The following is a 72,089-nucleotide window of genomic DNA, read 5'->3' as shown; positions in this document are numbered from 1 at the left end:
ACCACATATAAACCTGTTTGATGCTTCGGAAAGTTGCTGGGGATCATTTTTGGTTCAGATCAGGTAGAGGTTGAGCTGAGCCATGATTTTATGGCAGTTTTAAAATTTAGTAGGGAAGTTGGAATTTTTAAGGTCTGTTGGTAGTGCATCCCACTGTGTGGTGGCAAAATAGTAGAATGCATTTTTTTTCCCATGAGAGTCTTGAATTTGGGGGGGACGAGGTCTGAGGAACTCCCTCTCGTGTAGTACCTGTGAGCATCACTTACTCTGGTGAAATATCTGAGGCCTGAGGAGAGGCAGCCATTTGGGTGTGCATCTCCCGCACACGCGTCATCAAGTTCAATAAAATCTGCTCATGTTGGCTAAAGTGCTTGCCATAAGCCCTGTGGGTCAGCTGAAAGGGCGTATCGTCCGAGGGACCCATGATTGACAGGTTATGCTGTTTAACACAGCTGTGATGAATCCCAAGATGCAGACAAAACGTTGAGTTAAACAGCTGAACACAAAATAAACTGACTCAGGTAGGAGAGGCAAGAGATGCAGATGACAAAAACCCACATAGCTGGATGGCAGTGGGAATAGCCAAGACTAGCGTCAAAAGAGAACGAGGTGTTGCAGACATGCCACCAGGCATGGAGGACTAGAGAGTCAAAATCCAGCTGTCAGGAAGCAGATAAATAGGGCCAGCAACTTGGAAGCAGCTGGGCACGTCTCACAACTCTCAAAACTGGAACTCAAAAAGTGGTAGTCTTTCACATTACTCTAAAGAAAATGTCTAAAATGTCTGTGAAGTGACCGACATGCGCACAAACCATGATGTCACACACATGATGCACGGGTGTTTACAGAAGTAAACCTGGATGGGATTTGTGAAGGCCTCAATCCTGGCTCATTTGTTGCAATTTCAAGGATTTTGTGCGACCGAAATCAACATTTTCTTAACCAAACATCGAAGACGAAGAAAGAATAGAGCAACGATTTTGGCTCTCGCAGTTTGTGGGTTATTTGCTTCGACGTCTTTTCCGAGGACCGTGTGGGTAACAAGGCGAAGCCTAAAATGGTGGGCCAATAATGTAAGTTCTGCAAACATCTTATAAGTCGTATATTTTGTGATGTGATGCTATTTGGTTAGCATTTCAGTTTGATCTCGGCTTTTCAGCGTTCTCATACCATTTTTACCAAAACTGCATTTTCTCTTGGCTCATGTTCTACTGAGAGTAGACAGGCAGCAAATGGGTGAAGACGTGTAAGACGTTATGATGGGCTGCAAGGCTTTAGAAGCATTCGGATTATTGTCTCCTACCTTACTGCTGCTCATTAGCAAAAAAATTATATTTTTGGAAGGAAAGCAATATTTCCTCCATCTTGGCTTCTTTAATCTCTTGCGCTATGTCTTCACTGTGCAGCATCATCAAGGTGCTGTGTAGGAGGACGTTACTGCAGCGAAGTGCACGCATGTCGGCACAACATCAAAGTTGACTAAATTGATTTGAAACTAAGCAAAGCATTTAACAGGCAGGTCGATGCAGTTTTTAAAAGCTTTAAAAATATCACATCATGAACCCACTAATGGCGACGGCTGCGGCGAATGCCAGGCGAAGCATACATTTTGTGTGTCTATGACGTCGTAGTCCAAAATATGTCATGACTTCATTATAAAGGTGGTCCTCACCTTATAAATTAACTCCCTTGCTGTCCCGAAAATTTTAAATCAAACCGTGGAGGCATTGCGGAGATAATTATAATTTTTCCTCTAAACAAGCTGTACAAATTAGCATATAAATGATAAATGGGTTATACTTGTATAGCGCTTTTCTACCTTAAAGGTACTCAAAGCGCTTTGACAGTATTTCCACATTCACACACTGATGGCGGGAGCTGCCATGCAAGGCGCTAACTAGCACCCATCAGGAGCAAGGGTGAAGTGTCTTGCCCAAGGACACAACGGACGTGACTAGGATGGTAGAAGGTGGGGATTGAACCCCAGTAACCAGCAACCCTCCGATTGCTGGCACGGCCACTCTACCAACTTTGCCACGCCGTCCCTATAATATATAGTTCAAACTTACTGTATATCTGTCAGTAGACTTCATATGGAAGGGCTTTAAACTACAACATGGATGACAGGTAAGAAGACACAGTCAAAGTGGAGGCACGTAAATAAAACCGCCCACAAAACGGCGTTTCCTGAAGCAGCTTGAACACGATCTGTCAAAGATAATCTATGCAACATTTTGACCGAAGAACCACAAGGAAGTGTTTTACATGTAGAAAAAAACATCATAATACAGGAGTGTCAAACTCGTTTTCATTGAGTACCACATCGCATTAATGGCTGCCTTCAGAGGGCCGCTTTTTTAAATTAATTTAAATTATGCATGCGGGTAATAACCTGTGATTAATCAAAATTCAAATTTCATTCAATTTAAAAAAAAAAAAAACATAATTTGACAGCATTGATATAAATGTGTTCCAGTAATCACCTCATATAATTACACCATTGTCTATGCAATCGATTATTCGATTTTTTCACGTACAAACTAATGTTATCTTTACTAACATATTTTTGTAATACACAATATAATAATGTAATATTTGGCATGATTGGATAATAATAGAGATGTCCGATAATATCGGCCGATAAATGCTTTAAAATGTAATATCCGAAATTATCGGTATCGTTTTTTTTATTATCGGTATCGTTTTTTTTGTTTTGTTTAGTTTTTTTTATTAAATCAACATAAAAAACACAAGATACACTTACAATTAGTGCACCAACCCAAAAAACCTCCCTCCCCATTCACTCATTCACACAAAAGGGTTGTTTCTTTCTGTTATTAATATTCTGGTTCCTACATTATATATCAATATAGATCAATACAGTCTGCAAGGGATACAGTCCGTAAGCACACAAGATTGTGCGTGCTGCTGGTCCACTAATAGTACTAACCTTTAACAGTTAATTTGACTAATTTTCATTAATTACTAGTTTCTATGTAACTGTTTTTTTTATTGTTTTACTTTCTTTTTTATTCAAGAAATTTTTTTTAATTTATTTATCTTATTTTATTTTATTTAAATTTTTTTAAAAGGACCTTATCTTCACCATACCTGGTTGTCCGAATTACCGACTGAATATATCGGTTGATATCAGTATCGGTAATTTTTTTTTTTTTTTTTTTTTTTTTTATAAGTCCTGCCCAGCTTCTCGGGCAAATCATATAGCAGATGTAGATGCCCATATCGGCTGTTCAGATTTACTTTACAAAAGAGAAGTGTAGGATACTTCTCTTGTTGCCTTACTTGTATTTTGACTTTATTAAATGTATTTATATTATCATTTGGTGCAGCCGGGCCGGAGCAGGAGGGGATAGAAAGAGAGAAAAAGGAAGACAGAGGGGGGAATTGTGGGGACAAGAGGGGGATTAGACAGAGAGACAAAAACAACAACAGCAAACACAACAACAACAACAACAACAGAGCAACATCAGCAAATATGACATGTACAAATATGATGGTAAAAGTAATAGCAAATAAGCAGTTAGCGAAAATAAAATAAAAAATACAGAAATGACAATGAGCATTATTACACTAAAAATGGAGCAATATGAATACCAATAGAAATAGTGCTATTGATAATAAACAATACCAGTACTTTACCTTTATTATCAACAATACAATTGTTCAAATGCAACAATACATATACGTAATGATAACTTGAGATACGAAAGAATGCAGAAAAATGGAGGGGAAGAAAGAGAAGCAACCTACATTAACAATAGGTTAAGCTTTGTCAGTGTGCCATGTGTTATACCCAGTTTACCCTAGGGCAACAACGTTAATATATGATTGATGAAACGTGATTATGTGCATGAGTGTATGTGTGCATATGTACTTGTATATGTACAGTATGTGTATATGTGTGCTTGTACAGTGAATGTATATGTACAGTATGTGTATATGTGTGTACAGCGAATGTATATGTACAGTATGTGTATACAGTATGTGTGTTTGAACAGTGAATGTATATGTACAGTATGTGTATATGTGTGTTTGTACAGTGAATGTATATGTACAGTATATGTATGTGTGTGTTTGTACAGTGAATGTATATGTGTAGTATGTGTATGTGTGTGTTTGTACAGTGAGTGTATATGTACAGTATGTGTATATGTATGTTTTTACAGTGAATGTATATGTACAGTATGTGTATACAGTATGTTTGTATAATGAATGTGCGTGTGGATGTACGAGTGTGTAAATATGTACTGTATTTATTTGTATATGTATGTGGGAGCGTAGGTACCTATGTATGTCTGTATGTATGTGTGTGAGTATATGTGAATTTGCATGTACAATACATTTGACTCCCAGTGTGTGCTGGAACCAGAGTACGGCCCCAGCCTCCCCGAGAACCCATCCCACAAACAGTAGGTGTGGTGCCCAGGGAACCAAGCCGGACAGCGACAGGAACCCCAGAGCCTGGCCCACCGTGCCGCCCACAAGGGCCAGCAGCAGGCCGCAGACAGACGCACCCGGCAGAGGACAAGGCACAAGAAAAACAGGGGGCAGCCAGACCCGAAGCCAGCGAGAGACCACACCCCACACGGACAGAAAGGCGGGACGCCCCGCCCGAGGGGCCCGGAGACCCCCCGCAACCGGACGGGAAGACCGCCCCCGCCCCACCGGCAACAGGGCCCCCACGAGCCCCCCCCCCCCCGACCCCCGGAGAGCGCGGCGAGGCCAGCCCACGGCCACCCCACCCAAGCCGGCCGCCACAGGACCACCCAGCAAGGGGCCACAGGAACCACCCACCCCACCCGCAGGGACCCCAACCATGGAGATGGAACAACCAGCAACCGCCCCGCCGAGTCCCCTCCCTGAGGTAGGGGAATAAACAAATAAAATAAATAAATACATAATAATAATAATAATAATAATAATATTAATAAAATATATTTAAAAAAAAATAAATAAATAAATAATTAAATCTATTTATAAAAAAAAAAAAAAAAAAAAAAAAAAAAAAAAAAAAAAGAATTAAAAGAAGATCACAGACATGCTGACACACAAGGTCGCTACCCCAACAACTGGCCGACTCGCAGCACCTCGGAATACCCTGCAGCACCAAGCCACCACAGTAGATGCAGGGACCAGACCCAGCAGGCCCCAACCAAGACGGGCACCCGGAAGGGTAATTAAGAGTTGGACAACATCGGAATATATCGGCAAAAAAGCCATTATCGGACATCCCTAGATAATAACGTTTAGAAGATACGCATTTTTTTCTGTCAAAATCGAAAGTTAATTGCATTTAGTAAAAAAAAAGAAGTATTTTATAACACACATTTTACTTTGAGCGGCACTAAAACACACACAAGTCAACTGTCTAATCAAAACGTACGTTTGTTTTTCGTACTGTTACAATATATCAATAATTTATTGATCAAACGACGTAATTGTTGTCCTCCCACTTAGCTCAGACCTACTTCCTGTTTCTATCTACAGCGCTAAACCTTCTGGGTAATGTAGTATACAAACATTTACTTCCTCATTTACATGTGTTTATACATTTAACATTTATTTATCCAGGGTAAGACAATTAAGAACATATTTTAATCTGCAATGCTGGCCTGGCAAAGAGGCAGCATTTACATGTTAGAGATGTTGAAGTCTGATGATAATCTCTCTTCGTTTGCGCTATAGATGTGTGGTGATAAATGCGTCGGAACATAAGCGAATATTTAAAATAGACAAACACTTTTCAAGTGTAAAACAAAAACATACATGGAGAATGTCTGCAACTTGTGGACGACAGAGCAAACAGCGGAAAAAAGGGAAGCCTTTGGTGGTGTTTCTTTGTATGATTCTGAATTCATTATTACTAACATTAGTCATGATGAATTAAAACACTAAAATAATTTAACAATGAACTCTAAGTATGTGCCTTCGCTGCGATCAAGAGTCTACTTTTAAGTCTGTGTGATATAACATGAGTAAACTATCAATACAGTATTTGCTTTACAATATGTATCGGAGTCCAATGATTTTTATTTTTAAGGTTACAAAGAACACCTAAAACATTGACAACAAATTTATAAAATCACAAGTGGATTCGATGTTATCAAAAAAATAAGTCTCAAAACAACTTAACTTTCTAAAAAACAAAAAAAAGAGCAATCACAAAAAGCCTTCAAAGTCCCGGAGGAACTGTTAAGTCAGGCACTCTGTACACATAATACATCAAATATGGTCATAAAATACTAAATACAAGATGTAGAGGTTGCCCTCTTGTGGGTTCCCCTGATCGCGACAGACCTTTTTGAGAGCCCGGTAGTCAGGTGCAATAATATTTTTATTGTACGCACACGCACCAGGTCAGCACTCTTTTCAGCAACTTTCAGCAGTTTTTCGGCTGCCATCCCTCTTGCGGCGTGGTCTCGGGCGCATGTGTGGGTTGTCTGGCTCAAACTCCAACTCCAACTACTGTGTCTCGGCCCGGCTGCTACTAATAAGCATGGAAGGTGATTGGATGATTCTCCCCAGCTGGGTAATCCAATAACCTGGCAGCTGTGCTTCGAGGCCGGTCCTTACACACCCCGCTCTGCGGCAGGCCCGCAGACCACGCCCCCCTCCACACAAGAATTTTATGAAACATTATTAATAAATATGACAATACTTTTATCCATTTTATAATACACATTTTTTTAAGCCCAGATTTTATACAGACATTCTGAATGACTCATTCTATTTGTGCAGACAGCTCCTGGTAAATCGATGTATTTGCCCTCAGGAGATGAATGTGTTTCTGTAAATTAATGTTACACACTTGGGTGTCAAACGGTTGTAAAATATGAAAATGATAGAGACAGGCAAAGACAAAAAAAACGTGTTTAAGGCATCGATTTCCCGCTGTGCAGACAGCTTGTCATTAATCATCTCCAGTGGCGCCAACAGAGAATATCATGCAGCAAATCTACAAGGGCCCGACCTTGTTACCCAACACACCAACTCACAGACAACCTCCTGTTCAATAAAGCACGCAAGCAGGCAGCTGTCACACAGCAAACTGCTCAGACCCGTGAGCAGCCTGGCATCAAAGCTAACCATACCCATATACTAAATCTGCTCTACTTTAAAGGGGTCTGCTTCTCGGTGCATTGAACACAATAGAAAGCATCTTAATTAGGCCACACATTAATTGTCTCTTATTTTTGCACAAGAGTTTGAATAATTCGCCAGTTAATAACAATTGATGCCGCAGATGAAAACAATAACAGTTTATAAGCCCTCAGTGGGAGTCTGAGGGGGCTTTCATTGCAACAGCTTTGAATGTGGTTAGAAGCAACTTGAGACTTGTGTGCTTTGGTGTAGCAAAGCGATCAGTTGGGGGTCCTTTTTGCATAAATAAGGGCATCAATTAATGAATGACAGGGTGCTTCTTACGAAAATGTATAGCCCCTTCCTGCTCCATCACTGATAAGAATAAAGTGGCAAATGTCTCTAGACATGTCTCCAGTGACGTGCAGCGTTTGTGCTGATCTTGTAAGGCTCTCGTGCTGGTTCGATTCCCGCTCGGAGTTGTTTCAGGAACGTTTTCAAATTCATGTTTTAATAATGTTAAATTTGTTATTTTGCACAAAAGAAATGTATGGAAAACATGTTTTTCCATAATTTGTTTTAGTACAAAACACACATCAAATTAAATTAAAGTTAGATTAAAAAAGTATACACATTTTTTTACATAAATAAAAAAAAGTGTTACAATTTTTTGCAAAATAAAATTCTACTAAGGATACCAATTTAGCAATGGGCAGTGCTCTGTGCAGGTGTGAAGACAAAATTTGTAAAAATAAATAAATTATTTGAAATTAGAAAAGCATTTGGAGAAGCAAGGCTTCATCTCCCAAAGTTAAAAAAAAATTCTGAATCCAGACGGTTATCCGGATCAGCCCCAAAATCTAATCCCTTGTTCTTTATCTCATTCTTGCATTTCCTTTTTGAGTTATCTACATTGAAGCGAAATGAACTTTCTTGTCAGTCATCCACTATCTTTGTCTCTGTGAGTGGAGGCGGTACCGCTAACATGAACACACACAGAAATTGAAGCTTGTAACATAAAAGTAAGCTAACAAAGTAAATTGAAGTGGTAAAGTAAAGTCATTACATTTTAGGGCTGATCCACATCATGGTCAGCCCGAAAATGTAATCACTAATTCTTTACTGTATGTCATTTTTGATATTTTCTGGAGGTTTCTTGAAAATGTGTCTATAAGATATTTAGTTATTTTGCTAACTAACTAACTAACCAACTAACCAACTAACTAACCAACTAACTAACTAACTAACTAACTAACTAACTAACTAACTAACTAACTAACTAACTAACTAGTTAGCTAGCTAACTAGCTAACTAACTAACTAACTAACATTATATTTTTATCTTTCAACACCTATAAGTCCATAAAGTTATAAGTATACAATACATATTATAATGTCTGTCTTCATATTTTGCATTATAAGAAGCTGTTTACAGCTCATCTACATGTTACTGTTATTGGACTTACCTTTCATTGTATCCACAGTTGCCATACATTATAAGAACTGCCTCAGCAATTAAATATAGTTTTGTGTAAATCCTTCTGCATATTTACTATCGGACAGAGGCAACTTTCTTATCCAGGCTCTGTGTTTCATGTACGGCTGCAGATCTCGCTGGGCGCTGCATTTGATACTCCAAGTAGGTATATTGTCACCAAACACAAAAGTTAAGTAGGCACTTCTATGTCTTCAGATGAAATTGGAAGTTTGTGTAGGGAGCTGTGCTGCTTAATACAAACAATAAAAGAGCATGTTTGGTCATCTGGTCTCAACGTAGACATTTTTTTTTTTTGGACGAAAATCGCCGCTAGGGAAAATAGAAATGGCGGCCTCGTGCAGCACTCTTTTGGAAAACCGACCATTTAAGGAGATATCCGCTGACAACACAATAGCAAACGTCTCAAATTACAAACAGCTCGTCTGCAACAAGGCAAAAGATTTGTATTAATATCTCCGCCATGGCCACGATAATATGGTATCATTTTCATAATTTCAATAATGTAAACTACTGTTAATATTGCATTGAACATATTGCACTTTGCACAGATCCTAAATGTGCTCCAGACATGACAGCAGCAGGAATAAAAAGTATGGTCTGCGTCTTAAAATAGTCGTGTGATTGAAATTCAGTCTGAAGTGGTGAAAGCAATAGAAGATCAATTAGGTCTCTTTAGACACACTTATGCTGGAAAAGAGGTGGCAAGAGGAAAGACAACACTAAACAATCTGGCTGGATCACAAAGAAAAAGTGGTCCCTGCACATTTGAATGTTTTTGTCTTTTTGTGCAAATGTATCTGAAACAACTTAGTGCAAGCACTCCTGCAGCATGTTTACTTGGCAGGCTATAGGCTACTAGAAGCTAGCAGCTACACAACAGCTCAACACACAATAGCACACAAGCTAGACATACGTAATACGTGTCTTTGATTGAACAATATTGCAGTCTAAAACAGCACATTTGTCAATTTAAACAAGTATCAAATAATTATAGTTGCATATTACTTACACATACAAAGTCTCCTAGGCAGAAGCATATCGGAAAGTACCAAGTAACAGATGTGTCCGCATCATTCAACCTACTGCGTTAACTTCTTTAATTATTATTGCTAAAACACGATTAACACTGCTAAAGTCAGGATAAAGTTAGTGTTCTTCATACCTACCATTGATGTCTAAGTAATTTCACTTGATCAAACCTCTTCTAATATTCCACACCACAAAATAATAAAAGCATGTATGATTTCTGCTTTTATAGTACAGGATTTATATTGGTATTGGCCAATACTTAAGGCTCCAATATCGGTATTGTATTGGATATAGAATTGTTGTATCGACACACTCCTAATTATTAGTTATAATGAAATAAAACAGCACAGTAATTTGACAATGAGTTTTGAGTTTGTTTTTACTGCCATCTACTGTCTACCTTTAAGTCTGTGTGGTATAAAACGAGTAAAACATAAATTCAGTATTTGTTTTACCAATGATAGTCACACACACACGAGGTGTGGCAAAATTATTCTCTGTATTTGACCCATCACCCTTGATCACCCCCTTGGAGGTGAGGGGAGCAGTGAGCAGCAGCGGTGGCCACGCCCGGGAATATTTTTTGGTGATTCAACCCCCAATTCCAACCCTTGATGCTGAGTGTCAAGCAGGGAGGTAACGGGTCCCATTTTTACAGTCTTTGGTATGACTCGGCCAGGGTTTGAACTCACAACCTACTGATCTTAGGGCGGACATTCTAACCACTAGGCCACTGCGTAGGTATGATTGGTTGATGTCCTGTGCTTTTTGAGGTTAAGGTTTCAAGGAACTCTTAAAACAATAATAGAAAATTTATAAAATCACAAATTGGTTCAATGCTATTGAAAGAAAATAAGCCTTAAAACGCTGCAACTTTTTACTAAGATACTTTAAATTTAGGCATTTTAAGTCGCAGCAATCACTAACAAGCCTTCAAAATCTTGGAGGGAATGACTTGTAACGCATGCTACTATTTTTCCCCCATGGCTGCCCTTTTTAACACATCAGCAGGAACATTAAATATCCTCATCATCCACAAACAATATTTTGCATGCAACAGCAGTTGTTCTGTTAACTGTGAGAAATGTCGGACTCCATCCATGACATACAGTCCTTTTAAACACCATTGCTGTGCTTTCGCTGAGTGACGTGAAATTTACTGGCGACAGGTTCCTGGCTGTAAACAAAATGGCAATAAGTCAGAGGTTGGAGTCAAGATGATTTAAGATAGACAACAGAGAGCCACATAAAGCTTTATCGCCATAAAAAGACGTGACTCCAGTTAGCAGGTGTGAAACACAGATGATGCATGTAATGGATTTGTGCTGGCTGATAGTGTGCTGCCAGGATGTGATCTACTGTCCAGTCCATCCTGACTGTCAAGATGCTCTCACATGGGGGCAGTGTTGCGCCACTCGTCACACCTTTCATCGCCTGCCTCTTGATGTCTCTCACACACCTTCAAATCAGAACATTTTCATCTTCTCTCTGACATTTCGCATCTTAAAAAGTCAAACTCAGCATCTTCATCAGGGGTTTTTACAATGTGGTCCTCCCCTCTGGGAATATAATACAGTTGGTCCCCATTTCTACCCTAAAAACTGATTTTGTCCAATATATTTTGAAGCATTTGGGATTACTCTCTAACCAGAGAAAATCCAAAATTGCCATTAAACATAACTGAAGTTACCGTATTTTTCGGATTATAAATCGCTCCGGTGTATAAATCGCACCGGCCGAAAATGCATAATAAAGAAGGAAAAAAACATATATACACTACCGTTCAAACGTTTGGGGTCACCCAAACAATTTTGTGGAATAGCCTTCATTTCTAAGAACAAGAATAGACTGTCGAGTTTCAGATGAAAGTTCTCTTTTTCTGGCCATTTTGAGCGTTTAATTGACCCCACAAATGTGATGCTCCAGAAACTCAATCTGCTCAAAGGAAGGTCAGTTTTGTAGCTTCTGTAACGAGCTAAACTGTTTTCAGATGTGTGAACATGATTGCACAAAGGTTTTCTAATCATCAATTAGCCTTCTGAGCCAATGAGCAAACACATTGTACCATTAGAACACTGGAGTGATAGTTGCTGGAAATGGGCCTCTATACACCTATGTAGATATTGCACCAAAAACCAGACATTTGCAGCTAGATTAGTCATTTACCACATTAGCAATGTATAGAGTGTATTTCTTTAAAGTTAAGACTAGTTTAAAGTTATCTTCATTGAAAAGTACAGTGCTTTTCCTTCAAAAATAAGGACATTTCAATGTGACCCCAAACTTTTGAACGATAGTGTAAGTCGCACTAGAGTATAAGTCGCATTTTTTGGGGAAATTGATTTGATAAAATCCAACACCAAGAATAGACATTTGAAAGGCAATTTAAAATAAAGAATAGTGAACAGCAGGCTGAATAAGTGTACATTATATGACGCATACATAACGAACTGAGAACGTGTCTGGTATGTTAACGTAACATATTATGGTAAGAGTCATTCAAATAACCATAACATATAGAACATGCTACACGTTTACCAAACAATCTGTCACTCCTAATCGCTAAATCCGATGAAATCTTCTTCCTTGGTGTCACTTCTAAACAACTCTGCCAACTCCAAAAGTAGACAATGCGCCGCTTCCTCTTCTATCGGTACGTCGCTTACGTCAGAGTCATCATCAGTTGCAGTTCCATGTATTCCAGCCTTTCTGAATCCGGTTTCGGTTGTCACTGAAGCCCATGCTTTGTCGATCCATCCAATGACATCCAGAAAAGTTGCATGGCATATTCTCCCGGTTGCTGTGAAGCTGAGCTCTCCATCCATGATATTTTACGGTAATGTGTTAATAATTTCGCACATAAATTGCTCCAGAGTATAAATCGTCCCCCACGGCCAAACTATGAAATAAACTGCGATTTATAATCCGAAAAATACGGTATTTTATTTCATAAAACTTTTTTGTGCAGCTTCACCTGCCCTAAAGTCTTCTGCCGTCTCCCAGGAGAATAGGAATGGGTACCGAATTTGGTATTTTTTTTTGTAGGTGTTGTATATCGCTGGTCTTGTCATCTTCGTCTGGACCTGAGGACGACTTGGAGGTGGGAATGGACCAAATATGACGCCAACGAGGAATCGTTGAACAAAACGCTTTATTTGATTCAGCGAGCCTCAGACTGGAATTGCAGCTTCCAAGAGAAGAGTATGGGCCTGATATTACTCTCCTGATGTCTTCTCGGACAACTGTCCTTAAATACCTTTTACACAAAGACACTTACTCTTTGTTGTTCTAGCCTTGGGGCCGGCCAGTCTGGACAAGCTCATTTTATTGGGACCAAAGCAATCAACCTCCTGGCGTTGTCACTTTGCTCAGTTTGAGTCGGGGACCTCAGACCCCTGATCTCTACTCCTACCGGTGGGGGCTCCTACCAGATGTCGCTAATGTATTTATAGTCCCTCCTAAAATCCATAGCAACCACCATTGGGCGACCGATTGACAGTGGACTCATGGGGGAGCGAGTAAGAGTGAGTGACAACAGAGGTTGAGGGTAGATCAGCCAGTAGCTCCCGAAAATATCAGGAAAATTTAACGCATTATTACATCGGTGCCCTCCCCTCCCGCAGAGTTACACAGGCCACAGAGTACCAACAGGAACACATTTTAACCCCGGAACACAACCACACGCCTCGCCGTTTTCTAGGCACTCCCGCTTGTTACACGAAACACGGAAGCGCTCCCGCATAGATGAAACAACAACAAACACCGAAATGAGATGCACAGCAAAGCTGCATTGGTGTGCATATTCAAACAAATTATTGAGTTGCGCAGACACGTTAATCATTAACAACACTTGCCTTCTTTACTCAATAGCCATCGTTTGCCCCATGCTGCCCGCCAATGGCGTGAAGCCCAGACGAACAGCTACAATAGCAAACAACAAAAATAACAAAAGTTTATGCAGTAGTAATGTAGTTGTGTCCCACGCAAAACCCTGACCCATCATAAAAAAAAATCAGGAAGATCGGAGCGCGTGTAAGGAAGTTATAATTGTTATAGTATTTTAACACCAGTGGGGTGATAGTTATCATGCTGTTAAGCCGGAACCTACACCACAATCCACCATCCAAAAATTCAGGAAAATCGGAGCACGTCCAAGGAAATTATGAAAATGTTCCACCACAAGGGGGCGATATTGGCACCACTGCACCAATGCAGATGTAACCCACCTATTACATTGATCCACCACATGCTTTCAAAAACAGAAAACACAATTGAGTGCTTTCTGTTAGACATTGTTTCTTTGTTGGCATGGAAAATTGTTTCATTAACTCATCATCATCATTGGCGGTCACTCGAAACGAGTATGACGATCCTCCTGGTCGGGGGGTATCCCTTTATGGAGGATGCCTGTGCGTGACTTTGTTTAACGTGGGGAGACTGGTGCACAGACAGTCACCACATTAACTAGAGGCAGTCTGACGGAGTCCATTATAAGTGCTTTACTGCTAGTGTGAGCCTTTGTGAGTCTGCAACCTAATGTAATGTGACATGCTGTCTTTATTTGACATATTGCTGCGGAATGCAATTGGTGAGTTTTCCCCTGTGACAGTAATCATCTTTCAGCATTGTTATAACACCCTTCTGGTCATAACACAGAACTGTTTTATCCATGCAACTAAAGTGTGTGTATGTGTGTGTGTGTGTGTGTGTGTGTGTGTGTGTGTGTTTGAAAAAAAGTGCATAACTGTGCATCTGAGCTTAGGCATCCAAGAGTTTTTATATAAATTGGCTTACATGTTAATTTCTTTTTCTGCATTAGTGTGTCAGTAGACTGCGTTTCATATTGGATTTTTTATATTTTGAAACTTATATTTTATATACCGTAAGCATCTTCACTTTTACCCACTACTGTATAAAAATAATTACCAAAATTAGTGGATTTCCTCACAATTACTGTAACATTATAAATGTTTGTTTTTCATTCTCAGAGAGAAGCATGAAGGACACCCGCATTGAACGTGCTGTTGCTGTGTGCAAGAAGGTAGTAAGGCAGCTTCTCGTTCAGTTGGAAGAGGAGGAGAGACCTGGCCACCGCACAGCAAGAGCTGAAACTCCCTGCACACCAGCTAATCAGTGAGTCTCCTACCAGGTGGGGATCCCGGGAGAAGATGATTGAGCGGGTGCTGGAGCAGGAACAAATCACAGATTTGTTCCTGCTCAAATCAGTGATTTGAGCAGGAACAGAGTACCAACAGGTACTCTGTTGGTACTCTGATGGAGCACAGGCTCTTGTTATGAGGATGACACTCCACTGACCCAGTCTATCAAAGCCTCCATCTTGGATTATCTGAGCGAGAAGTTTTCTGATCCTTCCATTAACGCCCTGCTGGACATGGCAAGCTTAGTGGATCCCAGGTTCAAGACAACATACTGCACAAAAGGAAAGGTGGAGGACATCAAGAGCAGAGCCTTAGCTAAGATGGAGGCTATGCTGTCCGAGTCTGACCAGGGCACTGCTTCCCACCCTCAAGATGCATCAACAGCATCACAGCTAACAGAGCCACTAAGGAAGAAAACCCTTCGAAGCTTCTTTAAAACAGCAGCAACATCATTCTCAAGCACACTATCACAAAAAAAAGAATTGTCTGCCTACTTGCAGTCTGTTAATGTTGACAGTGAAGCAAATCCCCTGCAGTGGTGGAAAAACTATGAGGAAATGTTCCCTAACCTAAACAATGTGGCAAAACAGTATCTGTGTGTGCCTGCCACCAGTTCCCCATCGGAAAGAGTGTTTAGTACCAGTCGGAATGTAGTTACATGCCACCGAGCATCTCTCAAACCAGACACCGTTGATAGGCTTGTGTTTTTGGCACAAAACCTCTGAACAACCTGGTACTACTCACTGGTTGTTTTCACAAGCACAACACACCATGCATGAACTATAGATTTTTTGAACTTCTTATTTGTGCCATATATTTCATTCAGAAGAAACTAAGACTAAAGCTGTGAACTTTTCCATAAGTAACCTCATTGACCTTTTGATGCCATTGTTTTATGTTCAGGCATTGTGGCCATACAAATAGGGTCTCTTTTTTAAATATCTTGTGTGACATCATGCACAAAAGTGCACTTTATTTGTTTGAAAATATTGTAGTGGCGTTCTGTTCAAAAAGTGCAGTTTAATTTAGTGTTGTTTATAAATGTCATCTTAGCGACATCATGCACAGAAGTGCACTAATTTGTTTTAAAATGTCTCTGACAATCTTGCACTTTGTTTTGAAATTAGTATTTAATAAATAAAGTTTTGGTAAATTGACTTAGTTGTGATTTCCCTCTCTGCATGAATGTTTAAAATGAGCATATATTAATGCAGTATGAAGAAGAATGTTTTAATGTAGACACATAAAATCATCATACTGCTGTGATTATATGCATCAAGTGTCCATTCAAGGCTAAGGCAAAATATTGAGATATATATTGTGTATCGTGACATGGCCTAAAAATATCGAGATATAAATAAAAGCCCATATCGCCCAGCCCTATACCAAAGACTATAAAAATGGGACCCATTACCTCCCTGCTTGGCATTCAGCATTAAGGGTTGGAATTGGGGGTTAAATCATCAACAAATATTCCCGGGCGTGGCCACTGCTGCTGCCCACTGCTCCCCTCACCTCCCAGGGGGTGATCAAGGGTGATGGGTCAAATGCAGAGAATAATTTCGCCACACCTAGTGTGTGTGACAATCATTGGTACTTTTTTAAGTCGTCTGCCAATAATACTGCAGATAACTAACAAACCAACACTGACTAAAACATGCTATTACGAACCACGAAATGTGAAATTAATCTATCTAATGCATCACATGACAAGATGGCGTCTGACCGGCAGTCTACACGCCACTTTCCTAAAAGGTTTTCCCCACAAATATTGCGTATTCTTCCTAAAAAAAAGCAAACATGCTTAGTTTTCTGCAAAATAATGGTTCTTTTTCATAATATTTTCCCCATATATTATATGTCTTTGACTGACTTTTGAGCGCTTAGCATGTCATGATCCGTTACCCAGGTCATGGCGGGATTTATGTTTAGTACCTTGTTTCCTATGTTTTAGTCTGTTTCCTGGGTGCAACCTCTTTCCTTTTGTTTACTGTTGGTTTCCATGGGCACTAATTCTCCACACCTGCCCTTGTTTAGTAATTAGTGTTCCCACCAGGTGTTTTGGTTAATCACTCCCCTTTATAGTTTTCAATCACCCAGCACAAGTTTCTGGGTCAATCCTCGCTTTCGTGACATTTATGTTACTTCTTGTTTTTAACACACTTAAGTGTTTTTCCATGCTTCTAGAATTCCTAGCTGTTCACCCTTGGTGATAATTTGATTTTTTTGCTCCACGCTTGTTTAGTGTCTGAGTGTTTGTATATTTGTCCTGCCTTAATTAATAACTCAATCCTACCTGCACACTGCTCCTGCTTGCCTTTCTTCATTGGAGGGAACATGACCATTGCAGCCATACCTTCCCAATGTAACAAAGCATACATACTGTATAGGGATGGGAATTGATAAGATTTTTCCGTTTCCGATTCTTATTTGGTAAAAAAAAGGAAAGAGGTGGATTACCCTCAATTTAGTTTAGTTTAGAAGTAACATGGCCTTAGAAAGCCTACAGTGAGGTCTCATACGTAGCATAGAAGAAAAAAAAATCATTTTTGAAAATGAATGTAACAAATACATTTTATTCTGTAGAATTTAACAAAATGTATCATGTGGAAATTATACAAGAATGTAACATTTAGTAACATGTGATATTAACTTATTACATGCAACGTGAGATATGTCAAGCCATTATTGGTTATAATTTTGATGATTGTGGGTTACAGTTTATGAAAACCTTGAATTGAAAATCTCAGAAAATGTGGTGTTTCAAAAAGTGCAAGCCAGGGTACCGTATTTTCCGGACTATAAGGCGCACTTAAAATCATTTTTTTCCCCTCAAAACTCGACAGTGAGCCTTCAACCCGGTGCGCTTAATGTAAGGAATAAGTTTGGTTGGGCTTACTGACCTCGAAGCAATTTTATTTGGTACATGGTGTAATGATAAGTGTGACTAAAAGATGGCAGTCAAACATAAGAGATAAGCGTAGGCTGCACTATGATGGCAATATGTCTCAAGTAAACAACCCCAACATTTTAAATGTTCCATTGAAAATATAGAACATTACACACGGCGCTCAAAAATCTATCAAAATGTTTTAGTACGACTTTGGTAAGCTATGAAGCCGCACCGCTTGAAGGATTGTTGGCACATTAAACATACGAGTATTATTATGGTGTGTGTATAAAGTAAGACATATTATCTGGCATTTTGTTTCGCAATATAATGCATAAGCAACTTTTCTTACCTTCTGGTACCTGCTGATCTGTATTTAGGATCTGTATAAGTCCTGAAAATTTGCGTGCGTCCACGCCGACGCCGTAGTCAATATGCTTCTTCTTTTTCTCTATCTTTGTCATGTCTGTGTTGATCTTGTTTTTGTTTTGCTTGGTTTTTGGACACTTTTTAGTTCCTGGTTTCACTTCCTGGTTTTGTTTTGTTTCCATGGTTACTCATTAGTTTCACCTGTTCCACGTTTGGAGTCACGCACACCTGTCTCACGTTTTCACATTGTCATGTCACGCACCTGTTCACAGTTAGTCACGCACCTGTTTTCACTTATCATGTCACTATATAGGCTTTTCTGTTTCTGTTGTTCGTCCTGGCGACATCACACATTCATGCCATGTTCACAGTTCCTTGTCACGTTAGTTCTTGTTTCATCTCATGCCAAGTAAGTTTTGTTTATTGTTCATAGTTTTGTGCCCACGTGCATGTCTTTTGTTTCATAGTCTAGTTTTCTACTTCCGCCTTTGTGCGCGCTTTTTGTTTTGTCATAGCCAAGTTTGTTACCTCCTCTGTGAGCGCCTTTTGTTTGTACCTTTTGTTTGAGTTAAAAGATTAAACATGTCCTCACCTGCACGCCACGTATGGTCCAATTCTTTTGCACCACGGGAGAGCAAACCACGCCAAAGACCTAGTTATGACAGATGTCGCCAGCACGAGAGCTCTCCCGCAAAAAAATTGGACAATTTTGACGAGGCAACGTGGGAGGTCCTCCGCGCGTTGGAGGAAGAGACGCTGCGTTATTCCTCCGGTAAGCGCAGAGACCTGATGTGGGGGCCAGATGGAAATCTGGTGCCATTGAGCTCCAGTTGGTCCGAGGATGGCGCTGCGTCACCGCAGTCCTGGAAGCGCCGCTCCAGACCAAAGACATCAGGGAAGGCGAGCGGACAGCATGCGGCGCTGCCGCAGGCTCCTCCCACTCCGGGCGGAAGCAGGTTGCTGCCAGCTCCACAGCTCCAAAATGACATCACAGACCAGGATTTTTTTTTTCTGAACTCTTTTTCTTTTGATCATCCGCCTCCAGCCAAAGACTCTAAAAACATGATAAGACATTACCAGGACATGTTTTTAGAAATCAGATCCTGTCAATCCAAGCCACCCAAATTCCATGCCCCGCCCCCCAGGACTCAAGCCACGCCCAAGTCACACTTTTTCTTTTCACCCACAAGATCCCAGGTACAAGAAGAAAGACATTTTGGACAATTTAGAGGGGAGGATTCTGCCCTCCTCCTGAACCCCCTCCGCCCACCCCAAAAGACGGTTCCAGACCGCGGGGAGCGCGTCTGGGATCCGCTCCTTGAGGGGGGGGCTAGGGCTGGGAATTGTTCAGGTGGGGTGGGTCAGCATCGCCATGCCAAGCCACAGCCTCCAGCTCGGCCACCATCACCACCTGTCTTTCGTCACGCCAAGCCACAGCCTCCAGCACGACCCCCACCACCTGTCTTTCGACCTGCCAAGCCACAGCCACCAGCACGGCCGCCACCACCAGTTTTTCGACCATGCCAAGATCCACCTGCTCCACGCCCAGCTCCACGCCAAACGCCACCAGTACCTGCTCCACGCCAAGCGCCACCAGTACCTGCTCCACGCCAAGCGCCTCCAGTACCTGCTCCACGCCAAGCGCCGCCAGTACCTGCTCCACGCCAAGCGCCGCCAGTACCTGCTCCACGCCAAGCGCCGCCAGTACCTGCTCCACGCCAAGCGCCGCCAGTACCTGCTCCACGCCAAGCGCCGCCAGTACCTGCTCCACGCCAAGCGCCGCCAGTACCTGCTCCACGCCAAGCGCCGCCAGTACCTGCTCCACGCCAAGCGCCGCCAGTACCTGCTCCACGCCAAGCGCCGCCAGTACCTGCTCCACGCCAAGCGCCGCCAGTACCTGCTCCACGCCAAGCGCCGCCAGTCGCAGCTTCACGACGCCAAGCGCCGCCAGTCGCAGCTTCACGACGCCAAGCGCCGCCAGTCGCAGCTTCACGACGCCAAGCGCCGCCAGTCGCAGCTTCACGACGCCAAGCGCCGCCAGTCGCAGCTTCACGACGCCAAGTGCCGCCAGTCGCAGCTTCACGACGCCAAGTGCCGCCAGTCGCAGCTTCACGACGCCAAGTGCCGCCAGTCGCAGCTTCACGACGCCCAGTGCCGCCAGTCGCAGCTTCACGACGCCCAGTGCCGCCCGTGGCTGCCCCACGCCGCCCAGTGCCGCCCGTGGCTGCCCCACGCCGCCAAGTGCCGCCCGTGGCTGCCCCACGCCGCCAAGTGCCGCCCGTGGCTGCCCCACGCCGCCAAGTGCCGCCCGTGGCTGCCCCACGCCGCCAAGTGCCGCCCGTGGCTGCCCCACGCCAAGACCAAAGCCAAGACCAAGACCCGCCAAGTGACCAAGACCAAGACCCGCCAAGTGACCAAGACCAAGAACCGCCAAGTGACCAAGAACCGCCAAGTGACCAAGAACCGCCAAGTGTCCAAGACCAAGACCAACCACGCCAAGTCCAAGACCAAGACCAAGTCCAAGACCAAGACCCAGACCCTCGCCAAGTCCAAGACCAAGACCAACCACGCCAAGTCCAAGTCCAAGACCAAGACCAACCACGCCAAGTCCAAGTCCAAGACCAACCACGCCAAGTCCAAGACCAAGACCCACGCTGCCAAGACCATGACCCACGCTGCCAAGACCAAGACCGCCAAGGCCAAGACCACCCACGCCAAGACAAAGACCCCCCACGCCAAGCTTCGCCGCCTGACGCACCACGCCAAGCTTCGCCGCCTGACGCACCACGCCAAGCTTCGCCGCCTGCCACGACAACGGGCCCACCTCCTCGTCGGCCAAGGATGTGGCCATTCCATGGGCGTCCGCCACGCCAGGTGCGCCGACCTCCTCGTCTGCCACGAATGTGGCCATTCCCAGGTCGCCCACCTCGTCAGGTTCAGCGGCGGTCTACCCGCCGTCGCCACCTGACTCTGCCTCGGTGGATTCGGGGCCACTTGGCCTGGCGACCCACCGCCATGTCCCCCTCCCGCCCTCCCATGACTCTTGATCCTGTTTTGTGTTTTGTTTTTTGGACATCTGGGATCTGTCCGTAAGGGGGGGGCTCTGTCATGTCTGTGTTGATCTTGTTTTTGTTTTGCTTGGTTTTTGGACACTTTTTAGTTCCTGGTTTCACTTCCTGGTTTTGTTTTGTTTCCATGGTTACTCATTAGTTTCACCTGTTCCACGTTTGGAGTCACACACACCTGTCTCACGTTTTCACATTGTCATGTCACGCACCTGTTCACAGTTAGTCACACACCTGTTTTCACTTATCATGTCACTATATAGGCTTTTCTGTTTCTGTTGTTCGTCCTGGCGACATCACACATTCATGCCATGTTCACAGTTCCTTGTCACGTTAGTTCTTGTTTCATCTCATGCCAAGTAAGTTTTGTTTATTGTTCATAGTTTTGTGCCCACGTGCATGTCTTTTGTTTCATAGTCTAGTTTTCTACTTCCGCCTTTGTGCGCGCTTTTTGTTTTGTCATAGCCAAGTTTGTTACCTCCTCTGTGAGCGCCTTTTGTTTGTACCTTTTGTTTGAGTTAAAAGATTAAACATGTCCTCACCTGCACGCCACGTATGGTCCAATTCTTTTGCACCACGGGAGAGCAAACCTCGTCACAGACCAAGTCCTGACAATCTTCTTGTTATGTGACATTGTTGCCATTTCTAATATAAAGTAGTGTAAAGTTCTTACTTATATATGTTAGTAAACGTGCCTTGAAAGCGCTAAAACAAATCTCACGGTGTAGTGAGTTTACATTATTCACTCAAGAAACTTTAGTTATTAGAGTTCCGGTCGGACGGTTTTTCACGAGACACATTTCCTGTATTGTTTCTGCTCCGTTATTGATTTAAGTAAAGTCTGAATGTCATTAAAACAGTTAGCTCCATCATTTGACACTTCTTCCACACCAGTCCTTGCACGCTACACCGCTACAACAAAGATGACGGGGAGAAGACGCTGTCGAAGGTGAGCCACGTAAATAAGACCGGCCACAAAATGTCGCATCTGGAAGCGACTGTCAGAAAGCGGCTTGAAGATGATCTGTAAAACATAATCCATGCAACATGTTGACCAAAGAACCACCATTACATGTTATGTAGCCCACAGGGAAGTGTTTTCCATTTAGAAAAAAAAAAAAGATAATATGACTCCTTTAATGCGCCATATAATCCGGTGCGCCTAATGTATGAAAAAAGATAAAAAATAGACCATTCATCGGCAGTGCACCTTATAATCTGGTGTGCCCTATGGTCCGGAAAATATGGTATTCAAAATGGTAATGAAGGCTAGGCATATCTCACTTTGCATCTAATGAATTAATATCACATATTAGTTTCACATTTGAAGTTAACTGCTGACATGAATGGACTTAATATTCTAATTGTTTGAGTTTCACCTGTATAATATAATGACTGAGAGAAAATATAGTGGGAGGAAAACATGCAACATTTCTCTGACTACAATTGAACATTCACCTACCGAAAATTAGGAGTTTCTACTGCAGCAAAGCTGAGCTGACATCACATGTTGCCTAATGAAGTCATCCCCACCCGGAAGCATCGATAAGAGAATCGTTTGACAAAATGACGAGCCATTCCAAGGAGTTGATACACTGGGAAGCGGTTCTAAACAAGAACCAGTTTTCAATTCCAATCCCTTATCTGTATAGACATTTTAAAAGTATAATGCTTTTAATTTCTATTTGAAAAAGGTTAAACATGAACACTTAGTGTCTAACAATCTCTGTGAACCCTTTCAGTCCGGTTTCAGGGCAAATCACTACTGAGACAGCCTTTGCAAAATTGACAAATGATCTATTGCTAACTATGGATGCTGATTCGTCAGCCATGTTACTGCTTCTTGATCTTAGCGCTGCTTTCGATACCGTCGATCATAACATTTTATTAGAACGTTTCAAAACATGTATTGGTATGTCATACTTAGCATTTTCTTGGTTTAACTCCTATCTTCCTGACAGGATGCAGTGCACTTCCCATAATAATGTGACCTCGGAGTATGTTGAGGTAACGTGCAGAGTTCCACAGGGTTCGGTTCTTTGCCCTGCACTCTTCAGCATCTACATGCTGTCTCTAGGTGACATCATACGCAAATACTGTGTTAGCTTTCACTGTTATGCTGATGACACCCAACTCTACATGCCCCTAAAGCTGACCAACATGCCAGATTGTAGTCAGCTGGAGGCGTGTCTTAATGAAATTAAACAATGGACGTCCAGCAACTTTTTGCATCTTAAAGCTAATAAAACGGAAATGTTGATTATCGGTCCTGCTAGACACCGACACTTATTTAATAATACCACCTTAAAGGCCTACTGAAACCCACTACTACCGACCACGCAGTCTGATAGTTTATATATCAATGATGAAATCTCAACATTGCAACACATGCCAATACGGCCGGGTTAGATTAGTAAAGCGCAATTTTAAATTTCCCGCAAAATATCCTGCTAAAAACGTCTCTGTACGATGACGTTTGCGCGTGACGTCACGGATTGTAGCGGACATTTTGGGACACCATTGTGGCCAGCTATTAAGTTGTCTGTTTTCATCGCAAAATTCCACAGTATTCTGGACATCTGTGTTGGTGAATCTTTTGCAATTTGTTTAATGAACAATGGAGACAGCAAAGAAGAAAGCTGTAGGTGGGAAGCGGTGTATTAGCGGCCGGCTGCAGCAACACAAACAAGTAGCCGGTGTTTCATTGTTTACATTCCCGAAAGATGACAGTCAAGCTTTACCATTGGCCTGTGGAAAACTGGGACAACAGAGACTCTTACCAGGAGGACTTTGAGTTGGATATGCGGTACAGTGAGTATGCAGCTGCGGCTTCCAAACATTTGATCTCTTGCCCGTACGTGCGTGCCGCTATGTGCATGTCACGTACGTAACTTTGGGGACTTTGGGGAAATATATGTGCTGTATGAACTTTGCGGAGGTAAACAGTACTTTGGTCTGTGGGATTGAATGTGTTGTGCGGGTGTTTGATTTGTATTGGCGGGTTGTATGGACGGGAGGGGGGAGGTGTTTGTTATGCAGGATTAATTTGTGGCATATTAAATATGAGCCTGGTTGTGTTGTGGCTAATAGAGTATATATATGTCTTGTGTTTATTTACGGTTTTAGTCATTCCCAGCTGAATATCAGGTCCCACCCGCCTCTCACAGCATCTTCCCTATCTGAATCGCTTCCACTGCCCTCTAGTCCTTCACTCTCACTTTCCTCATCCACAAATCTTTCATCCTCGCTCAAATTAATGGGAAAATCGTTGGTTTCTCGGTCCGAATCGCTCTCGCTGCTGGTGGCCATGATTGTAAACAATGTGCAGATGTGAGGAGCTCCACAACCTGTGACGTCACGCTACTTCCGGTACAGGCAAGGCTTTTTTATCAGCGACCAAAAGTTGCGAACTTTATCGTCGATGTTCTCTACTAAATCCTTTCAGCAAAAATATGGCAATATCGCAAAATGATCAAGTATGACACATAAAATGGACCTGCTATCCCTGTTTAAATAAGAAAATCGCATTTTAGTAGGCCTTTAACATTTGACAACCAAACATTTATACAAAGCAACTCGGTAAATAATCTCGGTATTATCTTCGACACAACTGTCTCGTGAGTCACACATTAAGAGTGTTACTAAAACAGCCTTCTTTCATCTCCTTAATATCGCTAAAATTCCTCTCATTTTGTCCACCACGAACGCTGAGATCATTATTCATGCGTTTGTTACGTCTCATCTCGATTACTGTAACGTACACCCTAGCCTTTAAATAGACCCATTTGTAGACCATTTGATCTGCCCTCTTTCTTTTTTGCTCTGCCTCCCTCTCCTACGTGGAGAGCTTTTTGGGTGGCCACGGATCAGTCTCCACGGAAGATGTGCTAGCTGTTCCAAGTCTGGACCTGATGAACATCTCTGCGCCGCTGACTTGTGTACATGCAAGAGGATCCCCTGCTGGCCTCACTATGGTCTGGACTCTCACACTATTAACCATATCCACTCGCCACCCATTGCACCGGTGACCTGGGGGGTCCCCACATCTGTGGTCCCTTCCAAGATTTAAATTTTTTTCCATTGGGTTGACTTGTTTCTTGCCCTGATGTGGGATCAGATCCAAGGATGTTGTTGTGGTTTGTGCAGCCATTTGAGCTTTGGGCTATATAAATCATCTTTGATTGATTGATCAATCAAAGTTGACTTCCTGTCAATAAACCTCTTTGCTATACTTTCATTCAAATGAGAAACGACAGGAGAATCGATGAAGAACCACACCATTAAGCAGAATTAAAAACAGAATCAGAATCGTAAAAATCTTATCAAATTCCCATCCCTAGTTCCTGTGATATATTGTGGCGGATAAATGACAGATGACCAGGTTTTGTGTTTATTGTTAGACACTCTTTGGCAGAGCATGGCATATTGCTGAACAACCATAAACCGTCATCTAAACTGGCTATATGTAAATGCCCCTTAAGTGCGATACAGAGAAGATGCTATGAGAAGTATCGGTATTTGGTTTTGATATCAGGGTAATTCAGGAATCACTATTTAATCCAGTGTGTGGGGAAAACGACTTTATTTTTTATTTCTCGTTTATTTTTATATGCAATCTATTTTGAGAATGAAGAAAAAGAACAACTGTGCAGTGGATCGGGTTGGTTTGGGTAATGTAGTAACACAGGGTGAATCTGCATGCTTTTCCTCGTGGCCGACATGCTGGGATCACACAACCTGCTCCCTGACCACGCCCCTTTTGTTGTGATTGGTCAGAGGTTGATGGTCGGCTATAGGCCTCGCTCACTGGGGCTGGGTGATACCGCCAACTTTGGTGTTGATGCGATAAATACATGGACGGTATAATTGATATTGATACCTTTTGTCAGAATTTTTTAAAGATACTCAAATGATTTTTGTTTTAAATTTTTGATCATCACTATTATCAGAATAAACCACAGGACATTTTAGGCAAACAAAGAATATGTTTTGTTAACAATTAAATAACTATAACAATATGGAAATACAACAATAATAGACATGTTAATAATATTAAGAACATGTTATAATTATTGCATTTTACTACATTTAGTTGTTTGAGTCATCCATCCATACATCAATCAATCTTCTAACATGTATCTGGGTTTTGGGTCTGGGGGCAGCAGCCTATATAGAGAAGCCTAGATTTTCCTCTCCTCTGCAACCTCATCCAGTTCCTGCCGGGGGATCCCGAGGTGTTCCCAGACCAGCTGGGAGACAGTCTCTCCAATGTGTCCTAGGTCTTCCCCAAAGCCACATGCTGGTCAGACGTGCCCCGAACACCTCAACAGGGTGGCATCCATGGGTCATCCTGAACAGATGCCCAAATGACCTCATCTGGCTCCTCTCGATGTGGAGGAGCAGCAACTTTATTTTGGACTCCTCCCAAATGATAGATCTTCTCACCCTGTCTCTAACGGAGAGCCCCACAGAGGAAACTTATCTCGGCCGCTTGTACCCATTAGCTTATCCTTTTGTCCAAAGCTCATGACCATAGGTGAGGAACAATGGTCATGAGCTGGAACGTAGCTCTACCGGTCAATTGAGAGATTTGACTTCTATCTCAGCTCCCATTTTCAACATGATGGATTGTTACAAGTTCCGCATCACTGCAAACGTCGCACCAATACGCCTGTCGATCTCACAATACATTCTTCCCTTATTCGTGAACAAGACCCCAAAGTTCTTGAACTGCTCACTTGGACAACCGGGTGTAGTGGTCGCCTCACCACATTTACCAGGAAGGCTAAGGAGTGTCATCCTACGATAGTTGGCCTCCAACGGATCCCCTTCTTGAAGAGAGGAATCACAACACAAGTCTGCGAATCCACCGGCACCGCCCTCGATGTCCACGTAATACTGCAGAATATTGTCAACCAAGACAGCCCCCACATCAACTAGGAACTTAAGGATCTCATCCACCCCCAGGGTCCTGCCACTGAGGAGCTTTTTAACTACCTTGGCAACCTCAGCCCCAAAAATAATGGAACCCACCACAGAGTCCCCAGGCACTCCTGCTCATAGGAAGACGTGGACGTGGGATTGAGAAAGTCTTCGAAGTACTTCCTCTACCAATTCACAACATTCTGGATCACAGCAGCACATGTCCCCACCATACACGGTTATTGACCTTTTTAAGGTTCCAATTATTATATAATCTCAAATATTCCACTTAAAAATGTTATTGGGTGAAAATATTGCATATTTTGTTTTTTTTCCATTAAAAAACAGGGTTTTCTTTGACAAAAAGAGCATACGACTTAAATCTTTAAAAATGTTATATTGACAGATAGACCTAATGTTGATCTATGGATTTAAAACTTGAATGATAATAGAAATAATAATACTGAATAATGACACATTTTTTATATATTTTTTAACAAAACCCTTTGGGGTTCCTGGGATCAAGCCTGAGTGGAGGCCTAAATGTTGTTTTTTTTATACATATATTGTATTTGTTTTTAAAATAAAAAAATATCAAAATGGCCCCCGCTTGCTTTGATTTTTCAGTGTGCGGCCCTCAGTGGAAAAAGTTTGGACACCCCTGTCTTAAGGTATGTAAATAAATATCCATATCCATACAGCTTATTGAGTCATTGTAATCATAATACATTCAACAATTCTAATCTTGGGTTCATGGACACTTTCATGACCATTTTAGCACTTTATTTGCCTTTAGTAACCAAAGCAGTCTGTTCCTCACTCCTGAAATTACACGCAGGTGTAATTAAGTTGTTGTATTTGCACACTAAGCAGGGTCTCTATTGGAGCAGAACAAGCTGAGAGGAGGAAAAATAAACATCTTTATCATACTGCGCTTTTATCGGAGGACTCAGGAGTGCCATGTGTTTTCATAAGGCGAGTTAATCCATCACACTTCAGAGTCCCTCGTGGGACTAACAAGCCAAGCAGAGAGAAGAGGATTTCTAAATCGTGTCTCACCTCGGCAATACATCATTGTCAAACAATCAAGTACAACGGCTCTTCCAAAAGTGGCCTGTCAAATATTGTTCTGCTATTCTATGTCTGAAATTCATAAAGTTGTTTCTGTAAAGGAATAATTCATGTTTTCATGTGACAAAAGTCAACAACATTTCACTACAAGTTGCCATTTATTACTTTCACAACATTGAACATCAATAATTATGATCTAATTATTCAGTCCTTCAAGGGATTTAACCTGTTATGATCAAAGTATCCATATAACAAAGGCAACAGGGCTGTGGCTAACCCTAAATTATTAGAAAATCAATAGTTAGTAGGGATGTGAATCTTACAACAACTCACATATCAATTGGATTCCGATTCATTGCATGACGATTCGATTCAGAATCAGTTCTCAATTCAACACGATTCTTGATTCAAACCGTCCATCCATCCATTTGCTACCGCTTGTCCCTTTTTGGGGTCGCGGGGGGTCGCTGGAGCCTATCTCAGCTGCATTCAGGCGGAAGGCGGGGTGCCCCCTGGACAAGTCGCCACCTCATCACAGGGCCAACACAGATAGACAGACAACATTCACACTCACATTCACACACCAGGGCCAATTTAGTGTTGCCAATCAACCTATCCCAAGGTGCATGTCTTTGGAGGTGGGAGGAAGCCGGAGTACCTGGAGGGAACCCACGCAGTCACGGGGAGAACATGCAAAATCCACACAGAAAGATCCTGAGCCCGGGATTGAACTCAGGACTACTCAGGACCTTCGTATTGTGAGGCAGATGCACTAACCCCTTTTCCACCGTGCTGCCCTGATTCAAACCGATTCTTGCAATATTTTGCATGTATACGTCATTATATTTATAATATTTAATACAAATAATATATTGATTCAATCCGATTCTTGCAATATATTATTTGTATTAAATATTATAAATATAATGACGTATACATGCATTGAGTATGTGCGAAGATGGCCTAAAGCAATGTTTCTTAACCACAGGGCCACAATTGCCCCCTAGAGGGTCGCCAAAAATATCTGTTTCACAGCTGGGGTCCGTGAGAGTCGCAGCAGCACTCAGCTGTAATACACTTTTCCACCACTTGTGGCAGTAATGACAATATAAATGTAAAAGAAGAAGTCTGCAGCTAAAGTCATAGAGAAGTTTCTTTAGTGCAAAAAATGACTAAAGTGGTGAAGCTGTATTTTCATTGGCACTTTAATTGTATTGACAGTTTATTTACAACACATATATAATATTATTATTATCTATTTTTAATTTAGTTAATGTATTTATTCTAGCACTGTGAAACTGTATGTATCAATCAATACATTTATTTTCCATCAGTTTTTTTGAGTCCCTTCTATTGCAGTATATTTGATTAGTATTTAGTTTTGTAATCAGCCTGACCTAAGGCTGCATAATAATGCATAATTATGTATCTAATTTAAATGTTGAATACCAGTTAAATCGAGAGTAAGATCAATAATTCCGTGTTAATATTTGAGTGGGTCCCTCTAAAGTGAAAAACTGGCTTACAGAACGTTGTTTTAAAAATAATTCATTAAAAAAAAAAAGTTTTATACTTGAAAATAAATTAATTTAGTACGGGATAAATAAGAATCAGGATTTAGATGTGAGTCTGTTTTTTCAGCACCCCTATTAGTGATAGTCAATATATTCATGTTATGCTTCTGTGTAACTTGATAATCAGCTTCACCTTGTGTTGTTTTCATTTATTAGCCAGACATAATTTGATTTAACATTGTAAGGTTTACATAGTGATAACTTCTGTCCATATGATTCCTCCAACAAGTATCCCTTTAGACTCATTCTCTGACATCCTGTGAGCACAGTCAATGTTTTATTGGCCAACATCCGTCTATCCATTTTCAGGGTTGTGGGGGGTGCTGGAGCTCCAGCTACAATCGGGCGGAAGGCTGTGTACACCCTGGACAAGTCTCCACCTCATTTCAGGGCCAATTCAGATAGACAGACAACATTCACACTCACATTCACACACTAGGGCCATTGGCCAACAATCTGAGCTATTTCCTGCACGTACTTTGATGTGAGCCCTGTTTAACACGATTTATAATTTTGACTGACTCAATGGGGCTGCCGCCTGCACCAGATCTCAGTTTGAACTGAGAAACGAGGGAAATTGAGAAGAACTGAGCCAAGCTACAATTCTGTAAAGTTGGGCGGGTCGCTCCGAGACCAAGACTGGAAATTACCGAGCCAGCCATGACTGTAACAAGTCACCATCCAGACACTCAGCACACTATGGATTTTTGCAGAGTGCCGCATTGAGAGCTGCATTGACTGATCAAAACATTTAGTCCATGTATTTATTATTTCAAACTTTAATGCAGTAGTCTTAGCAAGGTATACTGCAGACCTTACTCACAGGAAACACCACAAATAACTTTTCTTTAAGGTGCTACATGAGCTCAACTAGTATTGCTCCTTTAAGTTAACTGTTTTGTTTTTGTTTAACCAGAAAAGTTATTTCTGATATTTTAATGATATTTCATTCAAAAACTCTAAATAAAATGTTCTCGTGTCTTTGATGTGTACAGTTTCCCAACGATCTACGGAATAAGGACTTCAACTCAGCTAGATTTCACTCAATATTTGTATTAGTAGCATAACAAGGAAAGGGGCTCGAAAGTGCACTTGATCTTGCAATGCATTATGGGCCACGGCTGCTATTTTTGCGAGAAACCGTTGAGTTGCAAAAAGGTGCGGCGAGAGATTTAATTTCAATGGGTGACATTGACTTGAGATGGTTATTAATTTGAAAAGTGCTCTGAGCTATGAGTTCGGTCAAAAAAACAAATAAACTCATAAGCTGAGGCAGTACTGTATGACGTCGTATGCAAGCTCCAAAATTATAAAGAAAAGCAATGTAAAATGTAAATTAATTCATGAAGTTCATGAACTTGTATTAGTTTGCAATAAAACAACACAAATTAAAAATCACAGTACGTGTAATATTATTTTTCTGTCTTGCCTCTTGGTGAGGGCGGTAGCATTTTTCTCTGCTCCCTCCTTCCCTGCTTGCTTTCTTCGTGTCCTTGTCCTGTCTGAACTTTTTTGAAGCCTCTTTCTTTGCGCTGTCCTCAAATCTAAACATCAAACATGGATATGGTCAGCTGGACTCTCGACGCAATTGACAAAGTCTTTTCGACAAGGAAAAGAGGTTCGGGGGAGCCTGGCTGCCCTGATGGAACCATTGCTGCGGGGTACGTGAGAGACTCCTGGGATAAATGGAGAATCATGTGCCTCTCAGTCCTTTCCATCGAGGACGTGGAAGACATCTACCTATTTGGAACCGTGATCGCGGGGCACCTGCTGATTGGGCTGGGCATTGCTCTGGTGTATCGTCAAATTCCGAAGACGATGGCAGCCACTCAAGGGGCCCAAAGGCTGTTCATCGCAATGGAAGGATTGGGTCGGGCTGTGGGAACACAGACTGTGGCGATTTCTGATTTGAATCGCAAAATGGATCTCATCTTGGAGAAGCTTGCTGAGAAGGAAGAATTAAATTGAATTTCAGAGTACCAGCATGGACACAGAGCAGGAATGTCATTGTTTTGACTGCTCGAAGAAAACAACATCTTAATCTACGATTTGACTCCCTCGAATGGCCTTGACGATATCAGGAACAGGCTGTTCTGAAATACTCCCCCGAGGACTCCTCAACGATGGACGCTTTTGACCTTCCTTTTTTTCAATAACACCTGGTGTCAAACTTTGAGATCGGCCCCAGTCCACAAAAACATTTCAACATCTCACCCAAGTTAATTGGGCATACATGCACGCACCCGCCCCTCCCCCAATCAACGCCTTCACCACTGCTTAATTCCTCTTCGAAGTTGTGGATGGCTGAGTAGCGCTTTATAGCGGCAGCCGGCCTCCAGGGCCCCAAATCCCCCCCTCTGTTGCGAGTTGTTGTGATTACATGTATAATGTTTATGTGTGCTATGCTATGTGAGGTTTTTTCCTTGGACTCAGTCTGGACCCCTCCCGAGGGTCCAGCCTTAGACTGATATTTTTTTTACTCTTCCCCCTTTCCCAATGTCACCTTTTTCTCACCTTTTTTAAGGAGCGCTGTAAGTGGCTGATCCGTTGGCGGTCCCGTCTTGTCCCCTTGTAACATGTGTCTGCTCTTAGTGGGATTGTGCCGAAAATGAAATTTCAGTTCTTATGTGTCTTGTACATGTTAAAGAATGGACAATAATAAAGCATCTTGAATCTTGAATCTTGAAAACGTAACTACACTGTACAAAATGACCATTAAGACTACGGCAAGCAACAATATAACGCCGTAAAATCAAAAATAGTTTATCACAGTAGTAAATGCATTGGATTCCTGCAAACCAAGAAAGAGTAGATAACCTGTGACGATCTGTCACATTCACGTTGGGTTGTGTTTCCTGGGTGTGGTGTTTGTTCCCTGCTTGTCTCCCTGAACGCTGTTCCCCCTCACCTGCTGCTGATTGGCAGCCTGGCCACACCTGGTGTCAACCAGCTTGCTGCTATTTATGCCTGCCTCGCCCTCAAGTGAGTGCTCGAGGATTGTTTGCTGTCTCCTGTTATCCTGGTCCCCTGTCTCCTGTTTCCTGTTTCCAGATATCCTATTAAAGCGAGGGTCGGCAACCCAAAATGTTGAAAGAGCCATATTGGACCAAAAATAAAAAAAATACAAATATGTCTGGAGCGGCAAAAAATTAAAAGCCTTATATAAGTGTTATCATGAAGACAACACATGATGTAAGTGTCTATATTAGCTATATTAGCCTACTATCAAAGGCTGACACAAATCTTTGTTGGCAGAAATGTTGTTTTTACATTTTTATTCTACACATTTTTGCAACATTGGAAATCATTAGTAAAATGGAGGCTTCTCACAGGATGAGATAACTCCTGGAAATTACTGTCTTAGAATGGTCAAGGGTATAAATGGATGTGTCCGAGTTAAAGGAAATGGCAGGCTGGCTTCTTCTAATAGATTTAATACAATCTTTGCAAGCTGGGTAACGTTTGCTGTGGTCTGGAACAACGTGGCACACAAACAACTATCAGAAATGCAGCCAGTATTACATACAGGTGATGTGTCATGAGACATGCAAATATTAATTGAATACACAGAGAACATAAGTTAAAGAAATTAAATGAGCTCAAACATACATACAAACGAGGCATAATGATGCAATATGTACATACAGCTAGCCTAAAAAGCATGTTATCATCAATTAGCTTGCAGTCATGCACTGACCAAATATGCCTGATTAACACACCAAGAAGTCAATAATGTCAACAAAGCTCACCTTTGTGAATTCACGCACAGCATAAAACGTTTGGTGGACAAAATGAGACAAAGAAGGAGTGGCATAAAACACTGGCCAAATAATCTCATCAGTGAAGCATATTTAATATGAACAGTGGGATTTCTAACAATTAGGAAGGTTTGTGTCATGTTTGTTCTCCTACAGAAAATACATTAAAACAATAATATTTTCCCCCCCATCTTTTTCCATTTTCACACATCTCTGAAAGAGGTCCAGGGAGCCACTAGGGCAGCGCTGAAAATCTGCATGCGGCTCTAGAGCCCCTGGTTGCTGACCCCCGTATTAAAGTCATGTTTTCCTGAAACACGCCTGCTATCTCTGCATTTTGGGGTTCACCACCAACAAATCATGACATAACCTAAATTACTATAATTATAATACGTAGAAAACATATGACTTTACTGTGAAAATGTAAAAAAAAATGTACAATGCATTTGCAAACACTGTCATGCCACACACATGCAAATACTTTATTATATTTAAGTTAAATATGATGCAGAATGTACATACACATTTACAGAATACCTTAATTGGTTTAGCAGTATGCGTTGAAAACAATAAGCCGAGTATTTCCTTGTATTTATTTTGTAGCAAGTGGTTTCAGACATTGAGGGGTTATGTCTATGTGTGCTTCATTGTAAACTGCTTCGAAATGAACCATGCTGTGTGTTTAAGTGTGTTGGAACTGGTTGCAAGCAGCTATTTAACAGACACGGAGCATTCAAGGCTCATTTTCAATAACTCACTTGAAGGAACATGTTGTGGACGGCCTTGTTGTGAGTTGTCCAGTGGAAGTTCGTCCGAATATTTTAAAGTAAAAATCCTCATGTACTGCTCAAATGTCTCAGAAACACAGGCATTTTGCAGATACTAGTATTGGTGACAGGACAGGACAGCGCGGTGATGCTGTTGTTAGCGTTTGTACCTCACAGTGAGAAAGTCCTGGGTTCAATTCCCTGGGCTAGGGGTCTTGTGAGTGGAGTTTGCATGTGGTTCCTGTGACTGTGTGGTTTCTCTCCGGGTACTCCGGCTTCCTCACACTCCCAAAGACATTTGTTGTACGGTTAATCCCTGGCAACCACAGCTGCCAGTATTATACTGTAAATTCTTGAGTTTTTTGTACACAGTTTAACAGTTTTTTTCATAGTAATTTACCGTAAGCAAAAAACTTTATCAACTGTAAAATTTACGGATTCAACATCAACTTACCGTAATGTCCTATACATCGTGGCTGTATTTCTGTTACGGTGAATTCCAGGCAATCACAGCTGCTGGTATTTTACTGTAAATTGTGCAGATGTTTTGTTTCCAGGGTAACTATCTATTAAAGGCCTACTGAAATGAAATGTTCTTATTTAAACGGGGATAGCAGGTCCATTCTATGTGTCATACTTGATCATTTCGCGATATTGCCATATTTTTGCTGAAAGGACTTAGTAAAGAACATCGATGGGGCGGTGTAGGTTTCTTCTCTTTCTTCCCCTCCATTTTTTTGCATTCTTTCGTATCTCAAGTTATCATTACGTATTTGTATTGTTGCATTTGAACAATTGTATTGTTGATAATAAAGGTAAAGTGTTGGTATTGTTTATTTATCAATAGCACTATTTCTATTGGTATTCATATTGCTCCATTTTTAGTGTAATCATGCTCATTATCATTTCTGTATTATTTTTTATTTTCGCTAACTGCTTATTTGCTATTACTTTTACCATCATATTTTTACTTGTCGTATTTGCTGATGTTGCTTTGTTGTTGTTGTTGTGTTTGCTGTTGTTGTTTTTGTCTCTCTGTCTAATCCCCTTTTCCCCACAATTCCCCCCTCTGTCTTCCTTTTTTTCTCTTTCTATCCCCTCTTGCTCCGGCCCGGCTGCACCAAATGATAATATAAATACATTTAATAAAGTCAAAATACAAATAAGGCAACAAGAGAAGTATCCTATACTTCTCTTTTGTAAAGTAAACCTGAACAGCCGATATGGGCATCTACATCAACTACAGTATATGATTTGCCTGAGAAGCTGGGCAGGACAAAAAAAAAAAAAAAGAACATCGACGATAAAGTTTGCAACTTTTGGTCACTGATAAAAAAGCCTTGCCTGTACCGGAAGTAGCGTGACGTCACAGGTTGTGGAGCGCCTCACATCTGCACATTGTTTACAATCATGGCCACAAGCAGCGAGAGCGATTCGGACCGAGAAAGCCACGATTACCCCATTAATTTGAGCGAGGATGAGAGATTCGTGGATGAGGAAAGTGAGAGTGAAGGATTAGAGGGCAGTGGAAGCGATTCAGATAGGGAAGATGCTGTGAGAGGCGGGTGGGACCTGATATTCAGCTGGGAATGACTAAAACAGTAAATAAACACAAGACATATAAATACTCTATTAGCCACAACACAACCAGGCTTATATTTAATATGCCACAAATGAATCCGCATAACAAACACCTCCCCCCTCCCGTCCATATAACCCACCAATACAAATCAAACACCCGCACAACACACTCAATCCCACAGCCCAAAATACCGTTCACCTCCGTAAAGTTCATACAGCACATATATTTCCCCAAAGTTACGTACGTGACATGCACATAGCGGCACGCACGTACGGGCAAGCGATCAAATGTTTGGAAGCCAAAGCTGTACTCACGGTAGCGCGTCTGCTATCCAACTCAAAGTCCTCCTGGTTGTGTTGCTGTAGCCAGCCGCTAATACACCGATCCCACCTACAGCTTTGTTCTTTGCTGTCTTCATTGTTCAATAAACAAATTGCAAAAGATTCACCAACAAACATGTCCAGAATACTGTGGAATTTTGCGATGAAAACAGACAACTTAATAGCTGGCCACAATGGTGTCCCAATATGTCCGCACAATCCGTGACGTCACGCGCAAACGTCATCAACCGAGACGTTTTCAGCAGAATATTTCGCGGAAAATTTAAAATTGCACTTTACTAATCTAACCCGGCCGTATTGGCATGTGTTGCAATGTTAAGATTTCATCATTGATATATAAACTATCAGACTGCGTGGTCGGTAGTAGTGGGTTTCAGTAGGCCTTTAAGTTTGTACACTTATATGTTGTTTAGGTTTAATTATTTGGGCAGTAATTTTATGTTACTAAGAGCATGAATGTACTAATTTCCCCTCTTACCTCGTTGCCCTCTCATCTCATGGAGATAAACATTTAATCTGCCCTTTTTTTTTTACGAGCAATTACATGTACTACTCTGGATTCTACCGTCACTTTATTGCCCTTTTATGACGCCCTTTAAGATCACATTTCCCTTGACTTTTGAGTTTGGCAAATTGAAAATTAAAGGATTTATTTGAGGTCATTAGCAGGGTTAAACATCATTATGAGTTATTTTGGGCTTTCATCCTCCATGACTTCCACTAACACCACACCCACCTTTAAATCCCCCATGTTACTAAAAATAGACCTGGGCATGTAAATTGGTTAGAAGAGGAAATTATAGAGCTTCTTCATTCTATATAAAGACACATAGGCTTTGTTTCTTTTGTGGCTTAAATATTCGTCTTTGTCCAGACAGATCGGGAGGAAAGTATCTCCCGAAAGGCCACAACTCCAATTACTCACGGCCTTTGTTCCTGAAATGTCAGCCATTTTACATTGAACATTGTGCAATAGCAGCCATAATGTAAAAATCAAAGCATATTATTCCGAGTCAAGCTACTATCTCACATACTGCTTGAGGATGTGCCACAATGAAAATATACCTTTTTGATGAGGGTCAAATACCTTTTGAAATAGGTGCGTCTAGGCCCTCTGCTCCTCTTACTTATAGCACACACACATATATAAGACTTCGAGGGATTGTCCTGCAGGGGAAACTGGGCACACGGGCAGGGCACACTTACAAAGCTTAACCTATTGTTACTATAACAATCTACAAGGTTAATACAGTTTGCTTCTCCTTCTTTCCCTCCATTTATCTGATTTCTTTTGTATTTCAAGTTATATTTACATACAGCCGCGATCAAATGTTTACATACACTTGTAAAGAACATAATGTCATGACTGTCTTGAGTTGCCAATACTTTCTACAACTCTTATTTTTTTGTGATAGAGTGATTGGTCACAAAAAACATTCATGAAGTTTGGTTCTTTTATGAATGTATTATGGGTCTACTGAAAACGTGATCAAATCTGCTGGGTCAAAAGTATACATACAGCAATGTTAATATTTGTTTACATGTCCCTTGGCAAGTTTCACTGCAATAAGACGCTTTTGGTAGCCATCTACAAGCTTCTGGCAAGCTTCTGGTTGAATTTTTGACCACTCCTCTTGACAAAATTGGTGGAGTTCAGCTAAATTTGTTGGTTTTCTGACATGGACTTGTTTCTTCAGCATTGTCCACACGTTTAAATCAGGACTTTGGGAAGGCCATTCTAAAACCTTAATTCTAGCCTGATCTAGCCATTCATTTACCACTTTTGACGTGTGTTTGGGGGTCATTGTCCGGTTAGAACACCCAACTGCGCCCAAGACCCAACCTCCGGCCTGATGATTTTAGGTTGTCCTGAAGAATTTGGAGGTAAACCTCCTTTTTCATTGTCCCATTTAAAGCACCAGTTCAATTAGCAGCAAAACAGGCCCAGAGCATAATACTACCACCACCATGCTTGACTGTGGTAATGGTGTTCCTGGGATTAAGGGCTTCACCTTTTCTCCTCCAAACATATTGCTGGGTATTGTGGCCAAACAGCTCATTTTTTGTTTCATCTGACCACAGAACTTTCCTCCAGAAGGTCTTATCTTTGTCCATGTGATGTCAGATGAAACAAAAATTTAGCTGTTTGCCCACAATACCCAGCAATATGTTTGGAGGAGAAAAGGAGAGGCCTTTAATCCCAGGAGCACCATCCCACCGTCAAGCATGGTGGTGGTAATATTATGCTCTGAGTCTGTTTTGCTGCCAATGGAACTGGTGCTTTAAATGGGAGAATGAAAAAGGAGGACTACCTTCAAATTCTTCAGGACAACCTAAAATCATCAGCCCGAAGGTTGGGTCTTGGGCGCAGTTGGGTGTTCCAACAGAACAATGACCCCAAACACACGTCAAAAGTGGTAAAGGAATGGCTAAATCAGGCTAGAATAAGTCAGGACTTTGGGAAAGTCCTGACTTAAACGTGTGGACAATGCTGAAGAAACAAGTCCATGTCAGAAAACCAACAAATTTAGCTGAACTTCACCAATTTTGTCAAGAGGAGTGGTCAAAAACTCAACCAGAAGTTTGCCAGAAGCTTGTGGATGGCTACCAAGGCACCTTATTGCAGTGAAACTTGCCAAGGGACATGTAACCAAACATTAACATTGCTGTATGTATACTTTTGACCCAGCAGATTTGGTCACATTTTAGTAGACCCATAATAAAGTAATAAAAGAACCAAACTTCATGAATGTTTTTTGTGACCAACAAGTATGTGCTCCAATCACTCTATTACAAAAAAATAAGATTTGTAGAAATAATTAGAAACTCAAGACAGCCATGACATTATGTTCTTTACAAGTGTATGTAAACTTTTGATCGTGACTGTATATGTATTGTTCCATTTGAAACAATTGTATTGTTGATAATAGAGGTAATTATTTTTATCATTCATTATCAATAGTGCTTTCTCTATTGGTATTTGTATTGCTGCATTTGTTGTGTAATAATGTTCATTGTCATTTCTTTATTATTAATATTTACTTCACTAACTGCTTCTTTAATATCACTTTTACTATCATATTTGTACATAGCCTATTTGCTGATGCTGTTCTGTTGTTGTGGTTGTTATTGTTGTGTTTGTTGTTGTTGTTGTTGTTGTCTTTCTGTCTTATCCCCCTCTTGTCCCTGCAATTTCCCCCTCTGTTTTCCTTTTTTTCTCTTTCTATCCGCTCCTGCTCCGGCCCGGCTGCGCCAAACAATATTATAAATTCATTTAATAAAGTCAAATACAAATAAGGCAATAAGAAAAGTATCCAGCACTTCTCTTTTGTAAAGTAAATCTTTTTTTTAGCAAATATGGGCATCTACATCAACAATATGATTTGCCTGAGTAGCTAGACAGGACGGAAAAAAAAGAAGAAATACTATACAAATAAACACCACTGAAATAACAAGGTATTTAGTACGGTTGTCCCGATTTTTCGATACGATTCCTATATTGGAGCCTCAAAGATAATCCGTTACAGTATCAGCAGGAATCATACATTGTTCTGGCTCTGCCATTAGTATTGTGTGCACTGGCTCTTTAAGAGAATCAGGAAGTGAGTGTCCTGGCCATGCTGCGCAGAGATGATGACGTAATGTGATTCAGACCACGGAGACGGCATGTTGTTCAGTTCTGTAGCTGTGTTAGAGTTCATAAAAGCATTCCCTGTGAGTATTGCAGTAAAAAATGATGTGTAGATGGAATATATGTTAGAAAGTAGTACATTTAAGTAGTTCATTTAATGTTTAGGGAACTATTTACAAGTCTTATTTTGAATGCATTATTTTGGCTCATATCAATGTAATGAGACAGTATATGATTTATGTTAAGCTTTAATTAATAATTGCTGCATTATTTGTGTATACTGATGCACCTATACTGTATCTGTTTGTTATAGTTTCACACCTGCCATATAAAAACGGGTCCAACTCATCCTGACGTCTGCGACTTCTTGTGTGGGGGTGTTTAACTAACTGGAAAGTGAAAAGGTTTCATGAAGCCAGTACAGTGAAAAGGGACACCTTTCGATGAACTGCTGAACCCCAGGCTGCACTGTCATACGCTGTTTTCAGACCAGCACGACAGACGTTGTTAAGTCAGCGTAAAGGCATAGTGAGTCCATCAACACGAACAATGGAGAACGCTGAATCTACGGTTTCCCGGGCAAGCAGATCGTCCGGAAGCAGATCGTCTGCCGCAAGTCTAACGTTAGCAGCTGCCACAGCACGTGCAAAAGCAGAAGCTGCCCAGGCCAGAGCTGCATTTGCAAAGAAAGAAATAGAAATTAAACTAGAAAAAGCTAGATTGGAAGCAACACTCCATGCACTCGAGAAAGAAGGTGAAGCACAAGCTGCCGCCGCTGAAGCAGCAGTGATGGAGGACGCTGCTGCAAGATTGGAAACGACAGTGGAACATTATATTCATCTGCCCTCACTCCAAAGCGCCCATGAGCGGACAGATGAATACATAAGAAAACACAGTGAGCCCAGCATTGAGCCCAGTGATAAAGAGCCACGTGAAATACACACAAAGGACATTAAACTAGATGAAGGGATGAACAAAGTAAAAATTAAGGAATCAGATAGGCAACAGGAATCTGTACCCACAGTCTCAAAAGACTATCAGCCCCAAAGACCCCCAGAAAACAGTGCCCATAATATTCCTATGTATACAACGCCCTCTACTGTCCGCAACCGGTATTACTCACCCGCTCAATATCATTCTAATGACACTAATGAACTTGCTAAATATCTAGTAAGGAGTCAGTTGTTAACGTCTGAGCTCACAAAGTTTGATGACAAACCAGAAAATTATTTAGCTTGGAAATCATCATTCACTAACGCTACCGAGAGTCTTGATCTTAAAGCTGGGGAAGAAATTGACCTCCTGATTAAATCACTGGGCCCAGAGTCAGTTAAACATGCACGTCGTATCAGAGCAGTGAATATAAATAAATCACCAGCTGCATTACAACTCATCTGGGACAGGCTAGAAGAGACCTATGGTTCGCCAGAGGCCATAGAGGGCGCTCTTTTTGCAAAACTTGACCAGTTCCCCAAAATAGGGCCAAAAGATCACCTAAAACTAAGAGAGCTAAGCGATTTACTGTTGGAAATCAATTCAGCAATGCAAGAAGGATATTTACATGGACTGTCCTATCTTGATACGGCAAGAGGCATCGCTCCAATCGTGGAAAAATTGCCGTATGGACTACAGGACAGATGGATGATGGAAGGCTCGCGCTACAAACAGGAATATAAAGTAATTTTTCCTCCTTTTACCTTCTTTCTGCAGTTTATTCAGACACAAGCAAAGGCACGCAACGACCCAAGCTTCCATATCCAGCCATCATTCATCAGCGGAGTAAAAAAGGACAGATTTGGAGAAAATTACAGTAACAACCGCAGAACAGTTTCAGTGCATAAAACAAGCGTAACGGCCACACCCACTAATGAACCAGACAAATGGTGTCCTGTACATAACAGACCTCATGCACTACAACATTGTAGAAGTTTTAAGGAAAAACCTCTACAAGAAAGGAAGAGACTGTTAAAGCAACATAATATATGTTACAAGTGCTGTGCATCTACCAGACATGTGGCTCGTAACTGTGAAGCAGCAGTTAAATGTTCTGAATGTGACTCTGACAAGCACCCTTCTGCCTTGCATCCAGACTCACCTTCCCTTCCTCTCAGGTCTTCCTTACCTCCAGCATATCACGGCGGGGAGCAAGAAGATGGGCAGGAGGAAACAGTCGTTGCAAGTTGCACTGAGGTATGTGGGGAGGGCTTTTTAGGAAAGTCATGTTCTAAAATATGCCTGGTCAGTGTTTACCCAGCTAATGACCGCAGCAAGAGCAAAAGAATGTACGCCATGTTGGACGACCAGAGTAACTTGTCATTGGCACGCTCTGAGTTTTTCGATATGTTCAAAGTTAACAGCCTGGCAGCGCCATACACTCTGCAGACCTGTTCTGGTGTAGGTCTCACAGCTGGTCGCAGAGCCTCTGGTTACGTCATAGAGTCCATAGATGGCGCCACTGCAATACAGCTACCAATGTTGATCGAGTGTAACATGATACCAAACAAAAGAGAGGAAATTCCCACTCCAGCCGCTGCACAAGGTCATCCTCATCTCGAACGTATTGCACACAAAATACCACCTCTAGATGACAGTGCTGAGATTTTTCTATTACTCGGAAGAGACATTCTAAGAGTCCATAAAGTGCGCAGTCAAATCAATGGAACACACAATGCACCATATGCACAGAGGCTGGATCTAGGCTGGGTGATAGTGGGAGAAGTTTGCTTGGGCAGCACTCATAAGCCTTCAGAGGTCACCAGTTTAAAGACTCACGTTCTAGCAAATGGGAGGCCCACTCATTTTCCTCCTTGTGAAAATCACTTCACTATCAAATCAGAGACTAATCTTCCAGATCGACAGCTAGCTCTCAGTAGCACAAAAATGAAAGAAAATGCAAGCAACGTAAGCTTTGGAAGAGATGTTTTCTGTCAGACTAAAAATGACAACAAGCTTGCACCTTCGATGGAGAATCTGTTATTCCTCAAAATTATGGACAATGAGTTCACACAAAATGAGTCAAAGAGCTGGGTGGCCCCACTACCTTTTCGTGAGCCAAGGAAAATACTACCAAACAACCGCCAGTATGCAGTTAGTCGCCTCAAGTCACTGCAACGCACACTCATAAAAAACCCAGAAATGCAGTCCCACCTCACAGACTTTATGCAAAAGATGAAGGACAATGGACATGCTGAGCTTGCACCCCCAGTACAGAAAAACAAAGAGTATTGGTATTTGCCCTTTTTCGGAGTCTACCATCCACAGAAAAAATCGCAGATAAGAGTGGTATTTGACTCCAGCGCACAGTTTGAAGGTATGTCACTTAATGATGCGTTACTCTCAGGGCCTAACCTAAACAACAGTCTATTGGGTGTACTGGTGAGGTTTAGGAAGCATAAAGTTGCAATAACCGCAGACATTCAGCAGATGTTTTACTGCTTTCTAGTAAGAGAGGACTGTAGAGATGTTTTAAGATTTGTGTGGCACAAAGACAACAACCCCAAAAATGACATAGTGGACTACAGAATGTGCGTCCATGTTTTTGGCAATAGCCCCTCCCCTGCAGTAGCAACCTATGGGCTAAGAAGAGCTGCACAACAAGGAGAGGAAAAATACGGGGCAGATGTGCGTCAGTTTGTTGAAAGAGACTTTTATGTGGATGATGCCTTGAAGTCTGTTCCCACTGAGCAAGGCGCCATCAATCTTGTCAAAAGAACACAAGAAATGCTAGCAGCCTCAAATCTCCGGCTCCTCAAAATAGCCTCCAACAAAGTTGAGGTGATGGATGCTTTTCCAGTGGAGGACCGTGCCAAAGATCTCCAGGATTTGGACCTGTTCAAGGACGACCTTCCTGATCAGCGAAGCCTTGGCATAAAATGGAACATAATGTCAGACTATTTCACCTTTCACATCCCCCATACAGATAAACCCTACACACGCAGAGGGGTCCTTTCAACAGTAAACAGTGTATTTGACCCGCTAGGGTTTCTGTCTCCAGTCATCATCCAAGGACGACTCCTTTTGAGAGAACTTTCGCTGCACACTACAGAGTGGGATTCAGCCCTGCCCGAGGACATGAGAGGGAAATGGGTAGAATGGCAGCAGTCCCTACAATGCCTCAGTAACCTCCAAATGCCGCGCACATACTCTAACATCCCACTTTCTCAAGCCAAATGTGTAGAACTATGCATCTTTTCGGACGCATCTATGAAAGCAATATGTGCAGTTGCTTATATTAAAGTTACCGCTGCTGATGGCACAACAGAAGTTGGCTTTGTTCTGGGTAAGGCACGACTCACCCCCCAGCCGGAGCTTACAGTCCCCAGGCTTGAACTCTGTGCCGCAGTTATGGCTGTGGAAATGGCAGAAGTGATAAGCGATGAGATTGACCATCAAATAGACAAAATTGGCTTCTACACAGATAGCAAGGTGGTCCTGGGCTATATCAACAACCAGTCAAGGCGCTTCTACGTCTATGTAAACAACCGTGTTCGACGCATCAGAGAGTCAACAACACCTGAGCAATGGCACTTCGTCGCAACGGATCAAAATCCTGCTGACCACGGCTCACGCGCTGTCCCAGCTTCAGAGTTGCAGAAAACGTCATGGTTCACAGGGCCGGCCTTCCTACAGTGCTCTTCAGACATCCAGCCAGAGCAACATCTGTATGAGCTACTGGAGCCAGACAGTGATGCAGAGGTGCGCCCAGAGGTAAGAACCCTCTGCACAAACACTACAAAAACCGTGTTAGACACAAAACGCTGGGAACGCTTTTCCTCATGGAAATCACTGAAAAGAACTGTAGCAAACCTGATTCACGTAGCACAATGCTTCTCCTCTTCCAAAACAAACAAAGACTGTAATGGTTGGCATATCTGTAAAACAGCCATTACATGTGAACTGTTCGAGCAAGCTGAGAACATTATGATGAAAAATGTTCAGCAAGAAACGTATGCAGATGAGATCAAATGCATTTCAGCAAAACAAAATCTTTCCAAACACAGCCCGCTCATAAAGCTTAACCCCATCATTGGAAATGACAGCCTATTGAGAGTCGGTGGTCGCATTATTCGCTCAGGCTTAGAAGCAAAAGAAATGAATCCTATTATATTACCAGGCACCAACTACATAACCACCCTCCTTGTGCGACATCACCATGAAAAGGTTAACCACCAAGGGAGACACTTTACCGAAGGGGCGGTCAGAGAAAGTGGCCTGTGGATTGTAGGTGCAAAAAGGTGCATTGGCAAAGTTATAAACAAGTGTGTTACATGCAAGAAACTGAGAGGAAAGTTTGAGGAGCAAATAATGAGTGACCTGCCAGTAGACCGACTTCAGCTAGAGCCCCCCTTTTCTTATGTGGGCTTGGACATTTTTGGCCCATGGGAAGTATTCACAAGGCGTACAAGAGGAGGACAGGCTAACAGCAAACGGTGGGCAGTACTCTTTACCTCCTTGTGCACAAGGGCTGTTCACATTGAAGTTGTGGAGGAGATGAGCTCATCAAGTTTTATCAATGCACTGAGGCGCTTTTTTGCGCTGAGAGGTCCTGCTAAACAGCTGCGCTCCGACTGTGGCACTAATTTTATTGGTGCTCACAAAGAGATCACAACGTCAGTGCCAGACGAGAACAAAGTGCAACAATATTTACAGGAACACAAGTGTACATGGGTATTCAACCCACCCCATGCATCCCAATATGGGTGGAGTATGGGAACGTATGATCGGCCTGGCGAGGCGCATTCTGGACAACATGTTGCTGCAAGCTGGTCGTGCCCAACTTACCCATGAAATACTGACTACATTTCTTGCAGAAGTCACAGCCATAATGAATGCCCGCCCGCTAATACCAGTCTCATCAGACCCAGAGCATCCTTTCATTCTAAGCCCTGCTATGCTGCTCACACAAAAAACGCATGCTGTTCCTCCAATCTGTGACAACATCGACCAGAAGGAGATGCTGAAGAGCCACTGGAAGCGTGTTCAGTTCCTCGCAGACAACTTCTGGAGCAGGTGGCAAAAGGAGTATCTCAGCAGCCTCCAATCTCGTCAGAAATGGCACCACAAAAGGACTGACATTAAAGAAGGGGATGTAGTACTCCTTAAGGACGAACAAACAAGAAGAAATGAGTGGCCAATGGGCGTCATTGCAAAGACAGTTCCCAGTGTCGATGGAACCGTGAGAAAGGTTGAGGTTAGAGTCGCTAACCAAGGGACTGTCAAGACTTATTTTAGACCCATATCAGAATTGGTTTTTCTGTTATCCGGTGATGTTTAAGTTTGTTTATTTGTGGTATCCATAGGATGCCAGACGGGGAGTGTTCTGGCTCTGCCATTAGTATTGTGTGCACTGGCTCTTTAAGAGAATCAGGAAGTGAGTGTCCTGGCCATGCTGCGCAGAGATGATGACGTAATGTGATTCAGACCACGGAGACGGCATGTTGTTCAGTTCTGTAGCTGTGTTAGAGTTCATAAAAGCATTCCCTGTGAGTATTGCAGTAAAAAATGATGTGTAGATGGAATATATGTTAGAAAGTAGTACATTTAAGTAGTTCATTTAATGTTTAGGGAACTATTTACAAGTCTTATTTTGAATGCATTATTTTGGCTCATATCAATGTAATGAGACAGTATATGATTTATGTTAAGCTTTAATTAATAATTGCTGCATTATTTGTGTATACTGATGCACCTATACTGTATCTGTTTGTTATAGTTTCACACCTGCCATATAAAAACGGGTCCAACTCATCCTGACGTCTGCGACTTCTTGTGTGGGGGTGTTTAACTAACTGGAAAGTGAAAAGGTTTCATGAAGCCAGTACATACATACTTTTATTATTTTGATCAAGTGGTATTAGTCAAACAGAGAACAATGGTAGCAGTGACCCACGGTGAGGTTCATGGCTGGTGAGGCACTGACTTCATCACAGTCAGATTTATAAACATATGAACCCTAAAGAGTATCTTATTCACCATTTGATTGGCAGCAGTTAACGGGTTATGTTTAAAAGCTCATACCAGCATTCTTCCCTGCTTGGCACTCAGCATTTGATTGGCAGCAGTTAACGGGTTATGTTTAAAAGCTCATACCATCAATCACCAAAAATGATTCCGGGGCGCGGCGCCGCTGCTGCCCACTGCTCCCCACTGCTCCCCACTGCTCCCCTCACCTCCCAGGGGGTGAACAAGGGGATGGGTCAAATGCAGAGGACACATTTCATTACACCTAGTGTGTGGGTGTGACAATCATTGGTACTTTAACTTAACTTTAACTTTACACATACAAACTGTAGCACACAAAAAAGCACATTTAATAAAAAAAATGTTATTATGGTCTTACCTTTACTTATAAATGAAGTCCATGTGCCGCTGTTGTGCTGGATTAATGCACACCCGCCGTAGAATGCACCCCCTGACGGGAGTGTTATATCAACTAAAGCCCACACTTTTTAAACTTTCCACGTGCAAGATTGAATCTATTTAAAAAAGTTATTTAATAAGATGCCAAAAAGTGCAAAAACAATAATGTTCGTGTTGGAGGAGTTGTGAATGAATGAAATATGAAATCCGTGCTGCAGTCTGCAGGTGTACCTAATGTTGTGGCCCAGCAGTCATTCACAACTCCTCCAACACGAACATTATTGTTTTTGCACTTTTTGGTTCTTATTAAATAACTTTTTTAAATAGATTCAAACTTGCACATGGAAAGTTTAAGTGTGGGCTTTAGTTGATATAACACTCCCGTTAGGGGGTGCATTCTACGGCGGGGGTGCATTCTCTACCACCAGGAGGCGGGATTACTGCGAGCCTCAGCCAGTGCGTCTTTTGCAGCCGTTTTATGATTGCTCAGCACAAGAAATACTTACACACATACAGTTGTTGACAAAATACACTGTACATTATATACCTCAGCTAACTAAACTATGTAAATGTATAATATAGTTCATATAGCAATACGGTCTCACTGCACAGCAGGCCAGCAGTCAGCCGAGTCCGCAATCCATGTTGAGGCACAACGCAGTGACGTGCCTCAACTGGCTGCTGATCACCGCACCGTCTCTTGAATGAATGAATGATCTTTATTGTCATTGTGCATGTACAGGTACAGGTCCAACGAAATTTAGGTTGCTTCCCTAAGGTGCTTTGCATTTAAAAAAAAGAAGAAACCACACAATATACAAAAACAACACAATATACACAATATGCAATATGGCCTAAGACCACTCTAAGAGGCAATGTAGAAAAAACGAGACAGTAAAAAGTATAAAGTGACTAGTGAACTGACTAGAGAGGAGTAATGCTGGTTCCCAGTGTGCTGAGGGGGTGGGAGACAGCATTTCCTACCTCCTATGCTGTGCAGGCATTTTATTTTGGATTGAATATGTAAATAAATATGATAACTATTGTCCAGTTGGCGTGTAATCGCTGATTGCACAGTCCCGGATCGTGATTGACCGGTGGCTTCCTCATGTTGCACGTGAGGGAGTTTTTATTTTATTTTATTTTTTATTATTTTTATTTATTTATTTTTTTAAATTTTTTTTTACATTCCAGCTGCGTTTAGTGCTGTTATGGCCGGGGGTAGACACTGTTCTTGAGTCTATTTGTGCGGGTTCGCATGGTTCTGAAACGTCTGCTGGAAGGCAGCCGATCGAAGTGGCTGTTGCCGGGGTGGGATGGGTCCTTGAGTATGTTGGCTGCCTTCTTCAGGCAGCGGGAGTTGTACAGTTCTTCCAGGGAGGGGAGGGGGCACCCGATGATTTTTTGGGCCGAGTTGACGACCCTCTGGAGAGCTTTCCTCTCTGCTGCTGTGCAGCTGCAGAACCATACGCAGCTGCAGTATGTGAGGATGCTCTCCACAGAACAGCGGTAGAAGGACACCAGTAGATCCTGTCTCAGGTGGAGATTCCTGAGTACTCTCAAGAAGTAGAGCCTCTGCTGTGCCCTCTTGACGATAGCCGTGATGTTGGTCCTCCAGGACAGGTCCTCCTCCAGGTGAACTCCCAGGAAGCGTAGGGATGAGACTCTTTCCACACAGCCCCCGTCGATGTACAGGGGCTGTATGGTAGTTTTTCTCCTCCTGCTGTCCAAGATCACTTCCTGGGTCTTGAGCTGGTTCAGCTTCAGGTTGTTCACCCTGCTCAACACTGCCAGCTGCTCCACCTCGTCCCGGTATGCCATCTTGTCGACCCCAGAGATGCAGCCCACCACCGTTGTGTCATCGGCAAACTTTATGATGTGATTGCCGGGGTGGGTGGCTGTGAAGTCGTGGGTGTAGAGTGAGTAGAGCAGGGGGCTCAGCACGCAGCCCTGAGGTGAGCCGGTGCTGAGGCTGAGGGCTGTGGAGGTGTGGGTAACCACCCTCACCCTCTGACGGCGGTCAGTCAGGAAGTCTTTAATCCAGAGACAGGTGGGGTTGGATATTCCAAGGTCTGCTAGCTTGGTCACCAGTCTGTCAGGTAAGATGGTATTAAATGCAGAGCTGAAATCTACAAAGAGCAGCCGTACATAGCTCCCCCCCCCACCCCACCCTCCATGTGGGACATGGCGGAGTGGAGAGCCGTAGAGATGGCGTCCTCCGTAGACCTGTTGGCTCGGTAGGCAAACTGATGGGGGTCCAATGCGGGCGGTAGGGATGAGAGGATGTGGGTCCGGACCAGTTTCTTGAAACACTTCATTGTGATAGAAGTGAGTGCCACTGGCCGGTAATCGTTCAGACAGCTGACAGTGTTTTTCTTTTTGGGGACCGGGATGATGGTGGAGGTTTTCAGGCAGGATGGGACGGTGGCCTGGGACAGGGACCGGTTGAAGATGTCGGTGAGGACACCAGCCAGCTGATCAGCGCAGTCTCTCAGCACCCGTCCGGAGACGCCGTCCGGTCCCGCAGCCTTCCTCAGGTTCACGGCTTTCAGTGTGCGTCTGACCTCGTGCTCCGTCACTGAAAAGGTGAGGCTCCTGTGGTCTGTCGAGTGACGTGTGACTGCTGATTGAGGTGTGGCTGTTGGGTGAGGTGTTGCTCCTGACTGAGGTGTGACTGCTTCCGATGGTGTTACCTCAAAGCGAGCGTAGAAGGAGTTCAGCTCCTCTGCCAGCCGGGGGTCTCCCCTGCCGGCCGGGGGGTTGCTGGGCCTGTAGTTGGTCATGTGCTGGACCCCCTGCCATACCCTCCTGGAGTCGTTGCTTTGGAAGCAGTCCTCAATCTTTGTTTTGTAGTCCCCCTTAGCCTCCCTGATACCACGCTTCAGGCTGGCTCTGGCAGTGCTGTAGAGCTCCCCGTCGCCAGATCTGAACGCGGTGTCCCTCTCCCTCAGCAGCCTCTGCACCTCTCTCGTCATCCACGGCTTTGTGTTGGAATAGACTCGGACGCGCTTATCCACAGTAACAGAGTCTGTGCAGTGTTTTATGTAGCCCAGTACTCCTGATGTGTATTTCTCCAGGTCCTCGTCTTCAAAGACCTCCCACGCAGTGGTGTCAAAGCAGTCTTGCAGCTTTTCAGTGGCACCTTCAGGCCAGGTATTGATGGACTTTGTTGTGGTGGGAGCACTCATCCGGGTGGGGGTGTATGCTGGGATGAGTAGCAGGGATGTGTGGTCTGACTGGCCCATGTGTGCTAAAGGTTTAGCTCTGTAGCCCAGCTTAATATTGGAGTAAACCTTGTCCAGTGTGTTTTTGCCTCTTGTGGCACATTTTACATGCTGGTGTAGTTTACTCTTCTCAGTATTTGAAAATATACTAAAACTGGTGAAGTTAAATGGAAAATAACTTTATAGTATAATCACTGGATACATATAACAATTTAATACAATTTTTTTCTTTTTACATTTTTTTTCTTTCCATGATGGCACGTGAGGCCCCGCCTCACATGCCTCCACTGACTGCACGTCACTGAACGGTAGGTATGACAAACACTAACCTGTTTAACATTTATCGTCTGTAATGGACTTTGGCTGTCTTTAAGTTGAAGTGGAGTGGTATTTGTTTTTTGGTGACACTTAGTGGTCAAAATAATTCATGAAACTAAGTTCATGATGCAATAAGTTGAATGATTTGTTAGTGGGAACTTTCTACTACGCTTCTGCCTTGGAGACTATGTATGTGGAAGTAATGTGCAACTATAATGATTTAAAACGTGTTTATATTGACAAATGTGCTGTTTCAGACTGCAATATTGTTAAATTAAGGACTGTTATTTCATATGTCTAGCTAATGTGCTATTGTGTGTTTAGCTGTTATGTAACTGCTAGCTTCGAGTTGCCTATAGCCTACTATGTTTACCTTTTGTAAATGACTTGGTTAAAATACAATAGAAGACCAATCTTGTGTGCTTATTAGGGGGACAATTGGATGTTAACTGGCTTAACTGGTTAACAATGGTAGGTATTGCAAACACTAACATATTTATTAATAACCGCCTGTAATGGACTTATGCTGTTGAAATTGACAGCGAAGTGGAATGGTAATTGGGTTTTTGATTACACCTAGTGGCCACAATAATTCATGAAGTTAACTTCATGCCGAAGTAAGTTGAATGATGCGGACACGTTTGTTACCGAATACTTTCTAATATGATTCTGTGGTGTAAGAAAACCCATGTATTATGTAGAACTATATGTAATAGGAAGTTGTGTGTGTTGAACATCAAGTCAGAAGAATCATGTGGAAAACAAGATGACTAATGACTATGACTAATGAAATAGTTTACCTGTCATCAATTATGTCCAAAAATAATATAACACTGTTGCAATCCTGAAAGGGGCATATTATTTTATTTCAAAAATGTTTCTACATGTAATAAATGATAAATGGGTTATACTTGTATAGCGCTTTTCTACCTTCAAGGTACTCAAAGCGCTTTGACAGTATTTCCACATTCACCCATTCACACACACATTCACACACTGATGGCGGGAGCTGCCATGCAAGGCGCTAACCAGCAGCCATCAGTGGCAAAGGGTGAAGTGTCTTGCCCAAGGACACAACAGACATGACTAGGATGGTAGGAGGCGGGGATTGAACCCCAGTAACCAGCAACCCTCCGATTGCTGGCACGGCCACTCTACCAACTTCGCCACGCTGTAATGGTGGTTCTTTGGTCAAAAGTTTGCATAGATTATGTTTTACAGACCATCTTCAAATAGCTTTTCAACCGTCTCTTCAGGATGCGCCATTTTGTGGCAGCATCTTGTCCCTGTAGTTGTAGTTTTTAGCGCCTCCATATGGAGTATACTATCAGATATAAACTTGAATTGTACGCTACTTTTAATTAGATACGGCAACAGCGGAGCATACAAGTGCATGTACAAGCCAGTCTGCCCCACACACAACAAGAGGAGAAAAAATTCAGGAATTTATTGACTACAATGGAGGACTCACGCAAAGTTATTTGGGGAAAACTTTACCATATATGGAGATATCCGCTTATGTCACAAATTGGGAAAAACAACTTGTTTTGGAGAAAGTATGAAGGATGCCAAGATTACTTTATGAATATCTCCAAAAAGCCTCCATGGTTTGATTTCAAATTTTCGGGACTTGTGCAGATCCCAAATACACAAAAACATGTACCAATAAGTAAGAAAAGTAGGTTTTGCATAATTGGACCCCTTTAAGTCAACAAGAGATAGTCAGAAGCACTTGTTTTGTGCTGTTACGGGAATTGTATTTAATAGTCCTTAATCTTTCCGTAGCCATCTTTAATTCAAGGTCGAAGATGACGGTTTATTCCTTCCCTCCAGGAATTTGTGATGTGACGATCGCGCCAATTCCCGCAAATTCAACCAATCCTTGCAAATTATATGCAGCTTTGCAACTTTGTCCAATGCCCGCAACTTCCTTATGTGACAGGATGTAAATGTAGTCACTAGTTGAATATAGTGATTGTAAGTAGCAGAGTAAGCTCTTGAGTTGTATTACTTTGTCATTTTATATTTGCAATCTTACATTTTTTTATTGTTAATGGCAACCGTAAAGCACAGTAATTTGTATTATATGGAGCTAATGTTATTGTAAAGCCAGCATTAGTAAGAGCCATTGTAGTACTGGAGGGCTCCTGCAGGGGGTGTGTTGTGCTGGGAGCTATACTAGAATACACCTGACTTCCGTCATTACAGACGTGAGCAGAACAAAGTTGTGTCCTCGTATCAAACATCTCCCTTCTCAGGGACAAGTGTCTTTATGTAAATAGTTTTACCCCTGAGTGTATCTTTATAGTGCTTAAACATGTTTGAAAGGGCATATTTTTATGATATGTGTCTTTTCAGTCGACGAGGCCTTATACATGATCAAGCTAATGCTAAAGCTAAGTGCGCTGCCGATGTCAAAGCTGATGCTAACTGCGTCAATAGTGTTAAATATATAGAAAGGTACTGTGCGTAGTTAATGATTAATCTGTGTATTTTTCTGCTGAAATGTGTATTTACTACAGTTTCTGGAACTAGTTCAGTGTAGTCTGTTTAATAATAAGGAAGGATAAGTGACTTTTGTTACTAAAGCAGTATAGGCCTACGGTATCGGGTGCATTTCTGTATTTACTTGTTGAGACATCTTCCAATACTGTTACACTAAGGTTAAAATATATTAATGCAAAGAACAGGAAAACCTACTCGATTGTTACTTGAATGTATATTCGTATAATAATACTGGGTTTGCATTTATTTGAATATTTGTTGCAATACTGTGTACTTGTACATGTTTGGTATTTGACTTCCTCCTGGCAGTCATTACAGACGTGCGCAGAATGAAGTTGTGTCCTCGTATCTGTATAACTTAAACATTTCCTTTCTCAGGGCGATTACACTTGCATATTTTGACTAATCAGCGTCATTATAACCAATCAAGTTTGCTTCAGAACGGGGTTCAAACACGCACGTCAACTGCCTAATCAACACTTACGTTTGTTTCTTGTGTACACGGAGCAGGAACAACAACGTTTACCGATACATCAACTTTATTGATGAAACAACACAATTGTCATCCTCCTGTGTAGCTCAGACCTACTTCCTGTTCCTGTCTACAGTGCTCGTCTTTATAGTACATAAACATTTACTTCCTCATTTACATGTATTTATATATTTATTTAACTTTTATTTATCTAGTGATGTGTATTTCTGGTCTTGTCATCCTTGTCCGGACAGAAGGGTGACACGGCAATGCGGCTGGATCAAAAGAGACTTCGGAGACGCTGTACTGAACCAAAAGTTGCTTTATTACAAGCGAGCGTCATTATACATGACTGCAGTTCCTGGAGGAGGTCAGGTCAGAAAAATGAGGCACTCCTAACTTGGAGAAGCCAAACCATCAGTTTTTATATTTATTTTTCCTGTCTCTGTGTGTGTGCTAAGTCAGGACAGCGCATCCTGACCACAAAAGGAGAAGTTTGTGTTTATGTGTCTGAAAAACAACTGCTTTAAGTCATAACTTAAATGTTGGCTTTGGGCTGAACATGTAGTCTCTTCTCAAGGATAGGGCTATCACTTTTGCCTTCCAAAGTCCCAATTTGGGCCTCTTTCCTACGAGAAGTGATCCAATCCACCTGCGAATACCAAACTAAGGGGCCTTATCTTTTCTGAAATACCACTATTTAATTACACTTGGTGGTTTGCTTTCTCCAAGATGAATATAAACATCCACCATATGCAAAACATAATATGAGTTAATTAATTCACTTTACTAGCTTTTGTAGCCGAGGAGCTAATTAAATAAATGTTAACTAATGAGATTAAATTCAGCACCTCCGAGACCCGGTTCTTGCCTGGAAAAGGGTGGCTTGCCATTCCCGGGTTGGGAAGGAGATCTTGCGCTAAGTGGAGAAGTTTAAGTACCTCAGGGTCTTGTTCACGAGTGAGGGAAGAGTGGATCATGAGATCAACAGGTTGATCGGTGTGGAGTCTGCAGTGACTCGGACACTGTATCGATCTGTTGTGGTGAAGAAGTAGCTGAGAGGAAGGCAAAGCTCTCAATTTACCAGTCAATCTACACTACCGTTCAAAAGTTTGGGGTCACATTGAAATGGCCTTATTTTTTAAGGAAAAGCACTGTACTTTTCAATGAAGATAACTTTACTTAACTTTAAAGAAATACACTCTATACATTGCTAATGAGGTAAATGACTATTCTAGCTGCAAATGTCTGGTTTTTGGTGCAATATCTACATAGGTGTATAGAGGCCCATTTCCAGCAACTATCACTCCAGTGTTCTAATGGTACAATGTGTTTGCTCATTGGCTCAGAAGGCTAATTGATGATTAGAAAACCCTTGTGCAATCATGTTCACACATCTAAAAACAGTTTAGCTCGTTACAGAAGCTACAAAACTGACCTTCCTTTGAGCAGATTGAGTTTCTGGAGCATCACATTTGTGGGGTCAATTAAACGCTCAAAATGGCCAGAAAAAGAGAACTTTCATCTGAAACTCGACAGTCTATTCTTGTTCTTAGAAATGAAGGCTATTCCACAAAATTGTTTGGGTGACCCCAAACTTTTGAACGGTAGTGTATGTTCCCATCCTCACCTATGGTCATGAGTTTTGGGTTATAACCGAAAGGACAAGATCACAGGTACAAGCGGCCGTAATTATCGTCCTCTGTTTCCCTTAGAGATAGGGTGAGAAGCTCTGTCATTTGGTAGGAGCTCGGAGAAAAGCTGCTGCTCCTCCACCTCCCCTCAGATGCCTCCCTGGGGAGGTTACGGGGAAGACCCAAGACACGTTGCACAGACTATGTCTCCCAGCTGGCATGGGATTGCTTTGGGATCCCCCGGGACAAGCTGGACGAAGTGGCTGGGGAGAAGGAAGTCTGGGCTTCCCTGCTTAGGCTGATGCCCCCGCAACCCGACCTCGGATAAGCAGAAGAAGGTGGATGGATGTGTTTTTCTAGAGTAAGACAATTAAGAACAGTGTAAAACACACATGGAGAATGTCTGCAACTTGTAGACGACAGAGCAGAAAATAAGGAAGCCTTTGGTGGTGTTCCTTTTACAGTACAGTGAGCTATGAGTTTGTGCTTTTACTGCCATCTAGTGTCTACTTTTAAGACAGTGTGGTATAAAATAAGTAAAACAATACAGTATTTGTTTTACATTTTTTGTTGAATTCCTGTATTTTTTTTAGGTTAAAGTTACAGTGAACACTTAAACCATACTTGCCAACCTTGAGACCTCCGATACCGGGAGGTGGGGGGTGGGGGTGGGGGGCGTGGTTGGGGGCGTGGTTAAGAGGGGAATATATTTAAGCTAGAATTCACCAACTCAAGTATTTCATACATATATATATATATATATATATATATATATATATATATATATAAATATATATATATTTAAATATATATATATATTTAAATATATATATATATATATATATATATATATATATATATATATATATATATATATATATATATATATATATATATATATATATATATATGTATGAAATACTTGACTTTCAGTGATTTCTAGCTATATATATATATTTGTTTTATTATACATATAAATAAAAGAAATACTTGAATTTCAGTGTTGTGGAGGCTATCCAGAAGATGGCAGTATTGTCCTGTTTAAGAGTGTCACAACATTGCTGTTTACGGCAGACGAACTGCTTTACGGTAGACTAAACGTGACTGCTGTTGTTGTGTGTTGTTACCGCGCTGGGAGGACGTTAATGAAACTGCCTAACAATAAACCCACATAAGAAACCAAGAATTCGCCCTCGATCATTCTACAGTTATGACGTCATTGGGCAGGCAAGCTGTTTATATTGTGGGAAAGCGGACGTGAGAACCGGCTGTCCCCACTCAGGTCCGCATTGAGCTGGAGGGGGCGTGGCCTCCAGCTCCGGCTGAATACCGGGAGTTTGTCGGGAGAACATTTCTGCCGGGAGGTTATCGGGAGAGGCGCTGAATACCGGGAGTCTCCCGGTAAAAACGGGAGGGTTGGCAAGTATGACTTAAACACTGATAATTGAATACAAGCTGATTCCATGTTGTTGAAATAAGTTTTAAAACATTGAAACTTCTGCTGCAAACTTCCCAAACAAGGTGCTGTAAATTCAGGCATTTGAGGTCACAACAATCACAGAAAAGCCTGTAAAATCCTGGAGAAAGGGATTATAATATTATAGCTGTCAAAATGTACTTTTCGTCTTCGGCAAGAACCCCCAGGGAGTCTTGGCAGTGATCCGTGTGCTGAGAGCTGAGGGAGCAGCGAGCTCCAGCTGGGCTAAGCAGCCCCCCTGATCCCCTGTGAAGTGGGGAGAGGTTTTGAAGAAGTTGAGTGGGAGTCTGAAGAAGAAAATAGTTCCGAGTCACTTTGGACCAGACCACCTCTATCCTCTCAGTCTGTAGTGATGTTTCTTTTCAGCGGGGCAATTTGTGTTGGCTGATCCCCAGGATTGTAAGTGTCCAATGTCATGTCCAAACAGAAAAAACAAAAACACATGTCTTTTGCCTCATAATCCACTATGGGGCAAAATAAAGTTGCGAGTGCCAGCCCTTTGATGAATAAGGTGACAAACGATATGCTGTAATACTCCAAAATGGTACTGTAAAAATGACATTGATAAGAATTTTCCATTTACATTAATTCAGTGTAAAAGCACTTTGCATTTTAGATTAAAATTCTGGCGAATGCCACGTTTATCAGGATTCTTATTCCTTGTACTTTGCACTTTAAGTTTGAACAGTTTCTTAAACTGGACCATATTATTACTTTTTTTTCACTTCTTTGGTTAATACATTCCATAATGTTATTCCACATACTGATATGCTAAATGTTTTAAAAGTTGTACGAGTATAACAAGGTTTTAAGTTAGATTTTTCCTTAAGGTTATATTTATCCTCTTTTGTTGAGAAGAATTGTTGTACACTCTTGGGTAGCAGATTTTAGTTGGGTTCGTACATAATTTTAGCTCTTTGCAAATTTACTAAATCATTTTATTTCAATTAGGACTTCAGTGTTCTCTATATCCAACATGATATATTATTCTAACTAATCTCTTTTGGTGATAGAAGTGTACTTTTGCCACCTCATGGCAGGTCCAACACACATAGACAGACAACATTCATACTCACATAGAGAAGGAACCCACGCAGTCACAGGGAGAACATGCAAACTCCACACAAGACCCAGAGCCTGGGTATCGAACCCAGGATCTTCTTATTGTGAGGCACCAGCACCTAACTCCTGTTCCACCGTGCTACCTCTAATTTAATATGTATGTTTTAAATATATGCATAATAAAGTGCTCTAAATGGAAAACTATGTAACCAAGGTTCTGATAAGAAATAGCAGAAAGAAAGGCGGCAGGTAGGAACTCCATCCATCCATTTTTCTACCGCTCAATAGACATTTTTTTTAAAGCCAAGTGTCTTATCTCGTTCAGACATGGCCACCGTCAAGAGATCACTTTTTTCCACCAGTCACACAGTTCTGGCCTTCACAGTAATCATTTTGCAATTGCATTACTATTGCGATAATCTGTCACTTCACTTCTGTACGTTTCCTTGTTTGGTGTTTGTTGCCTGTCGGCGCTCTTAATTTGTTCCGTTTCCTGCATGTCTCCCTGAGCGCTCGTTTCCCTCACCTGTCCCTGATTGGCAGCCCGGCACACCTGGTTGCAGTTGCCAATCAGGCTGCTATTTATGCCTGCCTCGCCTGTTCCTCAGTGCTCGAGGATTGTGATTATGTTGAGAACCTTTACATGTATGACTGCTTCCTCCTATTTTGAGAGTAATAAAGACTCTTACCTGCACATTGATCTCCTGTTTCCTGCATCTCGGGGTCACAACTACTGCAGCCATGCGAGTTCCCGACAACTATCTTAAATATCAGCTATAGAATCAAACGATTGCCACTCCCACTACATTTTATTAATAATAGCCCTTATATTACAGAATGCACCAGCACATTTAAGCCATGAGGGAAGTGGTGGTATAATAATTGGCTTTGAGTTGCAGAAGTGATCAAAACCTCCATTGTTAGTTTTATGGAACAGATGGAAGAGTGAGGGGTCTCTTAGTTTTCATTCCTTCCTCTAAAATTTGAATCAGAAAGGTTTTTGGGAGTAGTATGTAACCCAAGCACGTAATCAAATGGTCATACATATGCACCAAAGGAGCCAAAAGTAAAGATTTGTTAAGGTGTGAAAGGAATCATTAGCATATGATAAGTCAGCAGAGGGCGATCAACCATCTGTAGTGGTTAATGGAGAGAGCCTTGATATCGTAGAAAAATTCAAATATCTTGGAGTGGTCTTTGACACAAATTTATCATTCAAAGCGCATGTTAAATAAATCACAAATATCGTTAAATACAATCTGTCAAATATCAATCGTATAAAAAAACCATTCCTCACTTCCAAGACAGCTAAAGCAGGGGTCAGGAACCTTTTTGGCTGAGAGAGCCATGAAAGCCAAATATTTTAAAATGTATTTCCGTAAGAGCCGTATAATATTTTTTAACACTGAATACAACTAAATGCGTGCATTTTTAAGTAAGACCAACATTTTTAGAGTATAATAAGTCTCTTTTTCTTTTTAATAACATTGTTATTCTGAAGCTAACCAATAATAGATAAAATACTTCTTACCATTAATGCGACTTCTTGAACAGGTGCGGTAGAAAACGGATGGATGGATTAAAATGCATTAGAATGTTTTATATTTTGAACGTTATTTTTAACACTGTGATTACCAGCAGAATTATTCATTACTTATCGTGTTAAGCGATGTCAGCTAAGATTAATCTGAGAGCCAGATGCAGTCATCAAAAGAGCCACATCTGACTCGAGAGCCATAGGTTCCCTACCCCTGAGCTAAAGTCTATATGCACGCCAATATATTCTCACATATAAATCATTGTTTCACAATTTGGACACACACAACAGAAACTGAGAAACTGTACTAAAACCCATCAAGTCTCTCTTCAAAAGGGCAGTTAAAATCCTTGACAGGAAACCAATGCACTTCCACAATTGTATTATTCTAAAAAAAACGTAACATTCTTGATCTGGATAGCTAGCAGATCTTTATGGATACTTGTCTCATCTACAAAGTTTTAAATGCACTTGCACCCCTACCATTAGATTAATTAATTCAGAGGACAAACAGTGAAGGACGGAGAACTAGGGCGTTGTCCAGAGGTGATTGCAATACAGCAAGACGTCGAACAAAATTTGGTCAAATGGTCACCTCTGTAAGAGGAATGCAATCCTGCAATAAATTGCCCACACACATTAGAGACTGTGATAACTATCCACTTTTCAAAAAAAACTTAAAACACTGGCTAAAAATAAATCAGACATGCACCCATTAAACCATAAAAACTATTTCCAGACTCCATCCCGTTCCAGTGGGCTTCTGATCCAGCGTATTTGAAGCTGTGAGTGAATTGTCTGTCATGGTCTATTGTCTTGCAATTGTATATTGCAACTGCTTGTCTTGTCTGTTTTATGAGGTCTTATTTATTTGGTTACTATTTCTGTCATTGTGGTTTTAAAGTCTTATGTGTCTCACTGTGTTATTTTGGAAACCTGCCTTGGGACTACGGCTGAAAATTAGCATTTACGTATACTAAGTCCGGCACATTTACACTGTTTATTCAAGTGTAGATTAATGTGCACTGTCCCAATTAAATAAATGAAATACAAAATATGAATGAAATGAAACAATATCTATATGATGAGCTTACCTTCGATATTATTATAATTGTACTATTATGGTCCGTGTGTGATTTAACACAGACAGTATTAGATGTGTGGAGCTTAGATTTGATGTCAGTCCTTTGTTGAGAAAATCAATACTGACTGACTGTAAAACATGGTGTGGAAAAACACAAAGTGGTTGCAAGGCTACTGGAGAGCAAGTGGGTCTCCAGTGAGATCGATACAGCACATATAAAGTCAACGGAGACCCACCTGCTACTTGTGTTTTAAATGAGTAGAAGATGGCAGCATTTCCTTTTTGGGCGAACAGTTTATTTACTGTAATCTAACTACTACATTTGTTTAGAACCTTGCAAAAATTAATGCTTCATTCACTTGAATATTGAGTGAGGTCCTGCTTAATAAGTTGACTTTAATATTGACCAAACAACAAATTATGAAACAGACCTTTGCAAACAATACAACCAAAGGCATCCTTCATGTGTGTTATTTGGTGTTGTCAAACAGCAGCATGGCGCCTCTTGTGTTGCTGGCATGTGATGACAGGTCATTTATGACTGTGGTGACTTCATTCAGTTCTTGAGTAGCCAAGATCACCTCTTCTATTTTATCATGAACACACTGAAGACTTGCAGAGTGCATATTTTTGTGACCACAGCGAAGGGTTAGAAAAAAATGAAAACAAATTTTGAATACAATATTCACCAGTTATATTCAGAGGTTTTTTCTAAGAGAGGTGTTATCCATCCATTTTCTACCGCGTGTCTCTTTCTGAGTCGCGGGGGGTGCTGGAGCCTATCTCAGCTGCCAAAACAGATAGACAGACAACATTCACACTCACATTCACACACCACGGCCAATTTAGTGTTGCCAATCAACCTATCCCCAGGTGCATGTCTTTGGAGGTGGGAGGAAGTAGCCGGAGGGAACCCACACAGTCACAGGGAGAACATGCAAACTCCACCCAGAAAGACCCTGAGCCCAGGATCAAACCCAGGACCGTAACACAATTAAAGACATATTGAGAGGCAGTAACTAAAGTGTTCACATCAGTTTCTTTCCATTTGTTCCATGCTGCAACTCATGGAAGATCTGGTCTGCTCTGAGAGAAGTTTTTTGTATTTTGCTTCCAATGCTTAGATCCTAGCAAGAGAGGAAGCCAATCATGTAAGATATACAATGTAAACACATCTACAGCTGAACAGAATACTTTGTAGGTCAAAACAAAAATCAAGACTTAGAGAGCAGAGTACTGAAGTAAATGAGGCATGCACGGCCAAAGGTCGGGAGGGATAAACAAACCGAGAAAATGGCTTCCTTATTATCGAGTGGTGTTGATTTGGAAGCAAATGTCGACTTTTAATATTTTATGTGATGGAGTGTTGACTCCTTGAAAGCCCACTTGCGTCGTTGTGGATTCAAGGCATCCGGAAATAAAAAATATCTTGCTGCCAGGGCTTTTGCTGCGTGGGAAATTAAGGTCCAAGCCAAGAAAACCGAACAAGAGGTGAATGAGGAAAAGGCTGAGGACTACCAAAAAACTTTGTTAGTAAAAGACACTGTTAACTTTTTGCCAGACCCTCTCTTTGTTTCTGACGGTTGGGTAGGAGAAAAGTATGGCATGAAGCTCTGGCCGCCTACTATGTACTTTGATGTAGGCACGTACCTTGGTGTTACACACATGTACTTTGATATACTGTAGGCATGTACCTTGGAGTTACACACATGTACTTTGATATAGGCATGTCGTCGTCGGTGATTACTTGAAACGAGTATGATTGTCTTCCTGTTGGTGGGATTGCCTTCAGGAGAACACCTGTGCGTGGAATCTTTTAAAGTGGGGAGACTGGTGCACAGACAGCCACCACACTGTCCTTGGCAAAGAGAAGGCCAGGGTGCAATGGCATGGAGACCAAGACAATTGGGGGCCCATCTTTGCTTCAGCCTTCTTCCGCCTTTGTGACCGTTGTGGAGCTTCTATGCAACGACCGGTAGGAGGCCACGGGAAAGACCTAGGAAATGTTAGGAAGACTATCTCTCCCGGCTGGCCTGGGAACGCCTCGGGATCCCCCGGCAGGAGCTGGACGAAGTGGCTGAGGAGAGGGAAGTCTGGGCTTCCCTGCTTAGGCTGCTGCCCCCGTGACCCGACCTCGCATAAGCGGAAGTAGATGGATGGATGGATCTTTTGGAAACGGGTACTGTTTGAATGGTGGATCACAAACATCTTCCTAAGTCAAAATAACACTCATGAATGTCACACATAGTTTGTGTCCATCTTGTGAGGTGACATGTACTATTAGAAACTCCCAAAACTGTGCAAATTGTCTTTGGCATATTAAAAAATATACACGACATGGAATAAACAATAATTCAGAAATATATCTACTACTATTCACGCTAAAGAGTAAAAACAAACCAGGAACTGACAAAAAAGTATGGAGTCGCTTGGCTTTGTTTATCCCTCACGAACTTTGACCTCGATAAATTGGACATGCGTAGAAGCCAGCTTTGAACTGTATTCAGGATTCACATACTTTTAGAAGAACTGCAAACCTCAGATACATTTTAATTTCTTGTTTCTTTTTGCTTTTTATTATTACTATTATTATTATTATTATTATTATTATTATTGTTTTTGTTATTCATTCTTGAATGGCTTTTTTGTTGTTTTTTGCAATTTTTTTTTTTTTGTCTACATATTCGAAATAAACCTGATAGAAAGAAAGAAAGAATTGTAAACATGTCATCTTCTCAGTAAAAATATATGCAAGTAAATATAAATGTACTTCAACCCCAAATAAACATACAAATATGTGCTACTTGCATCTCCACCGTAGCCATTGCTCCCACTGACGGCCACGAGCACAGCAGTGTATTAGCATACTGCTACTTAGCACTCGACCTCACACTTAACTTCGCTTGAAATGTGCCCAAAATGCGCCTAACATGTTCTAAATACATACACCGGGAGCAACACAAGAACCAACAAGTCAACATACCTAGGAAAGGGGAAATTTGAACGAAGATGGCCGGACATGATGTTGCAATGATGGCAGCTTCATCCAGAATGATGCAAAGCAGCCAAAAGCTCCCCCTCCAGTCTTGTAGACATAACTAATCAACCTATGAGCAATCGTTCTAGCATATATGCCTGATTAAATAGTTACAGGTATGTTTCGGACAATTGTAATACAATTTACATATTTTGAAATATTTATAATCATTTTAAAAATTTAATGCAACTCTCGTCAATTGCTAATTGTGAATGGAACTGAGCCATTAAAAGTTTGCCTATTTTCTCTTTTTGCACATTAAGTATTTTAACACTTTTTAAACACATTATTTTTCAATAAAATCAATCCACCACACATATATATCATCAAATGAGAATCTGGATTAAAATAGGTTATTGCCTATTTCTAAATACTATTTCTCATCTTCCTGGTCTTGTTGGACGGGACCTGTTATGTACGGCGCGAGAAGGAGATGACACAACGGCAGGGATCAGTTCAATAGGTTTATTGAAACTTATGATGATGATGAGTTGGGGTGTGTATGCCATTATACGTGAAGGGTGCAAGTCGATGTGTAGAATTAACAATGTAAATGTTACCAGAGTTTGTTGTATGTGCGTGTTGGATGAATCCTTCGTCAGAACAGAGGGGCAATGCGAGAACAAAGTCCGTGGGCAAGCGAGAGGTCGGGGGCTGGAGAGAGGCGACGAGGTCCGTGTCCAAGCAGGGGTCGAGGATCGAGGGAGGCAGTCCAGAATCCAGTGGGAAGTCGAGGCACACAGCTCAATCATGGGAAACAGAGGACATAAGACACGGGCACAGGGAAAGCACAGAGAGACCAAGTACGCGGAGGGAAACCAGAGACGGGATGCTTACTACGGAGAGTGAACTACGTTCCGGTACTGTGTCTTCGGGTCCGCTGGTCTTTATGCCGTCTGCCCTCATCAGATCCAGGTGCACAGATTGCAGATTGCTTGCAGTCGTGCGGCGCGGGAAGAGCGAGCAGGGACGTGTCCCGGCGCGCTTCTAGCGGAGCTGCCGGCTGCGCTTGCAGCAGATGACATGAAGGGTTGCGCATGCGCCGTGACAGGACCAGATTGATTAATAGCACTTCAAAGTCTGTACGACAACACCAGATCAGCAAGCCAAGTTTATTAGTGTGAGGAGAGATCGGTGTATTTCTCTGCTTAAAACGATTTATTGGGTTAATTTTGTAGTAATGGTGGAATCTGGAGCTTCACTGTAGGACAGAGGAGCAGAAAAAAAAGCTAAACAGGAGAGTGGTAGCTCTTTGTGATCATGTTCAACTGCTTGCTGAGAAGTGTGACAGGATGTAAATTTAGGCACGAGTAGAATATAGTGATTGTAAATAGCATGTATGGCTATGTCATTTTATATTTGCAATCTTAAAAATGTTTATTGTTAATGGCAGCAGTCAATCATAGTAATTTGTATTATATGAAGCTAATGTTACTGTAATGCCAGCATTAATAATAGCCATTGTAGTATTGGAGGGCTCCAGCAGGGGGAGTGTTGCTCTGGGAGCTACACTAGGGGACACCTGACTTCCTCCTTGCAGTCATTACAGACGTGAGCAGAGCAAAGTTGTGTCCGTGTATCTGTAGACTCTAACATCTCCCTTCTCGGGGCGATTACATTTTGGAAGCACCGCTGGGATGAGAGAGGTGAGGCTGGCATCCCCAAACCAAGGAAGGCACCGCAGATCTACAAAACCCAAAACCAGTGAAGTTGGCACGTTGTGTAATTCGTAAATAAAAACAGAATACAATGATTTGCAAATCCTTTTCAACTTATATTCAATTGAATAGACTGCAAAGACAAGATATTTAATGTTCAAACTGAGAAACTTTTTTTTTTTGCAAATGATTATGAACTTAGAATTTAATGGCAGAAACACATTACAAAAAAAGTTGGCACATGGGCATTTTTACCACTGTGTTACATGGCCTTTCCTTTTAACAACACTCAGTAAATGTGTGGGACAAATTTTGAAGCTTTTCAGGTATTCTTGCTTGATGTACAGTTTAAGTTGTTCAACAGTCCGGGGTCTCCGTTGTGGTATTTTAGGCTTCATATTGCGCCACACATTTTCAATGGGAGACAGGTCTGGATTACAGGCAGGCCAGTCTAGTACCCGCACTCTTTTACTGTGGCTTGGCATTGTCTTGCTGAAATAAGCAGGGGCGTCCATGATAACGTTGCTTGGATGGCAACATATGTTGCTCAGAAATCTGTATGTACCTTTCAGCATTAATGGTGCCTTCACAGATGTGTGAGTTACCCATACCTTGGGCACTAATACATCCCCATACCATCACAGATGCTGGCTTTTGATTTTTGCGCCTATAACAATCCGGAGGGTTTATTTTCCTCTTTGTTCCAGAGGACACAATGTCCACAGTTTCCAAAAACAATTTGAAATGTTTTAACTTGCACTTACAGATGTAACGACCAACTGTCGTTACTGATGTGTTTCTGAGCCCATGTGGTGATATCCTTTACACACTTATGTCGCTTTTTTATGCAGATTTCTCACACATTTGTTCACAAAGTGGTGACCCTCGCCCCATCCTTGTTTGTGAATGACTGAGCATTTCATGGAAGCTGCTTTTATACCCAATCATGGCACCCACATGTTCCTAATTAGCCTGTTCACCTGTGAGATGTTCCAAATAAGTGTTTAATGAGCATTCCTCAATTTTCTCAGTCTTTTTTGCCACTTGTGCCAGATTTTTTGAAACATGTTGCAGGCATCACATTTCAAATGAGCTAATATTTGCAAAAAAATAACGTTTTCCAGTTCGAACGTTAAGTATCATGTCTTTTCAGTCTATTCAAATCAATATAGGTTGAAAAGGATTTGCAAATCATTGTATTGTGTATTTATTTACGATTTACACAACGTGCCAACTTCACTTATTTTGGGTTTTGTATTTCGTCATAGGCTATTTAAGGCTGTCATGTCAATATAACCCCATGCAATAGAGCATTTAAAAGAACAGTGATATTATTTTAAATAAGTGGATGTTTTTTATCCTTTTGCCTTCATTTTTTTGTTGTGTTTGTTGAATATTTGTTGTTTTTGCTTGGTTATGAAAGATATCGATCTGTCACGTGACTTCAAACTTGACATCTCATTGGCTGGTTCCGAGACAGGATCGATTGCTTCCGTCTTAATTTACCGCAAGTGAGTCTTCCATTCTGAAGCAGCAAATGTTTCAACACAAAATTTTTAGACACTGAATTTTTTTACACTGCATTTTTATAGAATACATTTTAAAACACGGAATTTATTTTTAATAACATTGTCAGCATAATTTTATGTAAATATTTCAGTTCACAAAATTCAATGACAAAAAACAGCTTTCGTAATAAAGACACAAATTAACCTCCATAAAGCCACTCCAACCTTTGAGAACTCCTCATGTTGTATTTTTTCATAAACACTCAGTCAGCCAACAAGAACATATCTTTATTTTAGACAGCAGCTCTGGAGATCATGCAGTAATTCATATTCATAAGCAGCGAGGTGAAGCATGATAGTGTGAGTGCCTACCAGTGATGTTACAAAATTCTACACGGGTATTATGCAAATATGCTCTAAGCTGCGTATACATTATTGAGATCAATTTGCTCTGCTAAATGATAGATGTTGTCTTAATAGAGATTGCATGATGTAACAAGACTAAATATTATTTTCCAGCTGAATAAAATGCAAGTAATATTACACTTAATTGTTCGTTATGTATGCACATATTAACACATTAGTTCACAAACAACAGTTTTTCTGGAAAATTAATGACATCACATCTTGTCAGGTACAGAAAAACATCCTAATCTGAGTTTCATTATATGTAAAAATCATCTTTTGAGTACCTTAAAAAAAACTAGATTGATTGGAGGTTGGATTTTGGTTTTAATGGCTTTATGTCAAGGATTTTTCATAGCTTTTTAGTGGCGATTGGGATAGCTAACAAGCACAAGATTACCTTGGTAGCTCCAGTCAAAGCCTCAAACAGAGATGATAAAGAGATTATAAAACCTTTTTCACCAAAATCTTTTCAGTAAAATAATTATTGGTAATCTGTGTGGTTTTCATTTTGAAGGCCTACTGAAACCCACTACTACCGACCACGCAGTCTGATAGTTTATATATCAATGATGAAATCTTAACATTGCAACACATGCCAAAACGGCCGGGTTAACTTATAAAGTGCAATTTTAAATTTCCCGGGAAACTTCCGCTTGAAAACGTCTATGTATGATGACGTTTGCGCGTGACGTCAATGGTTGAACCGGAAGTATTGGGACACATTGTATTCCAATACAAACAGCTCTGTTTTCATCGCAAAATTCCACAGTATTCTGGACATCTGTGTTGGTGAATCTTTTGCAATTTGTTTAATGAACAATGAAGACTGCAAAGAAGAAAGCTGTAGGTGGGATCGGTGTATTAGCAGCTGGCTGCAGCAACACAACCAGGAGGACTTTAAGTTGGATAGCAGACGCGCTATCCGATGCTAGCCGCCGACCGCATCGATAATCGGGTGAAGTCCTTCGTCGCGCCGCCGATCGCTGGAACGCAGGTAAGCACGGGTGTTGATGAGCAGATGAGGGCTGGCGTAGGTGGAGCGCTAATGTTTTTATCATAGCTCTGACGAGGTCCCGTAGCTAAGTTAGCTTCAATGGCGTCGTTAGCAACAGCATTGCTAGGCTTCGACAGGCGGCACAGCATTAACCGTGTAGTTACAGGTCCAATGTTTGGTTCGGCGTCTCCTGATAGTAGTATTGTTGATCTTCTGTCTATGCTTCCAGTCAGGGGCTTATTTCTTTTGTTTCTATCTGCATTTAAGCAAGATGCTATCAGGTTAGCTCCATAGCAAAAGTGCTTCACCGATGTATTGTCGTGGAGATAAAAGTCACTGTGAATGTCCATTTCACGTTCTCGACTCTCATTTTCAAGAGGATATAGTATCTGAGGTGGTTTAAAATACAAATCCGTGATCCACAATAGAAAAAGGAGAAAGTGTGGAATCCAATGAACCCTTGTACCTAAGTTACGGTCAGAGCCAAAAAAAATACGTCCTGCACTGCACTCTAGTCCTTCACTCTCACGTTCCTTATCCACAAATCTTTCATCCTCGCTCAAATTAATAGGGTAATCGTCGCTTTCTCGGTCCGAATCGCTCTCGTTGCTGGTTTAAACAATGGGGAAATGGGAGGAGCCCCTCAACCTGCGACGTCACGCTACTTCCGGTACAGGCAAGACTTTTTTTATCAGCGACCAAAAGTTGTGAACTTTATCGTCGATGTTCTCTACTGAATCCTTTCAGCAAAAATATGGCAATATCGCGAAATGATCACGTATGACACATAGAATGGATCTGCTATCCCCGTTTAAATAAAACAATTTCATTTCAGTAGGCCTTTAAACTCAACTCAAAGTTTAGGGTAACAAATTCAACTCAGGCTGATATTTGTGACATGGGGAGTGTATGTATTGACACTGATGGCCTGTAAATAGACTTCAGTTTAAAGGAAGATGTTTTAGGCCTGGGTGATATGGCCTAAAAATAAATAAAACATTTGGCGTGGCGAAGTTGGTAGAGTGGCTGTGCCAGCAATCGGAGTGTTGCTGGTTACTGGGGTTCAATTCCCACCTTCTACCTTCCTAGTCACGTCCGTTGTGTCCTTGGGCAAGACACTTCACCCTTTGCCTCTGATGGCTGCTGGTTAGCGCCTTGCATGGCAGCTCCCGCCATCAGTGTGTGAATGTGTGTGTGAATGGGTAAATGTGGAAATACTGTCAAAGCGCTTTGAGTACCTTGAAGGTAGAAAAGCGCTATACAAGTATAACCCATTTATCATTTATCATTTATTCTTTACTTTAAAAAAATCCATTAAAGACAAAAGACAGAGATAATTCAAAACAAGTTTTTTTTCTATATAATCAAAAACTAGTAGATTGAAATGACACTGCATACGCTGCATCTTACTCTTAGCAAAATTCTAATTTGTATAATGTTGTTGTTTTTAGGCAATATATAAATTGTATTTTTACAATTTATACGATAAGACATAATCCCATTTACTTGTTCTGGTCAAAAGTCTAGCAGCCACATTTTGTACCAACTTTTAATGCTGGACATGGGGAGACCCAAAACTAATCTGTGACATTAATCAAGACTAGACGTAGCAAACATGTATAATGATCTCTGTGTCACTAGTGGACAAAATGGGACACATTTTTTTTTATCATAAAAGAAAGCTATTTTAGTAACATTTTTAATGTGTAGCTGGAATGAGAAAGTTGGGTAAAAAATAATGCCGAACTATTTTGTAGAATCGCTTTGGACAATTGTTTTTCGAATTTCAAAGTGGAATCCTTAAACAAGTGCTTGAGTCTCACATGACCGATAATCAATATCTCTGTTTTCTTGGAGTTAAAATGCAACAAGTTGCTTAACATCCATTGTTTAATTTAATTAAGAGACACCTCCAAATGATTCCAATCGAGCGCATTGGTCAGCTTTAGGGGCATATAAAGTAGGGTGTCATCAGCATAAGAGTGAAAGCAAACACCATATTTGGGTGGGATATCGGCAAGCGGCAGCGGATAGATGCTGAAGAATACAGGGCCAAGAACTGAATTCTGTGGGACTCCGCAGGTGACCTAACGTACTCAGAGGTCACATTGTTATGGGATACACAGTGTATCCTTTCAGTGAAATAGGAGTTAAAACAAAAAATGCTAAATCTGACATACCGACACGTGATTTTATGCCATCTAAAAGACTGTTATGATCAACGGTATCAGTGCTGAGATCTAGAAGTAGCAACACGGGTGACGCATTGACATCCATAATTAGTAATAAATCATTGGTCACTTTTGCAAGGGCCGTCTTAGTAGAGAGATTTAACCTGAAACCTGACTGAAAAAGTCTGAAAATATTGTTAGATGCCATGTGTTTATTTAGCTACTGTGCAACAATTTTTTCCGAGGACATTCTGAGGTCAGGATCAAAGTTAAGTCTTTTAAACGGAGGAAAAATAATCACCGTTTTTGTTATTAAACATAAGGGTGTACATACTGTATGTGCACTTGGCACAAGGACACCCTAGGCCGCAGTTCGATCGGATTTGCTGTCTCATGTTTTAATAACTCTGGAGAAGAGAAAGGCAGAGCGTTCAACCAATCACCACTTGGTGGTGAGTCGGGTCCAATGCGGTGGGGGAGGATGCCAGCCAAACCTGGCTGGCCCAAAACGCATAGTGAGGGTCTGCTGGGAACATCTAACTGAGTCTCCCTTCAGAAAGAGTTACAATTCCCACCTACGGGAGAACTTTGAACATGTTATGAGAGAGGCTCTGGATATTGTGTCTGAGTAGACCATGTTCTGTGCCTCTATTGTTGAGGCAGCCGATCGGAGCTGTGGCCACAAGGTGGTTGTTGCCTGACGTGGCGGTAATCCCAGAACTCGCTGGTGAACACCAACAGTGAGGGATGCTGTCAAGCTGAAGAAGGAGTCCTATCGTGTCCTTTGGGCTCAAGGGACTCCGGAGGCAACGGACAAGTACCGACAGGCCAAGCGATGTGCAACTTTAGCAGTTGCAGAGGCAAAAACTCAGACATGGGAGGAGTTCGGAGAAGCAAAGGAGAACGACTTCCATAAGGCTTCGAAGCGATTCTGGACCACCATCTACCACCTTAAGAAGGGGACGCAGTGCACTGTCAACACTGTGTATAGTGGAGATCGTGTGCTGTTGACGTTGACTGGGGATGTTGTGGATCGGTGAAAAGAATACTTTGAAGACCTCACAATCCCACCTACACGTCCTCCAGTGAGGAAGCATTGGCTGGGGTCTCTGCAATGGGCTCTCCTATTTCTGGGGCTGAGGTTGCGGAGGTAGTTAAGAAACTTCTCTGGGGGTGAATGAGATCTGCCCTGGATGCTGTGGGGCTGTCCAGGTTGACAAGACTCAGCATCAAGTGGACATCGGGGGCGGTGCCTCTGCATTGGCAGACTGGGGTGGTGATTCCTTTATTTAAAAAAGGGTGTTCCAACTATTGTGGGATCACACTCCTCAGCCTTACCGGTACGATCTATTCAGGTGTACTGGAGAGGAGGTTACGCTGGCTAGTCCAACCTTGGATTGAGAAGGAGCATTGTGGTTTTCGTCCTGGTTGTGGAACTGTGGACCAACTCTATACTCTCGGCAGGATCCTTGAGGGTGCTTGGGAATTTGCCCAACCAGTTTACAAGTGTTTTGTGGACTTGGAGAAGGCATTTGACCGTGTCCCTCGGGAAGTCCTGTGGAGAGTGCTTAGAGAGTATGGGGTATCGGACCGCCTGATTGTGGCGTTCCGCTCTCTGTATGGTCAGTGTCATGGACAGACTTTATAGTCAGGGCTTTGCAGGAATCTGGTTTGGTGGCTATAGGTTTAGATCTGTGCTTTTTGCGGATGATGTGGTCCTGCTGGCTTCCTCTGACCAGGATCTGAACAGTACTAGAGGAGAGTGATAAGTTAATAATTTTTACCACTGATGGCCCTATTATTACAAACAGCTCCCTAATGTGTTTCCCTGGAAGTGGATTACTTTTATAAAAGTGCACAGGACATGTCCTTCATCTTTGTGTTT

General features: G+C 41.8%; 1 protein-coding gene across 3 annotated transcripts; it reads left to right on the top strand.

Annotated features, from left to right (window-relative positions):
- The first annotated feature begins 39,703 nt into the window (after positions 1–39,703).
- LOC133650793 (uncharacterized) lies at positions 39,704–46,486 on the top strand. 3 transcript variants are annotated; one of them, XM_062048444.1, is made up of 3 exons: positions 39,704–39,839; positions 40,070–41,433; positions 41,868–46,486. In XM_062048444.1, the coding sequence occupies exon 3, from the start codon at positions 42,037–42,039 to the stop codon at positions 45,541–45,543; it is 3,507 nt and encodes a 1,168-aa protein (XP_061904428.1). In that variant the 5' UTR covers positions 39,704–39,839; positions 40,070–41,433; positions 41,868–42,036; the 3' UTR covers positions 45,544–46,486. The 3 variants fall into 3 exon arrangements, with proteins under 3 accessions (XP_061904428.1, XP_061904427.1, XP_061904426.1); XM_062048443.1 differs by having other exon boundaries at positions 41,846–46,486; XM_062048442.1 differs by having other exon boundaries at positions 40,070–46,486.
- Positions 46,487–72,089: the final 25,603 nt, after the last annotated feature.

Source organism: Entelurus aequoreus, linkage group LG05 (assembly GCF_033978785.1).
Source record: "Entelurus aequoreus isolate RoL-2023_Sb linkage group LG05, RoL_Eaeq_v1.1, whole genome shotgun sequence".
Classification (NCBI taxonomy): domain Eukaryota; kingdom Metazoa; phylum Chordata; class Actinopteri; order Syngnathiformes; family Syngnathidae; genus Entelurus; species Entelurus aequoreus.
The sequence above is the reverse complement of the archived record's forward strand: the minus strand, read 5'-3'. Positions and strand labels throughout refer to the sequence as shown.

Excerpts from the sequence above, each read along its gene's own strand:
- LOC133650793 (XM_062048442.1), top strand. The coding sequence starts at position 40,306 with ATGGAGAACGCTGAATCTACGGTTTCCCGGGCAAGCAGATCGTCCGGA.